This window comes from Medicago sativa, chromosome 1, assembly GCF_051527215.1.
Source record: "Medicago sativa cultivar Bolivia chromosome 1, Bolivia_mono, whole genome shotgun sequence".
NCBI lineage: Eukaryota > Viridiplantae > Streptophyta > Magnoliopsida > Fabales > Fabaceae > Medicago > Medicago sativa.
In genome coordinates this window covers 69770382-69832313 of record NC_140749.1, presented here as the reverse complement: position 1 = coordinate 69832313, position 61932 = coordinate 69770382, and the positions used below count along the sequence as shown (strand labels likewise).

The 61932-nt window shown below is 35.6% G+C and overlaps 5 protein-coding genes and 3 long non-coding RNA genes across 10 annotated transcripts; 5 read left to right on the top strand and 3 right to left on the bottom strand.

Annotated features, from left to right (window-relative positions):
• Positions 1–9529: 9529 nt before the first annotated feature.
• LOC146956863 (SET domain-containing protein) lies at positions 9530–14480 on the top strand. 2 transcript variants are annotated; one of them, XM_085732109.1, is made up of 5 exons: positions 9530–9588; positions 9686–10058; positions 10937–11133; positions 13110–13344; positions 13586–14480. In XM_085732109.1, exons 1-5 carry the CDS (start codon positions 9578–9580, stop codon positions 14261–14263), a joined length of 1494 nt encoding a protein of 497 aa, XP_085588235.1. In that variant the 5' UTR covers positions 9530–9577; the 3' UTR covers positions 14264–14480. The 2 variants fall into 2 exon arrangements, with proteins under 2 accessions (XP_085588235.1, XP_085588242.1); XM_085732116.1 differs by lacking the exon at positions 9530–9588 and having other exon boundaries at positions 9724–10058; positions 10933–11133.
• A 1306-nt stretch (positions 14481–15786) lies between these two features.
• LOC146956862 (extradiol ring-cleavage dioxygenase-like) lies at positions 15787–17711 on the top strand. Its single transcript, XM_085732136.1, has 3 exons — positions 15787–16137; positions 16698–17068; positions 17289–17711. Exons 1-3 carry the CDS (start codon positions 15802–15804, stop codon positions 17482–17484), a joined length of 903 nt encoding a protein of 300 aa, XP_085588262.1. The 5' UTR covers positions 15787–15801; the 3' UTR covers positions 17485–17711.
• Positions 17712–19732: 2021 nt separating this feature from the next.
• Positions 19733–20833, top strand: LOC146956861 (zinc-finger homeodomain protein 4-like). 2 transcript variants are annotated; one of them, XM_085732153.1, is made up of 2 exons: positions 19733–19967; positions 20037–20833. In XM_085732153.1, exons 1-2 carry the CDS (start codon positions 19859–19861, stop codon positions 20633–20635), a joined length of 708 nt encoding a protein of 235 aa, XP_085588279.1. In that variant the 5' UTR covers positions 19733–19858; the 3' UTR covers positions 20636–20833. The 2 variants fall into 2 exon arrangements, with proteins under 2 accessions (XP_085588279.1, XP_085588269.1); XM_085732143.1 differs by having other exon boundaries at positions 19733–20833.
• A 1790-nt stretch (positions 20834–22623) lies between these two features.
• On the bottom strand, positions 22624–25012 carry LOC146956860 (Peroxidase superfamily protein). The gene is made up of 4 exons (XM_085732125.1): positions 24707–25012; positions 23756–23944; positions 23348–23510; positions 22624–23243 (listed from the first exon to the last, which is right to left on the bottom strand). Exons 1-4 carry the CDS (start codon positions 24962–24964, stop codon positions 22864–22866), a joined length of 990 nt encoding a protein of 329 aa, XP_085588251.1. The 5' UTR covers positions 24965–25012; the 3' UTR covers positions 22624–22863.
• An 8135-nt stretch (positions 25013–33147) lies between these two features.
• On the bottom strand, positions 33148–39654 carry LOC146956858 (PHD finger protein At1g33420-like). Its single transcript, XM_085732090.1, has 5 exons — positions 39015–39654; positions 37081–37207; positions 36060–36275; positions 35030–35644; positions 33148–34165 (listed from the first exon to the last, which is right to left on the bottom strand). Exons 1-5 carry the CDS (start codon positions 39349–39351, stop codon positions 33337–33339), a joined length of 2124 nt encoding a protein of 707 aa, XP_085588216.1. The 5' UTR covers positions 39352–39654; the 3' UTR covers positions 33148–33336.
• On the top strand, positions 36839–37207 carry LOC146956859 (uncharacterized). Its single transcript, XR_015021326.1, has 2 exons — positions 36839–36975; positions 37007–37207. It is a non-coding gene; the product is annotated as an uncharacterized LOC146956859 (long non-coding RNA).
• A 5452-nt stretch (positions 39655–45106) lies between the features above and the next one.
• Positions 45107–46170, top strand: LOC146956857 (uncharacterized). Its single transcript, XR_015016631.1, has 2 exons — positions 45107–45727; positions 45841–46170. It is a non-coding gene; the product is annotated as an uncharacterized LOC146956857 (long non-coding RNA).
• Positions 46171–51512: 5342 nt separating this feature from the next.
• LOC146956856 (uncharacterized) lies at positions 51513–54307 on the bottom strand. The gene is made up of 2 exons (XR_015016627.1): positions 54192–54307; positions 51513–51791 (listed from the first exon to the last, which is right to left on the bottom strand). It is a non-coding gene; the product is annotated as an uncharacterized LOC146956856 (long non-coding RNA).
• Between the last annotated feature and the right edge of the window lie 7625 nt (positions 54308–61932).

The following is a 61932-nucleotide window of genomic DNA, read 5'->3' as shown; positions in this document are numbered from 1 at the left end:
TAATTCCAAAACTTGTATGTGTTTAAGTGTATTGAACCTATTTTGACCTATAAATACTTTCTGGAACTTGTTTTGGTGATTTGGGGGATTGAAAATTGGATTTTGGGATGAAAATGGGTTAGAACCCGTAACTGAGTTCTGGGAATCTGATGTAGGACGCTTTCGCGCGCTTAGGACGCTTAAGCATCCCATCAGCGTCCCAAAAGCGTGCTGTTCCAGGAGTTCTGGAACTAGGACGCTTAAGCGTGCAGAGGACGCTTTCGCGTCCTAGCCTCAGTTCAGCAAATTTTGATTTTTGTTTTCGAGCACTTGGGGACCAATCCGATACTTCTAAAATGTTTCTTTGGACTTAATTAACCTCTGTTTATGCCTTTAATCCTACTGGAACATGATTTGATTTGGTTTGGACTTGAATTTTTGAAAATCGTCTAACTTTTATAAAAACGGTTCAAACGTTGATTTTTCCGAAAACTCGTTTTTCTCCGGAATTTGAGGTGGGATTAAAGTTGTATATTGTTTATATGATTTCTAAAAATGGTTGTGATTGGTTCCATCAAGTTTGAACTTGTTTTGCTTTGAAAATGGAAAATTTTGTGAAAAGTGATAAAATGAGACGAACTTTGGGTTTTTCGTGAATTCGTCGCATTTGGCCGATGAAATGCTTATGTACCCTCTACTGCACACATATGTGAATTGTGAGAATACAAGGCATAGGCAATTGAGCTTGTTTACTTGGTTTTGACTCAAATGTTCAATTAATTTAATGTTGTGATTTTGGGAGACGAACTTGACTAAAGATGACTTTTGAGAATCAATTGACTGTGAATCCTTTATGGAAAGTTATTATATGTTATATGGAGATGATTGGTGTTGTAATTATGTGACAACTATATGTTGTGTGATTTTTGGATGTGGTTGGTGATTGTATATATGATATGTAATGGTGAATTGTTAATGATTGCATATATACAAGTATTGGTGATGGTGAGGTGATTATTGTTTGTGTGAACATATGCATTTGTAGTTGAGTCATATGTTCATGCATACATGACTGATGGTGGTGGATTATATATCCAATGGAGGTGATTACGATGTTTTTGTTGCATCAAAGGTGACGACCTTGAGGTGTTTTGGTACCACATGCATCTAGATGAGTCTAGAGACATTGCATAAACTGTTGGTGGATTGAATTGCATTAAGATGTGTTTGATGGATGATTATTGCTAATTGTACTTGCGGATTGAATTGTTAATTGTTGATTGACAAAGTGAGGTTGTGATATGTGTAAGATACACTTGTGGATATGAACTTGATATGATGATATTGAATGATCTTGGATTATTACATATTGTGAATATTGTGGAACTATGTATGAATTGCCATTCTTTATCCTTGATTATATCTTTCATTTCCAAAGTTCTTATTAATCTTATATGGATTATGATGATGTAATGCTAACCCTCAGTGGTTTACCACCTACCTTTCTGTATGGACGGGTAGATGGAGTGCAGGATGCTTAGTGTTGCTTGTTGATGCCGAGGAGTGGAGTCCTCTTTTTCATGCAAGTGTCTAGATTAGGGCTCTGATCTAGGATAGTCTTTGCATGTTGTTATTTGACTTTATGTTTTGAAATTGTTGAGCTATTTTGTTATTTGGAGTTTGGAGAATACATATGTATTTTATTGGAGATCCAGATATGTCTATGAATTATATGTATATGTTCCGCTGCTATGTGATGTGACATGATCGTTATGCATGTATCAATTGTGGTTTATTCGAAGACGTAGCATCTATTTCTAGAATATGGTTGTATATTCGCGCGTTTTACCGCTTATTAGAGGAGGCTGCAGAGGAGGCTGAGTATTGGTGGACCAATGCTAAGGGAAGGCTTGAGGCTGGTGGAGCTGTGACTTGGACTAGGTTCAAGACTGAGTTTTTGAGGAAGTACTTTCCTGAGGATTTGAGGACCAAGAAGGAAGTGGAATTCTTGAACTTGAAGCAAGAGAACCGTTCGGTGGCTGAGTATGCGGCGAAATTTGAGGAGCTTTCGAGGTTTGTCCGTACATCAATGCGGAGGATGCTATGGTTTCCAAGTGTGTGAAGTTCGAGAGCGGTTTGAGGCCCGACATCTATCAGTATATGTGTATTCAGGAGATCCGTGATTTCGATACTTTGGTGCATAAGTGTCGTATGTTTGATGATGCTGGAAGGGCTAAGGTTAATCACTACAAGGCTCAGAATGAGAAGAAAGGAAAGGGGCATGGATTTGGGAAGCCGTACAACAAAGACAAAGGCAAGAAGAGAGAATCTGGTGGAGGCTCTAAGGTGAATGTTGCTGAGGTGAGGTGCTACAAGTGTGGCACATTGGGTCATTTTGCTAATGATTGCAAGAGTGGTGAGAAGTGCTACAAGTGTGGAGAAGCAGGTCACAAGGCTGCAGAGTGCAAGAAGGAGATCACTTGCTACAATTGTGGTGAGAAAGGGCATATCAGTACTAAGTGTACCCAGCCGAAGAAGGCGGCGGGGAAGGTGTTTGCATTGAATGCGGAAGAGGTGGAGAATCCTGATAATCTCATCCGAGGTATGTGTTTTATCAATAGTACTCCTTTGATTGATATTATTGATACTGGTGCTACTCATTCTTTTATCGCGGCGAGTTGTGTTGAGCGTTTGGGTTTGGTTGTGACTCCGTTGTCTCGAGGGATGGTTATCGATACCCCAGCTAGTGGTTCAGTGACTACTTCTTTAGTGTGTGTTAAGTGTCCTGTTAGTTTTGGTAATGTTGACTTTGAGTTGGATCTTGTGTGTCTTCCGTTGAAGCATATGGACGTAATTTTTGGTATGGATTGGATGTTGACTTTTGGTGTTAACATTAATTGTTTGACCAAGAGTGTAACGTTTTCTAAACCGGTAGCTGAAGAAGGCGGAAGGTTCTTAACCGCGGAGCAAGTGAAGAAGTCTTTGGATGGCGAAGCTTGTGTGTTCATGATGTTTGCTTCCTTGAAGGAGAGTAGTGAGAAAGGAGTTGGTGATTTGCCGGTAGTGCAAGAATTTCCAGAAGTTTTTCCGGACGACATTACAGAGTTACCACCGGAGAGAGAGGTTGAGTTTGCAATTGATTTGGTGCCTGGAACGAGTCCTATTTCGATTGCGCCGTATCGGATGTCTGCATCAGAGTTGGGAGAGTTGAAGAAGCAGTTGGAAGAGTTGTTGGAGAAACAGTTTATCAGGCCAAGTGTTTCGCCGTGGGGAGCTCCTGTGTTGTTGGTTAAGAAGAAAGATGGAAGCATGAGGTTGTGTGTGGATTATCGGCAGTTGAACAAGGTGACAATCAAGAATCGGTATCCGCTTCCGAGGATTGATGATTTGATGGATCAGTTGGTTGGTGCAGAAGTGTTTAGCAAGATTGATTTGAGATCAGGATATCATCAGATTAGAGTGAAGGCGGAAGATATATCCAAAACTGCGTTCAGAACGAGGTATGGACACCATGAGTATTCTGTGATGCCATTTGGAGTGTCTAATGCGCCAGGTGTCTTCATGGAGTATATGAATAGAATATTTCATCCTTTTCTGGACCGTTTTGTGGTGGTGTTTATAGATGATATTTTGGTATATTCGAAGTCTGAAGAAGAACATGCCGAGCATTTGAGGATTGTGTTGGAAGTCTTGAAGGAGAATAGGTTGTTTGCTAAGTTGTCGAAGTGTGAGTTCTGGTTGCGGGAAGTGAGTTTCCTTGGTCATGTGATTTCTAAAGGTGGCATTGCGGTGGATCCGTCGAAGGTTGATGCAGTGTTGCAATGGGAATCACCTAAGTCTGTTTTTGAGGTTAGAAGCTTCCTTGGATTGGCAGGTTATTATCGGAGGTTCATTGAGGGATTCTCTAAGTTGGCGTTGCCATTGACGCAGTTGACTCGGAAAGGACAAGCTTATGTTTGGGATGCTAGGTGTGAGAAGAATTTCCAAGAGTTGAAGAAGAGGTTGACGTCAGCTCCAGTGTTGATTTTGCCGAATCCGAAGGAATCGTTTGTTGTGTATTGTGATGCTTCTAAGATGGGTCTTGGTGGTGTGCTTATGCAGAATCGTCAGGTTGTGGCTTATGCTTCGAGGCAGTTGAAAGTGCATGAGAAGAATTATCCGACTCATGACTTGGAATTAGCGGCCGTGGTGTATGTATTGAAGATTTGGAGGCATTATCTGTATGGTTCTAAGTTCGAAGTGTTCAGTGATCATAAGAGTTTGAAGTACTTGTTTGACCAGAAGGAGTTGAATATGAGGCAGAGGAGATGGTTAGAGTATCTTAAGGATTTTGACTTCCAATTGAGCTATCATCCTGGAAAGGCCAATGTGGTTGCTGATGCTTTGAGTAGAAAGTCGTTGCATATGTCTGCTTTGATGGTAAAGGAGTTGGAGTTGATTGAGCAATTTCGAGACTTGAGTTTGGTTAGTGAGTTAACACCGGATGGTGTGAGGTTGGGAATGTTGAAGCTGACAAGTAATATTCTGGAGGAGATCAAGAATGGTCAGAAGGAAGATTTGGAACTTGTAGATCGAGTGGTGTTGGTTAATCAAGGCAAAGGTGGAGACTTTAGATTGGATGAGAACGGTGTTGTGATGTTTCGTGATCGTGTTTGTGTGCCAAGTGTACTTGAGCTTAAGAAGCAGATTTTGGAAGAAGGTCACAGAAGTAGTTTGAGTATTCATCCAGGAGCGACTAAGATGTATCAAGATTTGAAGAAGTTGTTTTGGTGGCCTGGGATGAAGAAGGATATTGCAGAGTTTGTGTATGCTTGTTTGGTGTGTCAGAAGTCTAAGATTGAACATCAGAAACCGTCGGGTTTGATGCAACCGTTGTTTGTACCAGAGTGGAAGTGGGATAGTATCTCTATGGACTTTGTTGGAGCTTTGCCGAAGACTGTTAAGGGTTTTGACTCTATTTGGGTGATTGTTGATCGGTTGACGAAGTCGGCACATTTTGTTCCTATTAAGACTGGTATGTCTGTGGCGAAGTTGGCTGAGATCTACATTGAGCAGATTGTTAGATTGCATGGTGTTCCTTCTAGTATTGTGTCAGATCGGGATCCGAGGTTTACTTCTAAGTTTTGGGAGAGTTTGCAAGATGCTTTGGGAACTAAGTTGAGATTGAGTTCTGCTTATCATCCTCAGACTGATGGTCAGACGGAGAGGACTATTCAGAGTTTGGAAGATCTGTTGAGAGCTTGTGTGTTGGAGCAAGGTGTCAGTTGGATTGAATGTTTACCGTTGATTGAGTTCACTTACAACAACAGTTTTCATTCTAGTATCGGGATGGCACCGTTTGAGGCTTTGTATGGTCGGAGGTGTAGAACTCCTTTGTGTTGGTATGAGTCAGGAGAAAGTGCTTTGTTAGGACCGGAAGTTGTGCAAGAGACGACCAAGAAGGTTAAGATGATTCAAGAGAAGATGAGAGCGTCTCAGAGTAGGCAGAAAAGTTATCATGACAAGAGGAGGAAGGACATCGAATTTCAGGTTGGTGATCATGTGTTTTTGAGAGTGAATCCTGTAACTGGTGTTGGACGTGCTTTGAAGTGTCGGAAGTTGACTCCTCGTTTTGTTGGACCTTTTGAGATTGTTGAAAAGGTTGGGGTTGTAGCGTATCGGATTGCGTTACCGCCATCTTTGTCGAATCTTCATGATGTGTTTCATGTGTCTCAGTTGCGGAAATATGTGTATGATGCGTCTCATGTGATTCAAGTGGATGATTTGGAAGTAAGGGATAATTTAACCGTTGAGACTTGGCCAGTTAGAATTGAGGATCGTGAAGTGAAGCGTCTGCGTGGCAAGGAGATCGTTTTGGTTAAAGTGATTTGGGTTGGACCGACGGGTGAGAGTGCCACTTGGGAATCGGAGAGTAGGATGAGGGTTGCGTATCCAGAGTTGTTTCCTTTAGGTAATTTTCGAGGGCGAAAATTCTTTTAGTGGGGGAGAGTTGTAACAGCCCGTTTTTCGCTAGATTTATTTTATTATTTATTTATGTGTGTTCTATGTGCTCTTATGTGATTAATTGTCTCTGTGTGTATTTTTGGTTGGGATTCGTAGAGTTCGGTGTTAGAAGGGTATTTTAGTCATTATGGGCTTAGGGGCATTTTGGTCATTTTGAGGGCAGTGGCAATTTTGTAATTTTGCAGAAAGTTATTTTTAGTGCTTAGTGAGGGTTTTATTTTACTAATTGCTAGAGGGTGTAGTAATTATTTTATTTACCGTTAAGTGACCGTTAGTGTTATATTTTACCGGTAAGTGAGTAGTGACATTTTGAGTGTTAGAATAGAAATGGGTTAGGCCCATTAAGGTTTAAGAAATAAGCCCAATTGAGTAGAGCTAGTATATAAACTCTAGTTGTTGGTAAAACTAGGTTTTACAAACATTTTCATTTCATTTGAGAAGAGAAGAGAAAGAGGCTAGAGGGAAGAACAAGGGTTAGAGCTTGAAGAGGGGACTCATCATCTAGGAGCTCATTTGAAGCTTGGGTTAGAGATTCTTGGTGCTAGAGGTAAGGGGGTTAGGTTTCAACCATAATTCATTTTTTTTTCTCTTTACCCATTTTTGTTGAATTGATTAATTGAACCTAATTGTTGTCAAATTCGTGCATAATTGTTGTTGTTATGTTTGAGAACATGATTTATATGATAATTGCATGTTAGTATGTGAATTAACATGTTCAAATGCATAGTTGATGGTGTTTTGTGTTCTTGAGCAAGTTTGATGAGAATTGATGTTGTGATGTTGAATTATGCATGAATTTGTGTTCATTAGTTGTTGTTATTGATTTGGAACATGTTGTTGTTGAATTGGTACTTTGGGTATCAAGATTGGTGAATTAATGATGAGATTTGATATTGTTGTTGAAAGTTGAGAATGAATTGAGAAATTGGTGAATTTGGTTATGTTGATGATTTAATTCCAAAACTTGTATGTGTTTAAGTGTATTGAACCTATTTTGACCTATAAACACTTTCTGGAACTTGTTTTGGTGATTTGGGGGATTGAAAATTGGATTTTGGGATGAAAATGGGTTAGAACCCGTAACTGAGTTCTGGGAATCTGATGTAGGACGCTTTCGCGCGCTTAGGACGCTTAAGCATCCCATCAGCGTCCCAGAAGCGTCCCAAAAGCGTGCTGTTCCAGGAGTTCTGGAACTAGGACGCTTTCGCGTCCTAGCCTCAGTTCAGCAAATTTTGATTTTTGTTTTCGAGCACTTGGGGACCAATCCGATACTTCTAAAATGTTTCTTTGGACTTAATTAACCTCTGTTTATGCCTTTAATCCTACTGGAACATGATTTGATTTGGTTTGGACTTGAATTTTTGAAAATCGTCTAACTTTTATAAAAACGGTTCAAACGTTGATTTTTCCGAAAACTCGTTTTTCTCCGGAATTTGAGGTGGGATTAAAGTTGTATATTGTTTATATGATTTCTAAAAATGGTTGTGATTGGTTCCATCAAGTTTGAACTTGTTTTGCTTTGAAAATGGAAAATTTTGTGAAAAGTGATAAAATGAGACGAACTTTGGGTTTTTCGTGAATTCGTCGCATTTGGCCGATGAAATGCTTATGTACCCTCTACTGCACACATATGTGAATTGTGAGAATACAAGGCATAGGCAATTGAGCTTGTTTACTTGGTTTTGACTCAAATGTTCAATTAATTTAATGTTGTGATTTTGGGAGACGAACTTGACTAAAGATGACTTTTGAGAATCAATTGACTGTGAATCCTTTATGGAAAGTTATTATATGTTATATGGAGATGATTGGTGTTGTAATTATGTGACAACTATATGTTGTGTGATTTTTGGATGTGGTTGGTGATTGTATATATGATATGTAATGGTGAATTGTTAATGATTGCATATATACAAGTATTGGTGATGGTGAGGTGATTATTGTTTGTGTGAACATATGCATTTGTAGTTGAGTCATATGTTCATGCATACATGACTGATGGTGGTGGATTATATATCCAATGGAGGTGATTACGATGTTTTTGTTGCATCAAAGGTGACGACCTTGAGGTGTTTTGGTACCACATGCATCTAGATGAGTCTAGAGACATTGCATAAACTGTTGGTGGATTGAATTGCATTAAGATGTGTTTGATGGATGATTATTGCTAATTGTACTTGCGGATTGAATTGTTAATTGTTGATTGACAAAGTGAGGTTGTGATATGTGTAAGATACACTTGTGGATATGAACTTGATATGATGATATTGAATGATCTTGGATTATTACATATTGTGAATATTGTGGAACTATGTATGAATTGCCATTCTTTATCCTTGATTATATCTTTCATTTCCAAAGTTCTTATTAATCTTATATGGATTATGATGATGTAATGCTAACCCTCAGTGGTTTACCACCTACCTTTCTGTATGGACGGGTAGATGGAGTGCAGGATGCTTAGTGTTGCTTGTTGATGCCGAGGAGTGAAGTCCTTTTTTTCATGCAAGTGTCTAGATTAGGGCTCTGATCTAGGATAGTCTTTGCATGTTGTTATTTGACTTTATGTTTTGAAATTGTTGAGCTATTTTGTTATTTGGAGTTTGGAGAATACATATGTATTTTATTGGAGATCCAGATATGTCTATGAATTATATGTATATGTTCCGCTGCTATGTGATGTGACATGATCGTTATGCATGTATCAATTGTGGTTTATTCGAAGACGTAGCATCTATTTCTAGAATATGGTTGTATATTCGCGCGTTTTACCGCTTATTAGAAATAGGGTGTTACACATGTTAGTTGCTTAAGAGCGAGAGTCCTTATATAGTTGCCACTAACTAATAGTTTTCCATTTTTTTCGACAACCTTATAAGAACCATTGATCTTCAAACTTCATATCCTTGATCCTTCACGTGATGTCTTGATTTGTCGATTTACATGATTTCTCACTATATAAAACACTCTAAACACCTATAAAGTTGCATGATTTAGAATAGAAGTGAATTACAACGACTCGAATGAAAACAATACAATATGTTCTTCAAACCATTAACAACTTCTCTAAATTACATCTTATTTGTCTTCAAATGCAAATAAAACTAATAAAAACATAACCTAAAATACCATATGATGTTTCATCATCAGTTACTCTCTCCGCTCACTATTATAATTAAAATAAATCACTATTTAGGTTCATTGAATAATTATGTATCTGGTTTATATTATATACCAAATACATTAGCAATTCAATGAATTTGAAAATTGATTTTGTTTATAATATTGAATGGAGAGAGTATACAATGTATGTAAATTATTGTTTTTTCCGCTTTCTTTGTGACTTGATCGCTTGTATACTTTGAGGTCCTTATTGACGTACCTTGTGCTATTAAGGATACTCCGTTGTTCGCAATATATTATGATGTATGTTGTGCGAATGCTAGAAAATAGTGATTGCAGTGAACCTAATCGATCAATCAAGATTAGACGGTCCTAATTTAAGCTCGGTATTTCATGTATTATTATAATTATAAAATAAAAATTAAATCTGTTCTTCCTTCTAAACCCTGCTCCTCTCTCACTCTCTGTGGCAATGGCCACCAGGTACGCATGTTTACACCTTCTCTCTCGATTTTCGCCACAGCCCATTTTTCCTTATCAAAAGGCTATGCTAAAAATCGATGCTTTAATCTCTATGCAGACGTTTGCGTGCATTCAAGCGATGGATGAAGTCCAATGGATTCGAATGGAGCAACACATTGCACTTTGTGGACACCCCAGAAGAAGGAATATCCGTTAAAGCATTGTGTGAAATCAATGCAGGTGATGTGGTTGCAAAAATGCCAAAGAAAGCTTGTCTTACAATCAAGACTAGTGGTGCTTGTGAGATCATTGAGAATGCTTGTTTGGGTGGTTATTTGGGTTTAGCTGTTGCTATTATGTATGAGAGGAGTTTGGGCGAGGAATCTCCTTGGGAGGGTTATCTTCAGCTTTTGCCTCAACAGGAATGTTTGCCTTTGGTTTGGAGTGTTGAAGAAGTGGACCAGCTTTTGTGTGGTACTGAGCTTCATCAGGTATATTTATTTTTATGCATTATTGAGGTGAAATCATTATGAGAGATTTAAATTTGGACTAATGGAACTATGGCAATGTAATAGGGTTGTGTTTGTTGATTGCGAGTAAAGGGTTGTTTGTATTGGATTATTTGAGCTTATTTACTGACATAAACATTTGTGAGACTGGCTCAAAGAGCTTATGGAAACAGGTTATGACGTTTCCATAAGCTGTTTTCAGCTTATTTCAATAAGCTCTACATGATAAGTTACGAAAACAACATATAACTTGTATGAAAACAGTTTGACTTTATTGTATCTGTTGTTTTAGAAATAGCTTATGCTTAAGCACTTATATGATAAGCGTTTATGGCACTGTAAGTGTTTAATGAAGCTGTTTATCCAAACAGACTAAAAGTTTTCTTTGCTGCGATATGCTTGTGTGAAAATGGCAAGAGAATCCTGCTTGTTTTTTTTATTGAATTTTTGCTTGTTAGTTTGTCTTTAGGTTTAATTTAATGCCTTGTAATTCATTTGAATTTTGCTTTCTAGAATCGCCTTGAAGCTTTCGTATTTTGAACAATGTCAAATAACTTTTCAGTTTACTGATTGCTCTTCATTTGCTATGACCGAGGTTCATTGAAACGTGCATAATAATTTATTTACTTATTTCACAACTATATCCATTGAAAGGAAGTTTAAAAATTGGCAGAAGAGACAAGGTTACATATTAATTAGTTTATGATGCTGATTGCATTTGAGTGGCATAAAATTGAAGTTATAAGATATTTTCACGACTCTTCTTTTTTAGGCTTTTGTATCAAACACACATAGTGAGATACAAAACTGTGTTCTTTTCCTTTTGTGAAAATTTTCTGATCTCTTATCATTGTAGGCAGACAGTGCAAGAAGACAAAGCTCTTGTCTATGAGGACTGGAAAGAGAATATTCTACCCCTGTTGGATTCAGAACCTTCAAATCTTAACCCGGAATTCTTTGGTGTGGAACAGTACTTTGCAGCCAAAAGTCTTATTTCTTCTCGATCTTTCGAGATAGATGATTACCATGGTTTTGGCATGGTTCCCCTGGCAGATCTGTAAGTGAAGCCTCTGGTGATTACTATGGTTCTCTTTTCTAACATAAGATTACCCAGTCATTTGCTAGTTATTACTTTTTCAATTTTATCTTACCATTGTTATTGTTAAAAACACTAAACCGTAGATGAACTCAAGTCATTAAGATGCTCATTTCAATCACTCTGTTTCTAAAACACCAAATATGCGTGAAGATTCTTCACTCTAGCATGTCAATTTGATGATAGAAGAGAAATGATATTGGACAACCATTTTGTGACAACTATCTCTCTCATACTCACATGATGTTCTTATCCTCTCTCTTCCTTTTTCTCTCTATTGTTTTTGACCAATAAGGAGAGAAAAAGAAGGTTGTCATAAAAGTTGTCATCAAAAGGTTGTACAAAGTAACAAGTATCATTACTCATGATAGAATGCCATTCAGAATCCTTTTCTTAAGTAAGAGCACCATGATAAATGATAATATCCACTGTCTTGGCACTTGTCAATGCCATAGTATACTATAATCGGATTTTGATAGTATATTAAATAGACTTGAATCTCACTTCTAAAAGTTAGTCATAAAATGAGGGCATCTAAGTAAATATGCACATCCAACTGTTCATTTCCATACCAATGTGAAACTCTAATACAACTTTACGTTACATTCTTTGGATCATGTAAGAAACGTGAAAGGGTTAAGAGTGCTCATGTATAGTGCATACTTGGCTGTTATAAAAAGCATGAAGTGATTCTCAAAAGCTTAGCTTTTAGGAGAAAAAAACGCTTATAACTTTTACAAAAACCAGGAGAATATTCCCTAAAACAAAACTATATACATGCCAACAGTTTCACTATACCAGAATGAATATTGCCAGCTGATTGCCTTATGATGCACTCATCTATATATCTTGCTTGTGATGAATAATCACTTTAGTCATATTTAAGGGCTTTTGCCCATATTCAATAATCTTTTAAAAACTCGTTAAAATGATAAATGCTTTTTTTTTTAAAAAAATCAACCGCAAAGAGATTGATTTTTACCAACATTTTACTTTTGATAAAACAAAATTGGGTACGTAAAAGTTTAGATTATGGAAGATGTGAATTTCTTTTACCAACCACTACACTTCTAGAGGTCCTTGTTTGGATTTTAGAAACCAAATGTGTAAAAAAGATTCTAAAAATCTTCCAATTTTTACACGTTCGGATTCTAAAATCTGGACAAACCAGAGGTCCTTGTTTATGTTATTAGATTGTCAAAGGTCAACCAATTAATGTAGCATGATCATAAACTTCAATACGTTCTAAAACTACGGTAACTACTGGTGTATATACTATTTTGTTGGGATTTTAAGTGTTTGTATTCTTGGGATTTCAAGAAAAAGGTTATGGAAGTGAAAAACTGTTAGCTTGCAATTAGTTATCTTGGTGGTTTACATGGAAGAACCAAGAAAGTCTTGTATGAGGATTTTGAGGTTTAGCATTGAAGCCATTTTAAGTTTAATGCATACTTAAAAGTTTATTGTATCTGGAGGGTAATGTTGTATGTGGTTTGTATAGGATTAAAAAAACTGCAATGGTGCATCAATATCTTGTAATATTCTAATTTAATCCTACAGAGTAGCACTAAATTTTTTTTGGGGAGACTAAGAGTGTGTGATTGTTACAAACCAACAATTAAGAACAGAAGAATAGAACGAGAAATATAAAAAACAAGCAGGGACCTTTTATTGCCGAATCAAAACTGAACAGAAATTGAGAATAAAATTCTCCCAAGGGGTTCCTCTTCGCAAAAGATTTCTCTTTTCACACAACAGTTATGTCATCACAGAATAAATCCTCTATTTTGATTTCCCCCTATTTATATCCCCTCTAACTGACTAATACAACTACATAACAGACTAACTGTTACCCTTATTCTGCTCTACTGATTTATTCTTACAGTGGTCTATGTATTCTTTTCTAATAATGTCGCCTATAACACTGTCTTCTCCAGCTTCAATCATAAAACTGGTGAGGAAGATGTGCATTTCACTGCTTTGTCTTCTAACAACGAATCTGAGGATGACACTGATGACGAAATTGTTGATGAAGAAGCACTAGCTCAAAATTCCTCTTTGGATAAAACTGAGAAAGGCGTTGATAGCGACATGGATTATTCTTCAATTACTGAGGATGATACTTCAATGCTGGAGATGGTTATGATAAAATATGTTAGCAGTGGAGCTGAGGTAAGAAAATTCCTTTCATCTATGTGTCTGTGTTTATTTTTTTTAACTTCCACTGGAAAGTGATGATCAGTCATGTGTAATTTCATAGAAATAAACCTCAGATAGCATATATTTACTTATTTATATCCATTTTATAGTTTTTAAATGTTAAATGATCTCCAATAGTCACTCTTCTACTCTTGATAGAATACATTATAGTTTTCTTTCACATGGAAACCTCTCATTCTTCCATTTGATACAGGTATTTAATACTTACGGGATATTGGGTAATGCCGCTTTGCTACATAGATATGGATTTACTGAGCAAGATAACACCTATGATATTGTGAACATTGATTTGGAACTGGTACTTCAGTGGTGTTCTTCTTTGTTCTCCAACCGCCACAGCAGATCAAGAGTCTCCCTTTGGAGAAGGTTAGGCTATTCCAGTGACACCGAAAACTCTGAATATTTCGAGATATCATTTGATGGAGAACCACAGATTGAACTCCTTATTTTATTATACATCATATTTTTACCGGATGATGTTTACCATAAATTAGACGTATCAGTAGCAGTTGCTGGAAATTGTCATGAATCAAGTGAAAAAACCACTTTTTTGAATGATAATATCTTTCTAAAGAAGCTGTCTAATATGAGCAAGAAAACTTTGATGACCAAAGAAGTTTGTGATGCTTTGTTGTCACTGGCTGATATGAGGGAGAGTCTCTATGGTTTGAAATCAATAGAAGATGATATCGAGGCATTAGAAAGGTGTAGTTTTGTTAGAGATGGAAAGCTGTATCATTCTTCGGTTCTGCGTATCAGTGAAAGGAAGATCCTTCAAAAACTCAGAAATTATGCTTCAAAGTCGTGTAAGATTACTAATCTTAGCTCTGCTAGGAAGAAGTTGAAAAGGACAACAAAGAGGGAGAGTTGATTTTTTAAGATTATCTTTTAATTTTTTTTCTTCTAAATGGGATGCTGTAACATTTATGATTTATTTATACATTGGTGCATTGATTCATTGGCGTATGAAAAGTAGCAAAGCTGCATCTCATATTTCCTGTACTGTTTGAATTTTGATCAGCAAGCTAAAACCATGCATTGTTTTGTTATATTAATATATTTTAAGGTGGGATTTGCCATGATCTTTACATTCTTGGATGCTCTTGTTTGGAATATTTTATTCTTGCACTTGATAAGAATGATCAAGTTAAATGGTTTTTTGTTCTGGTTCACTATTATGGTATCAAAAGAAAAGCAGGATCACGAGGATGCAATTCACAATGAAGATGTTTGTATCTTTAGGCTTGACTGGCCGGGCTATCTCATAGTCTGGTACTCACTGCCAGTAGACTGAATCAGGTAGACAGTCAGCTCTCTTACAGCCGGTTACTGCGATTGATTGGGGAGAGAGTATTAGTCTAACTGCCGGTACGGGTATGCTAATTGATAGAGGATCCGCCAGTCCTAGTTATGGATGAAAGAAATAAAAAATTTACATTGAAAATAACAGTTTTTAAATTTCTAATTTTTTTTTAATAAACCATTTTCCATCAGAAAATTTGCACTTTTATTTTATTGACCAATGTTCCATGGTAGTGCTACTTTTTTTTCTTTTTTTTGACAAAGCATGGTAGTGCTACTTATTAGCAGTTTCCTTTATTTAATGGAGTATATACAAAAGCACACACTTCCTCTAATTTTATAATGACATAGAAAAATTCTCTTCGCATGTTACTTGGTCACATTTCATATAGGCCAAATAGCTAATCAATGATGTCAAAACTCAACTGCTATAGGTCATTCGATTGAGAGGTCAATGAAGGTGGGCAAAATTCAGTAATTTTCACCGACTACTATAACTAATACGTCTTTTAAATGATATTTATACAACCATTTTATAATAACTTTTTGACAACTCTCTATCTCTCATACTTACATGATATTTGTATTTTCTCTCTTCCTTTTTCTCTCTCTATTGTTTTTGACAAATAAAAATAAATAAAGAAAATGTTATCACAAAATTTGTCATCAAAGAATTCTACAAATATCATTCCTCATATAATGACTAAAAAGATTAAAAAAAAAGTATTGGGGCCAACCGAACCTTGTTGCAGTTGGATTGATTTGAGTGAAGGAAGTTGTAGACAGAGTCAAATTCAAAAATGGAATAGTATTTTCATTTATATACAATATTGAAATGACTCTATTGGTGTAAAAGTCTTTAACCTTTTTGTTTCTTGACAAATTTAACTTTTTTTTTCTTCCTAGAAATATAAATATTAACTTAAACCATAACGACATTTATAACAGGATAATGGAAGTTTCCAAATGGAATATATCAATTACAAGGAAAATGGCCAATAAAGAAAAAGAACAAATCACAAAAGAGTTTGTTTGGTCAAATGTCCACATTTATAAACGCGTAAGATTTGAGATAATGCAAAAAAGTCCATTCTGTCACCATATAAAATGAATTACATATTAAGATTATATCATAACACGCTTCAATATTCTACATTAAGGAACCAAAATACAAGAAAAAAAGTGAATTCAATAAGCAAAAGTATACAAAAAATGGCATTGAAGGAAACGTTTTACATATCACATGGATCACCAACACTAGCCATAGATGAAACAATTCCTGCATGGAAATTCTTGACATCATGGAAAGAGGTGTTTCCTGAGAGACCATCTGCCATTCTTGTTATCTCTGGTCATTGGGACACTTCTGTTCCAACCGTTAACGTTGTTAATCACAATGAAACCATCCATGATTTCGGTGGCTTTCCTAGGAGCATGTACAAGGTTTGTTTCTATGTACTTTTGTAACATGTCTCATGTCAATGATTTCAATTATATTTAGACTTCATGATCACAATTTTAAATTACATCTTGAAATTTGAGCGGATAATTTATGACAGAACATTGTGATGTCGTTTGATCTGTGTAGCCGATCCCATTTAATGGAATAAATCTTGGTTGTGCGCTGGCAGAGAATCCAAATCTGTTTGAGAACCGAAAAATTAAGAAATTGTAGCAATAGATTGGATAAACAAACATTGAGGCTGTAAATTGTAATAATATGCATACATTACACATTAGGTTGGTTGAATTTCAAATTTTCTATTGAATCATAACTGATCCGGGTAAGCAAAGATGGCCTAATTGTTTAATTCAGATTCCGAACTTTGGTTCCACCGAATGATTGGACTCTAGTTTCGGTATCGATTTGTTTTTGGTTACTTAAGCTGATCCTAAGTATCAATTGAAGAGCTAATAATTCTAATTCGACGTTTTCCAATCTCTCCACAATGGTCCATTTTTGTTTTATATCTATCTGTTTAAACCTGTTCCTTTATTTGCAGCTCAAGTATCCAGCACCAGGGGCTCCAAAGTTAGCAAAGAGGGTGAAGGAACTGATCGAAGCATCTGGGTTGAGTCGAGTGGACGAAGATAAAAAACGTGGGCTTGATCATGGAACATGGGTGCCTCTCATGTTGATGTATCCAGAGGCTGATATACCAGTATGTCAACTTTCGGTTTCATCAAATAGAAATGGTACTTACCATTATAACTTAGGAAAAGCAATAGCTCCTCTTAAAGATGAGGGTGTTCTAATAATCGGATCCGGAAGTGCCACTCATAACATGAGAGCAATTGGTCCTCGAGAAAGCCCTCCTCCTCCCTGGGCTCTGGCATTTGATTCCTGGTTAAAAGAATCTCTCGTCGAAGGAAGGTATGTGTTGTGTTGCACTTCTTTATTTCACGTCACATTAATATCCATGTTGTCAAATAGCAACTATAGCGTAGTGGAATTTTAACAGACTACTATTGTTCTGTGATACGTGATTTGGTACAAAGTGTTGTCAAACTGCAGCTAGTGGTGTATAGCGTTGTAGCGTATTTGTGCAATTTGTTAGTTGTACATTTTCTAATGCAAGTGCTCAATGTTCCAGATACGAGGACATAAATCACTACGAAGAGAAGGCGCCATATGCGAAAGTGGCTCATCCATGGCCTGATCATTTCTTCCCATTGCATGTGGCTATGGGAGCTGCTGGTGAGAATTCAAAGGCCAAGGTTATTCATGAGAGTTGGGATAGTGGTGCTTTTTCTTATGCCTCTTTTGGTTTCACAGCAGCTTCTAGTTGATACATTGCTTACCGTTCTACTGTATTTTATGTAACAATCAAATAAAATGTAGTGATGTTTTATGACCTAATCTAAAAATACATGTATGTGCCTGAGTTTTTATTAATTGCACCAAAAATACATTGTGCCTGCCTGCAAGGAACATAAAATGAGAGAGCATACGAGAAACTGATGTACAAAATTTACTGTTGTCATTGTAAGATTCTTATATATTTCCATTTACAAAAGTGTTCTTACAGAAGTTTAGCCAAATACAAGAATTGTGTATCTCTCTCTTATCCCTGATTTTGAATAATAATCTTCATTGTTGACTGCTAAGAGTCTCAAATCGGATAAGATTAGGCATGGAAATATGTTTACAAGTTGTAGACAGACCTCACCGTTTGTAGGGTTGAGTTAGGCCTAACCTAAATTCTTAGTTGATTTCTACTCCAGTCAGTTATTAAAACGCATAAGCACATATTATTAATAGGGTCAATATCCTTTTGTTAACACTGAAATATCATTGATAAATTTCAAACACAATATAGTAATCGTTGTGTCAGTGTTCCTAATTATGTATATGGCCACACAAAATCTTGATCTTCTTGTAGAGTTGCAATCAGTGTTCATTCCAATCCTCCTTCCTTGAGAACTTCATAATCATATGGCCAATTGAACTATCATTGGAGCCAAATAAATTGGATATTGGAAAGTGATTTATATAGAGTAATTCATTGAGTGTGTGTGCGCGCACACACAAACTGAGATAACCACTCAAAAACTGAAACAGAAAAGTAACTCTAAATAGAACTGTTACTAACTGAATTCCTAACTGAATCTGATAAGTTCAAGTTGATAATAAATAATGGCCTAATGCAGGAAACTTCATAGATTTTCAATTTTGGGAATCCAAATTCCTTGAGCTGCCCTTGTTTTCTTCTTTGGGAAGCCAAACGGCCACAAAAAGAGGTCTTGCTATCAGCAGCCTATAATTGACACTTATGCTTAGGGGTTAATCATTAGGGTTGTAATAATATTAAATATGGCAGACTAGACCACAATTAGAAGCTTCTTGTTGCCCATGCTGATTATTGCTGTACAACATCTATATATAATTCTCATGAGTCATGAGTGCTATTTACAAAGTGTTAGGAGTGAATATACACTTATTACTGCTAACAGTGTCATACGGAGATCATCATTTAGCAGCACAAAGGTGAAAAATATTAACTTCTTACTTAGCATTTTTAGAATAAATCATAGTATTTGTTTAGGAACACAAATTGATTGATTAGGAGTAAAGGGTTGCCCATGTCCATTTATATTAGATTAATGTATTCAATATTATACAGTAATGGGGATAAATCTAAATCATATTATAGACCTCCTATAAAATATCTTTCAAAATAACAAGTTTGGTTGTAACTTATGAAAAGATGTCCTTTTGGACATTCTACAACTGTTGAGTATGCCTCATAGTTTATTATCGGTAAGTCAGCAGATCGTTCGAGCGAAGAAAGGGGTAATCTTATAAATTAATTGTAGTATTTAAACGCAAGTTGTATTCTGTAAACTCTAAGCTTGAATAATGGAAAGGCGCTGCAGTCCTCTATGGTCAGAGTCGTAGGCACAATAGGTCGAATTCTATGATCTATCGCGTGTTCTTTGTTTGCATTTCCGTATAGTTTTAGTTTTGAACTGGGGTTTGTGTTCTGACACCGCCAACAACAATGAATAATCTCTAGACATATGGTTTACTAGAAAGTTGTTGTCATGTGACTAAAAGGTCACGGGTTCAAGTCCTGAAAACGGTCTTTTGTGTAAAAAACGGGGGAAGACTGCGTACAACTCACCAAATGATAGGACACCTTCTCAAAACTGCGTATGCGGGAGCTTTAATGCACCGGGTTGCCTTTTCTTTTTATTTGGTTTACTAAACTGTATTATACTTTTGGAACGTTGGTATACCAATGAGGAGTAGGGACAACCACCAAATCTAGGGCAGTCCAAACCTCTCAAGACTCAAAGTAATGTACTCATTGCAAAGCAACACATTGGACAGTCTTTTCTTCTAAGTGGACAGTTCTCCATAAATATTCTTTGTCAGCTTAATTTTGTTCTTATCTTATTATTGTTTGGTAATCCTTTTATTAATTTATTCTAAACACTTTTAAAAAGACTACTATTTTTAATCAATGTCTAACACTAACAGTGTATGCAAAGCAAAGCAATATCAACTTTTTAATTATCTCTAATGACATTTATGCTTTCTTTATTTTTTCTAATTAAGTTCTCTCATCTCACTCGTATACTTTTACACATAGAGACAACAATATATGATCTAAACCATACACACTGTACAATGACATGAATATTATATATATACTATACAATGCCATTTGTTGCTTCACTTGCAAAGTTTACAATCAAGACTTTGCATGCTTGTTCCATCCAAATTTTCATTTCCTCATTAATTCCATCATCTCTATATATAATAGAAGGTTTAGTATTTGCGTTCATTCTTATATCACATTATTATAGTCATTCATTTGTTGAACCTTCTTTTACAGAAATGGAGTCTAGCATTTTTCATGTTGAGAAAAAGATAGTAGTGAAATATAAAGAGTGTCTCAAGAACCATGCAGCTACAATTGGTGGCAATGCAATTGATGGATGTGGTGAGTTCATGCCAAGTGGAGAAAATGACACACTTGAAGCTCTCAAATGTTGTGCATGCAATTGCCACAGAAACTTCCACAGAAAAGAAATAGAGTCTGATTTCAATAGCCCTTCTCAACATTATGCTGCTCTTTCACTGATTCCTGATCATAACATTAATGCACCTTTCTTGGCTCATTTATCTCCTAACAACAAAAGTGGATCAACTAGTCCTTCTGATCAGTCTTATCATGAGAAAGATTGTATTAAGGATGTGGAAAATCGAACCGAAAAGATGATAGTTAAGAAGAGGTCTAGAACTAAGTTCAGTAAAGAACAGAAGGAGAAGATGTTGTGCTTTGCAGAAAAGGCTGAGTGGAGGATTCAGAAGCTAGATGAATCTGTGGTGCAGAAGTTTTGTCAAGAGATTGGAATCAAGAGAAGAATCCTCAAAGTGTGGATGCATAATAACAAGAACACTTTTGCCAAGAGAAATCTTTCTACAAGCTAGATATAATGTAGAATGAGGTCCTAATTTTTGTTTTGTTTTGTTTCATTTCTTTTACTTTCAAGGGATTTATGTATTTGAATATTTTTGTTGGGTCATGTGTTTGATCATTCTTTGTTTAATTTTAGAGAGGATGGTGTTATATGGTTTAAAGGATTGATGTATCCAACTTTATGGTTACAAAATTGTGGGTTATGTTAATGTTATATACCTGATTTAGTTGTCTTGGCTCTTGTTTCTTCAAAATCTTATCAATTGATTGAGAAAATTTGTTTAAGACTATATGCACTGACATTTCAGAATGAAGACATATTTAGCATAATTGCGACACAAACACGACACCAACATATATGATTATATTTAATCACTTTAATTTTCTCAAATTTTTACTTTTATCGATGTGGGGCACGTGCGAAGAAAAAAAATCAAGTTTTAAAATTTAAACCTTGTATAGTATGGAATGCTGGTCGGCACCGGTAAGATTAAATGTCAAGGTTAGAGCTTAGGATGCCAATCCATGAGGGGATTAAAATACAATTAGGTCTTAATTATGATATCATAGGCACTTATTCATGTTTCCACGATCCTTATGTGTTAAAAGCACACAGCAGTTGATACCTAATAAGTTCATTATCAGTAGCTAGTGCACTTACTTGGCGGCTAATCTTGATTTCCCTCTCTAGTTGTCGGCATAAGATGATATTGATTGATATTGATTTTTTTTTTAGGGAATATTGATTGATATTGATGTTAAGATGAATCAGTACGTAGTAACAATATCCAATAATTATGTTGCAGAGTTCGGTCCATTTGGGTTGCTCTTCTTAAGATTTCATGTTCTTAAAAAAAAAATATTACAATTATCCTCGAATGAAATGACACAAATCCGGTTAGGAAAGACTTGTAAGAAATGTATGTGCTTGGTTGTTTTGTTTACCAACCCTGAAAGAATTGTGACTCTTTTTTTTGTCGGCTGTAAACCAATTTCGATCTTAGCTGATCTTAGGTTTGACCGTCTCTCCGGCTCCCTTTCGGTGCTCTTGCTTATTGGAGGCTTTCTCAATCGAAAAGGGAAAGAGTCAAGATTAGCCAATCCAAACTCATCCAAAACAAAACCCCAAACTGATAAAAAAAATCAAAAACCGTAAAAATACAAATATTTTTGACCGCGTCTAAATTTGTTTTGTAAAAACCACTTAAATTGGATTAAATTTTGGATCACCTTTACAAAAATAACGAACTAAACCGTAAGAGTAAATTTTAATACTTATTTATATTTTTATTAGTATTATATATTGCATTAATCTATTTTTTGTTGGTTTTAAATCTTATATATTCCATTAATTTAATCTATATAATTACAACTTCATATGTTTCGAACATAATCAATATTTTAAATTATATTTGCATAAAATCTATTATTTTACCGTGTATGAGTAATATTAATATTAATTAAAAAATCTCATGTTGCATTTTGGATATATCCAAAAATCAATCTAAATTAAACTACATATATTTAGATCGAATTTTTTTAGAATAGTCATCCAAACTGAATTAAACAACATGTGATTTTTATTTTGAATTCGACGACTTTTTGCCTCAAAACCGCACCGCGATCACCCCTAATCGTATATACTAACATTTGTATTTATATGTTAGTAAACAATTTTGATCAAAGTTAAGTTATGTGAATAATATACATATACTTTTTGCCTAAAAGTCAATCTAAATTGCACTGCGAACATCTCTAGTCTTATATATTAACATTTGTATTTATATGTTAGTAAAAAAATATGATTAAAGTAAGTTGGGTGAATAATATATATAGTTAAACCGTGTCAATTAATATGAAACGTGAGGAGTAATATAATATTTTTTTGGTGAAGAGGAGTAATATAATATGGAATAATATCCAAATAACCTTTATATTAAAAAAGGACATATTTTTTTATATAAAAAGAAGACATATTTTCAAAGTGAAAACACAAAGATGAAACACAGCCAATATGTGATGCTTATATATATATATATATATTGATCAGAAAGATTATCACTATAATATTACAGAAAATACACCCCACCCAACATAAACAATTTAGAGCAAACAATACACACACACACACGTTTAGTTTACATTATATTTATCACATGCTTATAATGTTATTTTTAGCTAACTAATAACAAGCTTGAAGAGTTTGAGTTTTCAAAATTACAAAACCATAACAAAATGATTAGTTAATTTTGCGGCAATTTGCTCGTACTTCACCATTGGAACCTTGTTTAATATCAAGCAAACCCATCTTCACCATGGCTTGTTGAAAATCAAGGAAGAACATGGCTTGGTTCATTGCATAAGCATTCACAATGTTCCTTGTTCTTGGGCTAGAGTAGAGTGTTTGATCTGAAAACAAAACACCATTTTTCCTCAACAAAGCGTTGAAATAAACATTGTCAAAATCGTTCCTAGTTGCATCAAATGGTTGTTCTGCATTGTCACCAGAAGTACATGTTCTTGATAGTGTCCTGGCAAATTCTGAATCCAAAGCTGGATCCACTTGGCTTAATCTGTTCTTGAATGAAGAACACCTTGCCACTCCTAGTGTATGTGCCCCTGCATATAATATATAATTCAGGACCTCGATATAATACATCAACTTTCTTTGACACATTTTTGTTTATAATTACAAACGGAGTATATAGTTAGTATGTTGTTACCGGATAGAGCGACCATCTCTTGTGCAGAAAAACCATGTTGACCAAACTGCGTGATGAGCTCGGATGCATTAAAAGAAGGTGATGGCAAATTTCTAGTGTCCTCTATTTTTGATCTTCTTCCATCCTTTCTACCTTTAGGTATGTTATACACTGGACCTCCAGCCTGCAATATTCAATATTTCATTAGTTTATGAAAATCAATTTCATGATCAAGCCAATTTTATATCAATCAATCATTAACACAAAATGTCACATAATAACACTTGCCAAGTAGACTTTTGTTAAACATGTCGTTATAGTTAACAAGGACTAAAATTTGAACAATTTATTTTATATGAACTACAAATGAAACTCTACATATTTATAGATATATTTAATCCATTAAGACAAGTTTATTATATATCTTACGTAGAAAACTGCTTCGGTGGCAGCCATAGCAAGAATATCAGCACATGAAACCACGCCAGGGCATCGGTTTTCAAGCTCATCTTTGATATCATCAATTACTTCATATCCTCTTAGGCTCAAATTTGCTGGTGAATCCTTTTCTGCTGTATTATCCTTAGTGGAATCAAGCAGAATTGACCCATCACATCCCTAGGGGACAAAAATAAACAAATATTAATGTCACATATGTTAACGTGAATAACTATATAATGTAGAAAATGGAAGCAATACATTGATAAAGTTTGTTTGTCCTATAGTTGTAGTTGATTGATGACATAATATTGCACGACACACATATACGGTGGACATTTTTGCGACAATAAATAGTTGAGCAACCACTGACGTCGTATTGGCATGGCTACTCACGTTCTAAGAAATTAATGATATTAACAATATTTGAAAGATGAATGATACTATGCACTTTATGATAAGAGTTTCACATTGAAATAGTATGACATGAATATGTGTTTATAAGTTCAGACCTAATCTTTACTTTACAAAACATTTTTATAAAGTTCAATTAAACCTAATCCAAAATTATAAGATGGTATGAGATCTATCAAAACTTACATTACAATTAATTTGAATATTGCAAATTAAACTCATACTATAAAACATGGAGAATGATAAACAGTGCATTCAGGGCATTGGTTAAGCAACCAAAACAAGTAATTTAATGTAATTATTACTTAATCAAAAGTCAAAACTTATATTTTCAAAACAAATTTTCTATTTATTAGTTTCCTTAATCATTGCTCTGAGGGCACTGGTTAGCAAGACCCATTAAACATTAATTTTTAAGTGGACCATGCATGTATGCATGCAACATCATCATGCATCCACCATGTGTTTGAGTGTCTCATGCTAGAATGTAGAGAGAGAGAGAGAGAGAGGGAGAGAAGGGGAGAGAACCTGTATGAAGCAGTCATGGAAGTGCATTCTTATAAGAGCAGCTGCAAGGGTGGGATCATTGTCCAAAGCTCTATTCACTATGTCCTTAACAACTGGTTCAACAAAAGGGCAACTCATCAAATAGTAGTTCATGTTTAACCCTCCTCCAAATCCAAATCCAAATCCAAATTGGCATGTAATCACCTCTATTAGCATAAAAAATGTCATCAATTTAGCCATTACCATTTTCAATGACTTCATAGAAGATTTATACATCATCTTAAAGCAATTAAGGGTATTTATAAAGGAATATAGAGTTTGGTTTATGAGACCTAAGAACTTAGAACTTGTATATATAGTGGGGAATAGTTGGCAAAATGCAAGAAAGTGGTGAGACGGTACTATATATTATGAATAAAAATGTAAATGATTGTAAAAAGGAGCTGACCAAAAAATAAAAATAGAAATTAAAAAAAGAAGTTTGAGATAGTGGTCTATACTTTATCTATTGGCCATGCACTATAAATATAATTTCTTCTCGAGTCTTACCTAATCACACTAGCTAGTCAATAATCAATGTGTTTTGAATTAATTATAGTAAAACTGATTAATTGAGTGTTTGATTGCATGAAAGTTGACACGTAAGAAATTTCACCATGAATGATTGTCGAATGTGTATTTGCCAGATCAATTAATCCATACATTCATATATGTGTAGTTGGAATTGACTTGAATTGTGTAAAATGATGAAAACCTTGAATTTCCTTGTAGTGAAATCTAGTTAGCTAGAAGTGTAACTCTTGAGATAAGGTGGGAAGAAATTGACCAGTAAAAAAAGAGGAGCACTGCTTTTTGATCACAAGTTTTCCAACACCGTATCAAACATTTGAGCACTTACAAAGTAGTTTATGTGATGCACATAAACTTAGGCGATGTCAACAATTATTAAAATAAGGGTCTCAAACCAATTGAGTTGAAAAACAATTGAGTTGAAAAAGACATTTTTTAAACTTTCAATGCATTAATTGTACAACTTCTAATGCAAATACTACTATATTTAATTCCTTAACCAGTGTCTCAAACCACTCGTTAGCATTTTCCTTCAAAATAAAGCAAAGTCCTTTTTTTTAACGACAAAATTTATTAATAATCAACTCTATGCATAAGATGAACAGAGATCGGCAGTTAAAAACTACAAATAAAAAAAAAACGTATATAGTCGAAAATCCCAGAAAGAAAACCATACAAAACACCACCTGAATTGAGGGCTACCATCAAAACCAATAAGAAATCTAACCCCAAAATCATGTCAACACCTAAGTCAAAACCAAACCTCGCCCTTTCTCGCGAGTGACCACATAAATAAAATCCAATCTCCTATCAACTGCCGCTCACCATAACCCCAACAATAAACCATCCAACTGATCAAAACCCTTGAAAACAAAACCTCAACTTCTCATCACCACAGAAACACCCAAACAATGGCTTGATCCAACACTCCTTCGAATTCCACCACCACTCGACCTCCGGTCCACCGGAGAAGACATCATAACAAGCCTAGAGACTTAGTCAAGAAACTGACTCCCGATCTCGAATCAAAAGTGATCGGCCCACCAGACTCTAGAAACAAAGCACCAGGGCACCCCTCAACATCTGGTCTACCGAAGAAAACATCATTATCACAAGCCCAACAATTTGAAAATAGAGACTAACTTCCGATCTCGAATAAAAAATGATCTGCCCACCAGAATCTAAAAAACAAATCCAAAGGTCCTTAATTTGGTACCCTCCGCAATGTGGCTAGGCATAGGTTAAAGTAAACTCGAATGGTGTTGATCTTGACTATGTCTCATGTGATGGTCTTTTTAGCTCACGGACTCTTTTGGTGATATTTTAGGGTAACTTTAGTTTTTTTGTTTGTTTTTTGAACTGAGAGTAAGAAAAATATCAAAGAGAAACTGGACATCCCAACTAAGTCAGCACCTTCAAGAAACTCTCATTGAGGGTACTTTAGTTCTTATTATGGAATTACTTTCTGTTTTCATTGTTAATTGTTGCTGAAGGTCGGTTCTCTATTTGGCGGGAAAGTGACACACTGCTAGATCTTGTGGTAAATGCAATTTCTAATCCAGGTGATTATTGTTTATTTGGATTAGGCCCCCAATTGACTCTTTTTTTTCATTATTTTTGTTTTGTGGTGCAGATCATTGTTTGAGTTTGAGTATCTCTCTCATTGGTGATGCCTTTGCATAACATTATCCTTTATCTAAAAAATACTGTAATGAGAAACGTGAATAATAATGAAAGCAAAAGATAATAATAATAAAAAACTTGAATACTACTAAATGAAAAATTCAAATAAGTTATGTTTTGACATGGAAAACACTAGCTACTAACTAATACTTCTTCCTTTCAAAAAAAAAAAAAAAAAACTAATACTTCTGAAAAAAACAAACTAGAATAATACTTAAGTAACTAAACATGTGTTCAAGTGTCCAAATATACTGCTATTAATGGAATCAAAGGATTAAAGCATACCTATATTAAATATTTTAATTATATTAGTGCATATTTCTTTAGTTTTTTTATAATACATATTTCTCTAATTTAGTAACTAAAAATTTGTGTGTCAATTCTGTGAAGCCCCGATACTTCAAAATGGATGACGTACCGTATCTCCTGCGTATCCTGCACCGATACCTGCCCGATACTTCCCGATACGTATCCGGAGAGTATCCAAATATTAAATTTTATTTTTTAAAAAAATAATTATCCGATACTTTCCGATACATCCCGATACGCACGGATACTTGTGTTTTTTTATATTATTTTGATTTCTGTTTTTTTTTTTTAAAATAAGAATAAAAACATTATATTACTATAATATATATATATATATATATATATATATATATATATATATATATATATACATTTCATTTATCTTTCTTTGGTGTCAGTACGACCCACACCACACCACACAAACAATTGCATCTTCCCCTTTCTAAAAAATTAGGGTTTCAACTTTTTCTTCCAAAGTGGTCGCCGTCCACTTTGGCCACCGTTGAACTGCTCGGCCATTTTCTTGTCAAGGAAAGAAGATGGATATAAGAAAGGACAATCAAGAATGTGGGACATTAGTAGAGATGCGCATGAACCGCTTGATGATGTTGGAATTAAGTTAGCAGAGTTGTCTTTGGATGAACCGGATTTGGAAGCTGATTTGTATCTTGATGATGGGAATGGAGGAGAGGAGATGTAAAAGTTAGTTACATGTTAGTGTTAACTCTTAGCATTCTTTTTTGGATATAGTGCTTCTTTTTTGGATGGATATAGTATAGCACTAACAATGTTCCTTTTGGATATAGTGTAGCATTGATGTATAGCACTGATGGTGCTCTTTTTTGTATATATTGCGTATGTAATTGACTAATGACCACACTCTTAATCGTCAATATTATTTATATTTATGTTAATGTGCTACGAGTCTGGTTTCTTGTGTTTGTTAATATATTTGCATATTAAAAAAATGGTTATAATTATATTGTACATTTAACTATATAATTTTTTTTATTAACGTATCCCAGCCGTATCGTATCTTGATTTTTGAAATTTTTCCGTATCGGCGTATCGGTGCAGTATCGTATCCGTATCGTATCTCGTATCTGGGCTTCACAGTGTCATTTATAATGGACCACTTTTAATGTGATGAAATATTTAGTTTTTTAAAATTGAACTTGGCGTGCGATGAAGTCAAATGAACTCAATGTAGTGTTCTCCAAATGGATTCCCCTCACGTTGACTACTAGGAAATGTTCTAACATTATACAAGGCCCACAAATCAGTACCTTACATTGAACTTTCAGAACTTAATTAACTCCAAAACCTTATGTTTAATTTAGGTTCAACTTAAGCATGTTACTCTAATGCAATAGGTTAAAATATGAATTTGAGTCTAATTTGAAGTGAAGTGCTTGATGAGCTAGCTGGTTGCCACTTAAGACTTTTGAGAGACAAATTAAAGTAAAGTAGTATACAACATTATTATTTGAGTGCTGTCCTATATATCTTTATGTGGAAGTGGGACAAAACTAACTTGATGAAAAAGTTATGTAGGAAACTAAGCATGAGCCATGAATTTTCTACAACCTTTATTTTGCAAAATTGCAAGTGCTGTATACACGCTTATATTATATGTAGCATGTAGGTAGTGGTCTCACTCACCACTACATCTAAATTCTAACTTGCAAAGTATTTGCTGCCATACAATGAAGAGTGCTGGGCGGCAGCAGTATACTTCTAAATCATTTGTGTGTATAAAGAATATTCTTTGGCAATATACATCAATCCATCTTCACATGCATGTGTGTGTTTATAATATTAAATCATTTGCATATGTGTGAAGTGTGAACTGAATGTAAAGAATGTTTTACTCCCTCTATTTCAAATTATTTGCCGTTTAAGGTTTTTTTTTTTATTTTCCCTAAATCATGGTATCTTTGTGAGACAAGGAATGACAATGAGACCAAATCCGTTGGACACCCGCAAAAATACCCACAATAGGTAGGCTTAAAATCCGTATTTATGGGCTCGAGTAACTACTACAAATTTGAATGGGTATAAGTGCGGGTACATACATTCAAATGACTAGCCCGCCCGACAACCTGCACATACATAATATTATATACTCCATTTGTTTCCTATTTGTAAGAAACAATTGACTTTATAAATGCTTTGAATAGTTGATGTATGAATACCTCAATTATTCAATGAATCTAAAATGTCAATTGTTTTTTATAAATAGGATCGGAGGGAGTATAATTTAAAGTTATATACTCCCATTAAAATTAATCAATTAATGAATTTTAAACTTTTTTACAATTATTTAAACGTAAACCTTTTGTTAGAAGTGTTTAAACCTAAACTTAAACAATCATTGATGCTGCTACTTCTTTCTCCTAAGCTATGGATCAACATCTCTTCTTTTGTGCATCCATCTTTTGTTGTTGTCTTGTTTTTATAGTTAGTCAACTATGGATACATTGATTCCAAATTCGAATTGTTGAATCATCTCTAAATTATCTCTTAGTTATTACGGTTTGTTGTTGTTGTTTTTTATTGTCTTTTCGGTGTTAAAGTGCGGGTAATGGACGTGAGTACTAACACATAGATGCTCATAGGACATGGGGACCGATGGTAAAGTTGTTTTCCGCGAGGGTATGAGCTCTTGTGCGGACATTCTTTTTTACAAACACGGATATGGAGACAAACACTATAATACCATCCATTGGGGGCCATTGTCATCTCTATATGAAACCGTAAATATCAATATCTCGAGATAACTGAAATTCATTCAAAAGAATAACTTCTCTCAACATATATTTTTTCATTCGCTCAACTAAAGAGCAATACCGATTAAAAATTGACAATTAATTTGAAATGAACAGAGTAAATGAAATAGACACTCCTTAAATAACACAAACATATGCATATTAATCAGCATAAATGGTATTATTTTATATATAATTGACCAACAATGGATTGGTTCAAGTGGTAACGGATTTGTGCCTCTTAATCATCTGGTTAGGGGTCGATCCCTGACTCAAGTGTATGGAAAGAATTCAATTGGGAGAGGAGAATCCACCTTGTGTGCCGCACAAGTTCTTCGACGGGGATTAGTCACTATTAAGTGCAGTGGAAACTTCGTATCAATATCATGGTAACTTTAAAAAAATTAAGTATAATTATATTTGTATCGTATCGGATACTAAATTTCGTTTTAGTTTTTCCAAAAAACAAAAAACATAATCTTTTTGTTCAAGTCAAAAGGCGTTGGCTGTTAAAATAAATCTTCATAAAATGAGTGGTTCTATTCAGTGGCGGAGCCAGGATTTTTATAAAGCCCGGGCGAAAAAAAAATTGCAATACATTTATAGGGGTGTACATAAGAAATTGCAAGCAAATAATAAAAAATTTAAAGAAATTGCCCAATTTATAGGGGTTTATATAAGAAATTCAAGGGGATTTACATAAGAAATTGCAAAAAATTTGGGTCGGAGCCCGGGCGAGTGCCCGGGCTCGCTGGGCCTTAGAACCGCCCCTGGTTCTATTGTAGAAAAAATCTTAAGCTCGCATATTTTATTTATTTTATAAGAACTTTAACTCGACAATTAATATAAAGTAAAACCTAAAAACAATTAATCTAAACTAAATTTACCTACGTTGTTTTTTATGTCATTTCATTGTGATAAATTAGTCCTCATTATTTTTTTTCTTCTAAAAATAGGTCCTTGAACTCTTATGATGTGCACGTTCACCCCAGGTTTTGGTAGTTTTATTTTGAAACCTTTTGATTCATTTGTGCTAAGAGAAAGTCTTTTATGGACATTTGGTAGTTTCATTTTAAAACCTTTTGAGTCATTTGTGCTAAGAGAAAGTCTTGTATGGACACAATTTTTTTCTTTTATAGATGTTTGAATGTTTAGATATCAGTATTGGATGGTTAAAATTGGCATATGCTGTTTTTATAAATAGAAATATTTTAACTTTTTTATTTTTAATTCCTCTAAAAAAAATTGTTTACTTTTCGCTTCTCCAAAAGTTTTACATCATCATGTTTGGTCTCTGATTTTATGTCAACTCATGTGCATCATTTAAAATTTTGCATTTTTCTTTTGCAGTCATATTTAATATATAATAGAATTCTCTCTTGCAAGATTTTAAATTTTATTAACATGTTTTGAAGAAATTCTAATAAGAATCTAAACATTCATTTAAAAACTCCTTCAAATTTTGAACCATCACATGAAATAACTTAAAAACATGTATAAAAAATGGTAATGCAAAATTTTTGGAGGACCAAAAATCAAAGAAAATTTTTATGGAGACTAAAAAAAAAAATCAAAATAATTGTAGAGACCAAAAACTTATTTAACTTTTTTCATTATATAATTCCATGCAACCTTTTGAATTATTATGAATCAATACTTTTGTAAAAAAAAATTATGAATTTATACCACAGCCAGGACCTATCCAACTCATTAATCTATAAAAAATTTCCACGTCTTCCTAGTGATACAGTCTAGTGATACAATCTATAAAAAATTTCCACTATGCTCAAGCTCCATCTGATATAGTCTCTTTACTGAAAATGTACAATATTCTCTATATATGGTCAAACCACCTAAGTCTATTATTAGTCAATATATTGAAGAAGAAAAAAAATATATAGTCTAAGCATCCCGGTCAATCACCAGTCTCTTTACTAAGAATAATTGATGGTTAGGAAGAAAAGGTTGCGTGGGCTTTCTTAAAAAAAAAAAAAAAATACATCGTTAAAAAAAGAAATGAGGGGGAATATTAGTTTATTAATTTGTAATTTTGTGTTTCTTGATGAAAGGATTAAATATTATATATTAGATCATCCCGGGTCATAAGAATTGAAAAATTATTTAAAAAAATGCAGTATCACACATAATACACAACCAAAAAAGTTGACGAAAATGACATTAATATTATCTTTTGAAGAGCATTGTCAATGTTCATACATTTGAAAAATTTATACGACATGGTAGTAGTAGTATCAATGCAATTATCATTTTCATCTGTTAACAAAATTTTCAAACCATTTTTTGACGTAACCCTTGAAACTGCAATGTACAGTTGATCATGTGAGATGACTGACTGAAAATTATAAACCAATTTGCTTAAGTGACTGTTCTTAACTTTTGTTAACGTCATTGCAAAACAAACAATTGTAGGAAACTGCACTCTCTATAAAATTTATAAATACATTGCGTGCAGAAGATCAACTGCACTCTCTATAAAACATGTTCCTTTACTTGTTTGTATATACAACTTCTACGATGGTAAGGCCACTACCAGGTTCATAAGTGCACCGTACTATCCTTAACTTTTATCCCAAACACAATGACTAAAATATCGTCGAGTGGTATGGGTAAGTATTTGATTGGTCCCAAGTTTGATTTCCTCTGGGCAAAAATTTGGTATTTTTTGCGAAATTTCTTTTAAGCATCAAACAAGTTCGGTGTGATACGGGTTAAAACGGTTCATTGGTTGGACTGTTGACCCGTCCGGGTCACTCTAGGTTTTGTCAGGTTGATTGCATATCCAGTCTTGTAACCAAACCGAACCGAACACCCCTCTAGTTCCGGTCAGATCAGTTCAACCAGCCAGTTTGGTCCGGGTTCTAAAACATTGAAACATCCAAAACATATTGTTTATTATTTACATAATTTTGTAGCACTTTTCCCCACATATATTATTTGCTAAAGGGACATTTCTTATCTTACAAAGATCATCTCCATCGTCTCACAAATATCTTGTTGAGGTTTTGTTGATGGTGGCATTTAACATGGGAAAGGTCAATCCTTTCCCACCATGGGAAAGGTCAATCCTTTCCATGTTAAATGCCACATAATTATTTCAAATACAGCAGCAGAGAAGTTAATACCATTTAAGTTAGATTTTTTTTCCCCCATTTGTTTGTATGTACAGAAGAAACAAACAAAAGTAGAACCTGAAATATGAACAAGGCATGCCCTGTCCCACCAATGCCTATCTGTTATTTACAGGCTATTTCAGGCAAAATAAAATCAAAGCTTTATATACACATCTAATCAATAAATACCTTAACGAATATTAGAAGGCACTGAAAAGCTGTTTCCCATGTAACTACCACTAGTTGTGGTAACACTAGCCAGTCTCTCATCTTTACAGTGGCCACCTGATTTAAGCTTTGAGTCACAGTTTTGGCATCTGGAACAAACAAAACGGGCTGGAACAGGAGCAGTATCAGGAATGCCAAAACACCTAGTGTGCCGCCACACACCACACATATCACAAGCCATCATTCTCTCTCCATCATCATCCTTAGCCCCACAGTTGCACTCGACAGTCCACCTCTCAAGTCCACGTTCCATTCGAAACTTGCTCAACCCATTCTTCCCGGAGTATTTTCCTCGGACACAAACCACTTCATTTGATCCTAACAAGAACTTGACCTGGGTGGAATCTTCTACACCGCTGTAGCCAACTAGTTCGTCAACTTGAAATTTTCTAAACATTAGATATACTTCCTGAAAAGCTTTTGCTGCTTCAATCTTTAGGTCAGACACTGTGGCGTTCATGGGCAGCACAATTATTTCTGGTGGAATTTTGGCTTCAGTATCTTCAGATTGGTCAACTAGTTCAACCTGACATGAGATACGTAATTTAGACAAATCTGACACTGGCGGCATCTCAGAGCAATAATCTTTTACTAATTGCTTGCAGTCAAGAAGCTTCTGAGCCGAGCTCATTGCAAGAGTTCTTGTCTCTTCATCAACATAGTTTAGCATCATCCAAGGATGAAGCAGAGAGTCGTATAAATATCTCAAGCATTGCAGGATATTCTCTTCAGAAGGACACTTTGAGCCTGGAGAATTATTGTTGGCCATAAAAACATTTGTAGCATCAATCCTGAAACAAATAGAACACAATATCAGAACTGATTTGAAATCATATAAGGATCTCAACATTCCAAAGAATTAAAAAAGCATCAGGAAAAGAATCTTCCGAAGAACACCAAGAGATAATATCAATGCTTTGAGAAGAACATCCACTATTTCAGGGCTCAACCTCAGTATTAGTAATGACATCAGGAGTGTCACATGCATACATCTAGCGTAAGAAGGTTGGAAAAGGATATGATAGGATATGAACATGCATATACCTTTTTAAATATATTTATCCATATAGATTATAATTTATACAGGTATTTGTCCAGTGTAACAATTTTAAATTTAATAGAGAAACAAGGTAAGATAATGTGACATGATCAACTTATTGTACCCTACGACAATGTCACATAATGGTTCATCAAACATCAGACTGAAACATGATATGATAGTATACTATATTCTATATCTCTTTTATACTGTCCAGCAAACAGACCCCTAATTAATTTGTTATTTTTTCAATAAATTTAAATAGGTTCATTGATCTAATTTAAATATAAGCAAATAGGTTCCTATCTAGTTCTTGTAATGGTCCAAATGAGAACCTGCCAGAAACAAACATCTAAAACTTAAACATTATTCTTGATCCACCCTCGTGAAAGTGATTCCAGAATCAAGTTTCGATCCATCATGACTTGAAAAGTGTAAAACTAAGCAATGTAGTAATAACTAAATAACTTGTTGCACAGTAATAACTAAATAACTTGTTACACATCACATTTATAACATGGCTTCAGTTTGAGCCAGCATGCATGACCTCCTTTTAAGCAGTTAAACTTAAAAGAACAGAAGAGAAAACAAACCAAGAATCACATTGAAATCTAACCTGAATTCATACACTCCAGTTTGAGGATTGCATCTGCTATTAACAATCCCACCATAGACTACTTTTCCTCCCAGTTCAGAAAGGCAATAATCAAGAAGCTCTGGAGAGGCCACCTTGCAAACAGCACCCTTAAGAGCTCGACCACTCACCCAATTAGACCCAGACACTGCCCGCAGCACTCTGAGCATGGCTTCCTCCACACGTTCAACGTCACTCTTTTCCCAAGAACTTGATAATCCAGAAGCATCAATCCGCCGCTTTTTGCAGGTTATGTCATCAGACTTAGAGGCTGTCTTGCGAGCATCATGCAACAAACCCATCAAAAAACAAAATAGGTCCCTCATATTTACAAGCTCATGCTCTGACAAAGACCGGTAATACAAAATCATATCCTGCACACGTGAGTGAGGCTTCTGTTCCTGGGAGAGGAAGATGGACAAGGGTAGATTGGATAGGCTTTCAACAGCAGACTTGTATGCTTCCTGTGTGAGACAATAGCTGCCAGAGCCAAAATTATATCCCCACTCACCATACCATGGATTTCCCTTCATAATGGCATGGAGCAAGCGATACTCTAGCCCGTATTTCTTCGAAACATCCATCACACTAACTTTTCTGCCAATGTACAAATGGGAACAAACAGAAGAATTTAACTCAAATCCATATCCATATAAACACAAATAACCTAAATAATATTCTCTTGTTTCAAGAAAGTGAATGTACTTCTCTTCATGATATCCAAATCCTAAGTGTAATGTACTGAATATATTCTTGTGACCTCATATTTAATTTGAATGATCATTAGTTTTTTAAGAAACACTTCTATACCAATCTTCACTATGTCACCGCAAGTCAGTGACAGCCGGACAGGTCTCATAAATGTGATAAATTTCATACTGAAAGTATTTAGGTCAGAAATTACTCCACTACTTAACAGAAGTATTAGGTCAGCAAAAATAGCAGTTACTGACTACGATAAAGAACCCTATTTTAACTATATCAATTACTGACAGCAATCATGAATCCTAACCTAGCTCCAAGTGTCTTGCATAGGCGATCCCAGAAATCCATAATATGGCAACCAGAAAGATATCTAGATCCCCCTTCTCTGCCATTAACTCGAAGAAGGTGCCCATAACCATTGGCATGGACTACACCATGTAAAAGATGACTTGTGTTCTCTAGTTGGTGGTACACCCAGTCTTCAACATCATCACTGGTTGTCACATGGTTACATGACTTGCACCTGAAGATAAAACAGATCAACCATAATGTACGATCAGGTACTACATCCAACACATGCTATTTCTAAAATCATTTTGATTATGCTTTATTTTTTAAGAGTAAGATTATCCAGACATGCATTAAGAAAAACAAAAGGAAACTACCCTCTCATGTAGCATGAGGAGAAATTTATACTAAAAGAACCGCTTCTTCACTAGCTGTAAATTGAATAAACCAAGGGAGAGGTTCAAAAAGACCCACACCCCAGCCGCTTCTTCACTAGCTGTAAATTGAATAAACCAAGGGAGAGGTTCAAAAAGACCCACACCCCAGACCAACAAACATTCTATTTCAGCAATCAATTACATTAACTTTGAAAAGACTCAGTAACTACAATGCATTGGCATAGGGAATGAAGAATGACTAATTTTCTAGAATTTGGTTTCCAAATTTCAATCTACAATTAAGGAAGCAATATGTGAAACAGTAGTAATAAATGACTTAGGTTGGGCATCAAACGATCATCTGATAAGAGCATCATCAACCCTTACACTTGTATTGAGGCTCTTAAGTACACAGAATTCGTATACTAACAACCTCTCATTCTTATATTTCATAAACAAAATATCAATTAATTGCACCCTAGCCCTCATTTCAGATATAAACATGAGTGTTTAGATTAGCTCCCTATTCCTACAAGATTCCATCCCCATTGAGGGATGGTTGGGTATAATCTTCCCCCATTGAGGGAAGCCTAACAAAGTAACAATCAATTGATAAGAATATCCAAAGGATGACAATTGCATAAAATGGAGAAAAATACTCACTTGGATTCTGACAAATGCAAAATATCTCCACAGCACATACATGGTTTGTGGTATCCACCAATGGATCTCCCATCAGCTTTGATTATAAAATGGTAACGCTTACTGCACACTGGATTTCCGCTGCAGCCTAAGTTCAAAAAACAATACAAATTAATAGGACTCTATCAAGAAAAACAATAGGACACTACCAAGAAAACAAAAGTTAAACAAAAAAAATAGCTCAATTGGTGGACATCCCTTTGCAGGGGGCACAAGTTCGAACCCGCAATACCCCACTTATTCATTTAAAAAGTGTGACAGTCTAGCCACTACACTACTAAACCAAAAAATAAAATATATATCTGAATCTAGATGTTTCATAATTGATACTTTTATAACATTTAGTACACAAAACTCTAATGTTTTAAGTATATATATATATATATATATATATATATATATAAAAAAGAATAATCTAGTCATATAAATATTTCAATCTTGTTCAAAGAAAAGAAAATCCAGTGTTGCAAAAAAGAACAATGAAATGAAAACAATAACAATTTAAAAAAAAAAAACACACACACACAAACAATAGTCAATATTATTTTTTGGGTACACAAAGTCAATTAATTAATTTAAGCAATTAACTAAAGAAAAGCATAGAAATTGCGTGCGAAAAACGTCAATGACAACTAAGCAAAATCCAAATGGAGAATATTCCAAAAAAAATATCCAAATGAAAAAAGAAAAGTTGCACACAACACAACAATGCCAAGCATAACTTTTTAGCACAATGATAACGACAAACAACTACTACTTCACGCAATAATCATAACTGTCACGCAACAAAAAACACACCGTATCCAAAAATCAAAACCACGTGTCACTCCATTACTCTTCCACATGTCTCCTTCTTAAGGGACCCACCACCCACCCACCCAAATACCATTTATATTCTCTTCTCCCTAATATCTCTCCATTTTATCGTCACAATATATCGTCAATAACTCGCAGTTTACTAATTTATCACTCATTTGATTCACTAATTCATTAACTTAATAATATTATCACTCATTTAGGGATGGCAATGGGTACCCATTGGGCAGGGTACTATAGTGCCCATCCCCATACCCGCGTTTTAAAAAAATCCCCATACCCGGGCCCATACCCTCGTGGGCAACAAGTTTGGTGCCCGTCCCTATACCCTATGGGTATCTAAGTGCCCGTACCCGCACCCATTACCCGCACTTTCACAACAAAAAGATAATAAATACCAAAAAATATCACAACATAATTAAAATATGATATGAAATCTTCTAAATCAACATATAAAATATTACGCATCATATTATTTGGCCAAATAAAAAGCATCTAAAATATAAAAAACAAGTGCATATTACAAAAAATATCAAAGACTTAGGATTAATTAACTAACTTTAATATAAATAAAATTATTCGCATGGTGTATATAATGTGTGGGCATGGAGCGGGGTGGGCACTAGAGTGCCCGTACCCGCACCCATACCCGTTCAAATTTGTGGGTTTACCTGTGCCCAGGCCCATACCCAATAATGCGGGTATTTACCCGCCCATCGTGGGTATTTTTTGCGGGTACCCAATGGGCTTGGGTCCAATTGCCATCCCTACACTCATTTAAATAATTTGTCAAAAAACTATACACATCATAATCATAATAAACATTTATGATATTATTATTATTATTATTGCATATTATTATAATGGATAATGTATCATCTCGTCAAATAAACATGATAATTTCAAAAACTCATAAAAATCCAATTTCAATTTTAATTTGCATATTTTATTATTATTATTATTATCCTATTAATTAAAGCAAAAGAGTCGGTGATAGAAAACCGGCAACCGGATAGAAACCGGAAGAAAAACCGATGAAACCAAAGCGATTCACGTAAAACCGAACCGAGTCAACTCACCAAAAACTCGGCACTGATCACAATACACAGATCTGGATCTAGCAACATCTTCTTCCACAACGTCAAGGCAAATAACCGCCGGTCCCGATTCACCCCCATCGGTGATCTCACCGACACGGAAGAGGATCTGCCACGTCAGCAAGTGCGGAAACAACGCGGAAGGCGGTGGAAGAAGCGCGTACTTGGTGAGAAAAGAGTGAACATTAGAACGAAAAGGTCCGCCGGAGAAACTCTCTGAAGCGGCGAGGGATGGTGAAGGGAATGAAAAGAAATCGTGGTAATCGGCGGTGACTCTTCTTTTCATACGTTTTAAGGATTTGCCTCCGCTAACGACCATGATAGAAGAGGTTACAGGCGCGTGGTCCAGTTTTGGTGGCGCGTGAGGTGAGATCTCGGTGGAGAGTTGTGGATCTGAAAGGGAGGGAGGGAAGAGAGGATTAGGGTTTGGTTATTGAGTTTGATAGTTGTCGTTGGATTAATCTGGGAAGAACATTTTATGGATATGTTTATATAGAAGAATAAATAATTAAAGAAGAAAGTGATAAAAAGAAAAAGGGAAATATTCTTCTTGTATGTTATGTGGGGGAGAGATAGAGGAGGAGAGGAGAGTGGAGAGATTTTTAAGGATCGAACAAGTCTTAGCCGTTAAGCGAGTTTACCGCCATAAATGGCAAGGCAAATTAGACCGGGCTTCTTTATTTTGGCAAACAAAAGGTTCATTGGTAGCACGCAAAATTCTTTTTTAAAGTTTTTTTTTAAACAAAAAATATTGTTTCTTTTTTTTTTTTTGGTCAAGCAAAAAATATTGTTTCTAATCCTTTTTATAAAATGGAGAAGAGCCTTGGGTGTTTTGTACGGTAAGAAAGTACCACTTAAGTTGAAAGGAAAGTTCTATCAGACAGCAGTCAGACCGGCATTGTTGTATGGTACAGAGTGTTGGGCGGTTAAGAGCTAACACGAGAGTCAAGTAAGTGTAGCGGAGATGAGGATGTTGCGTTGGATGAGTGGTAAGACTAAATAATAGAAAAATTGGTAGAAAATAGACATTGATGGTATGGACATGTAGAGAGAAGACCCGTAGATGTCGTTGTAAGAAGAGTAGATCAAATGGAGGTGAGTCAGGTTAAAAGAGGGAGAGAAAGACCTAAGAAAACTATTAGGGAAACCATTAGAAAGGATTTAAAGAACAATGAGTTGGATCCAAATATGGTTTATGATAGAACACTATGGTGTCATTTGATCCATGTAGCCGACCCCACTTAATGGGATAAAGCTTGATTGTTGCTGTAATCCTTTTTATAAAATACAAACGAGTCAATAAAAATTGATGTATACTTCTTTAAAAACAGTTGATGTATATGATTTATAATATCTACTAAATACATTAATTTTTTTTTAAACTCATTTGTCTTTCACGATAGAGTAGTATGCTCCACATAAAAGTGTGTATGTAGACTAATCTTTTGTTGTAATGAGGGCTTAAACGATCCAACTCGAATAAATAATGGGTCATGCACAGTCCAAAATCCACATTGGACATGTGAATGAAAATTGCTCTTTAAGCTTCCATTCTTTTTTCCAACCATCCCGAAAAGACCAAAATGTCACCAATGACAATTAACTTTCGTTCGGTCGACTTTCTTAAAAAAAAAAACAATCGTTCGATCGAGAATGACAGTTAACTGTCGTTCATTAATGTTCAAACAACACTTAATTGTCGTTGTGATCTGGTCTTATACCAGAACTGCAACAGCACCCCCACTTCTTCATAACACAATTAAACATCATCCAAAATCTTAAATACCAACCTCTACCTAATTTCTTCAAATACAAGCTACTCATCTTTCCGATAACAAGTGTTCAAATCCCTTAACATTGACATTCTTAGTTTTATATGTTTGAATTTTTTAAAAAAAAAATATTGGTGATATGTTAATGTTTAGAGTTTTTATATAAAAAAATTTGGGTAGTAAATAATCAAATGCTTGCATTTTTGCACTTTCAATGTTGTTTAGACTATGTTTAAGTTCAATGTGGTAGTTTAAACCTTCAATAGTATAATGAACCAAGAATGTATATTTTACATTCTGAGTGTTTGATGAAATGACTTAATGAGTTGTGTAGATATGACTGACAACCCAGATAGGCTTCGGCTAGGAAGGACGGTGGTGAACGTAGAGAGAGAGAGAGAGAGAGAGAGAGAGAGAGAGAGAGAGAGAGTTGGGGGGGGAGGGAGAGAGAGAGATGCGCAAAACACTCTTTCTAAAAGGAGACGAGGGCGTAGGAATGATGAGGAGGGGACCTCATAGACGGGTGCGTCCTAGGTGGTTGACCCTACACATGATCAGTACCATGTGACTAATGAGCAGTATTATGATCCTACTGAGGAACACTACCATGACCCTACTGAGGAGGAGTGCTACCAGGTTGTGCGGCATCATGAGGATCTGGAGCAAAACATGATGCACGGACACCACCGCCGATACTTGATACTTTTTCTAGGAGCCCTTATGATTTATCTTTATTGCCGTCATCACTAATCATTTTGCTTACATGATTTGGAATGACGTTGATGTAAGTATAATTATAGGCTTAATTGCATGTTTGGTCCCTTATGTTTATTTTAGTTTTCAAGTTGGTCCCTTATGTTTTGAAAGTTTCAAGTTGGTCCCATACGTTTATTTTAGTTTTCAAGTTGGTCCCTTACGTTTTGAAAGTTTCAAGTTAGTCCCTTATGTTTATTTTAGTTTTCAAGTTGGTCCCTTATGTTTATTTTAGTTTTCAAGTTGGTCCCTTATGTTTATTTTAGTTTTCAAGTTGGTCCCTTATGTTTTGGACCGACTTGAAAACTAAAATAAACATAAGGGACCAACTTGAAAACTAAAATAAACATAAGGGACCAACTTGAAACTTTCAAAACGTAAGGGACCAACTTGAAAACTTTTAAAACGTAAGGGACCAACTTGAAACTTTCAAAACGTAAGGGACCAACTTGAAAACTAAAATAAACATAAGGGACCAAACATGCAATTAAGCCATAATTATATTACTTTATTATTTAAATATTTATTATGATTATATATTTTTAACTGTTTTTTTTTTTGTATTTCAAAGTCGCAATGTGTGTAAAGCCATCAGACATAGGAATAAGATAACTGCACTTACACACCCACCAACACATATGCAGTAGTTATGGACTCTAGTTAAAGTTTAAGTTCTTTTACCATTTCTACATACATGGTTCTCTACTTTGAGTGGTGCCATGCTTACCACTTTCTCTGAGAGGTGTCATGAGGGGACTAGCGACTTCCATCTGCCTGTTGCAAAGATGACCGCTACGCTAGATGATCTGACATGTCTTTTACACATCCACATTGAAGGGAAGACGATGGCTCACACAAAAACGATCTCCTAGGAGATGGGTGTCCAGCTGATGATTGACTTGTTTGAGTTTTCCGAGCATACTGTGATTGATGAGTGAGCTAACTAGTTTGGTACTTTTGTAAATATTCCCTTCCTAAAGAGAATATATAAGGAGCACCTCAATATGGCAACTCAGTTGAAGAATGTAGTTGCGAGGGAGAAGAAGAGAAATAACCGGAGGCAATGGTGTGTGAGAGCTTTCTTGCTTTATTTGGTCGGTTTTACTATATTCACCAACGATAACAACAAACACATTGACCTCATATTGCTTGAAAAGAGAGGAATTTCAACACAATGAGTGAGTGGTCATGGGATGAGATGACATTGACATATCTTTACCATTATCTGTTTGAGGCTACCACCTTCGATAAGACTTCGATCGACAGTTACATGACCTTACTAATTTAATTGATTTTTTTTTATCTTTGTTGTATATCATATTATAATATACTAATATAATTCTGTTTGTTTTTTTTTTTTTCAGACATGGGATTTGGAGCATTCAAACACTTATTTGGATATACCCCAAACATGGCATATGTTGCCCCGCTTTGCTCCTAAGAGGGGCTACGCTACACCGGGGGCCTACAAAGTCATCCTTGATCTGTTGGACATGGACGACGTCATAAAAGCCCCTATGATGATCATCGTGTGGAGTAACCCTACGAGCAGATACGATGGTACTTCTGTTGGATCATGGCTGAGAAAGGGAAGAAATACTGGCACTTGCTATAACGGGTGAAGTGGCAATACATTTATGTCCAAGATATTCCCAGACGACATCTGTCAACTGTGTCTCCTCGTGGTGCAGCCCATATACATCAGGCTTTTTTTGATTTCATGATTCACATCATACTTGAGGCTGAGCGGGGGTCCGATGCTAGTGGATCCATAACGGTGTGCCCCAAAAGTATTAAAAAATAAGAACTCTCATCGACATCCATTGGATCAAAAAACAAATTCTGATAAGTAAGGTATTAAGAAATTTAGTTCAACATCGTTAGTATGCATTCCCTCAACCTTCTATGAAAGTTTGATACCCAACCATGTGGTAGAACTAAAGAGACAAAAAATACTCCAAAGTTTTCATAGAAAAACACTCCGCTTTGACTTTGTAGAGCATGACACCAAAGATACATCTTAAGCATACATACTTAATCAAAATATATAAATTACTATATCTACCAACATAACTCAAATAGAAAACTAGAGATAAACAATTCTACTACATAAAATGTTCCCATGGAAAAGAATTATCCATAAGCATGTGGACAAACATCACATTTTTTTTAAGATCACATATATCATGAGTATTGAAGAAAACAATAAGAACACCTTGCTACTCTCAAATTACAATATGGAATATCAGGGATGATCATCTCGCTCTCAAAGTCCTTACATGTCAATGTCCACCTGATCATAATATGAAAATCCTAAACCTAATTTATTTTATATCTCACAATTACCTTTGTGTCCTCCTGCCTTTTTTTAGGGTTTTGAAAAATATTTATGAAAAAAAATTCTCTCCAACCTTTATCACATATATCATGAGTATTGAAGAAAACAATAAGAACACCTTGCTACTCTCAAATTACAATATGGAATATCAGGGATGATTATCTCGCTCTCAAAGTCCTTACATGTCAATGTCCACCTGATCATAATATGAATGATCATAATATGAAAACCCTAAACCTAATTTATTTTATATCTCACAATTACCTTTGTGTCCTCCTGCCTTTTTTGAGGGTTTTGAAAAATATTTATGAAAAAAATTCTCTCCAAAGAGTTGAACCCATGACCTAAACCTAATTTATTTTATATCTCACAATTACCTTTGTGTCCTCCTGCCTTTTTTGAGGGCTTTGTGTCCTCCTGCCTTTTTTGAGGGTTTTGAAAAATATTTATGAAAAAAATGAGTTGAACCCATGACATATTTCAAAGCATTTTAACCACCAAGCCACTTACTGCTTTTGTGATATCATTTGGCTTCCACTACATGATATCCAACATTAAACTCCCTTTTCTAAAAACCAATTAATTCTTTTTCCTTTCTTTCCAAACGGTTTTGAACCCTTTTTTCTCCTTCGCAATCTAAACCCAAAAGTTTGTGATTTTCAACCATTTTTTCCCTTCATACAGTAACTTTTTTCAAAAATTTGTTCATTGTTTAAACATGTCGACAACTAATGATATAGTCAATCTGATGCTTATATATGAAAATCGAAATAAACCATCTCTTTTACTTTATCTGTGTCATCTCTTTTTTTTTTCAACTTCAATACACCATTTTTTTTCATTGTTCCATCTCCCTCTCTCTCACTTCTCTGTTCACTATCACCATTCATTATCCGCACCATCAGTGCAGTAACCAAACAATCATCACTAACCAACCGTCACCGTCGTCACTGTTAACAAACCATCGTCGCGGTCAACTTTCATCACGTCATTACCATCACCGCCATGACAATGACTCTGTCGCCAGCAGTCCCCTCGATCCTCTCTAGCGATCTCATCCTTGATGTACTTTCGTTTCTTCCTATAAGATCTTTTCTTCGATTCAGGTATGTAAGTAAGTGTTGGAAAACCCAATTTCTGACCCCACCTTTGTGAAATTGCATCACCAGAAATCACAATCACAAACACGAAATTCACCCTTCCCACTGCAGGTTGAAGAATTCAGGTGGTGGTTGCGGTTATGAAAACAGACCAATACCTCTTCTGCTGCTATCATCTATATTTAAGTTTTTTTTTTAGCTTTTATTTGTTACAACTATTGTTTTGTGTGTGATTCTTTATCTTTTATGATATTAGATGATTTGATGTGAAATTGAGAGTAACTGAATCATTGAGGAATTAAATAACTTCAAATTATGTTGTCCGTAGGAAAGAAACTAATAGAAGGTATGTATGTTCTCTCTAATCTGTTTCTCTAATCATGGTTGTGTGATATCCGGTGTTCATTCTTTTGCAAATAAATTTCCTGTAGCATCTGATTCAGTTAACTATCTATTTTGATTGTGTCTTCTTTGGTTTTTTCAATTTTCAAACTTCCTTGAGATGGACTAGACATGAGAATGTTGTGATTGTTAATCTTTTATTGTTTATTTGATAAAATTTTGTCTACACATTTTGCAGATGGGGAACAATTGTTTCATTGTGCTTATAAAAAAGTTGTTTCATTGTGATTATAGTAGAACGTGCTAAAACTACTATTACTTAATTCATATATTCCATTTACCCATGTCTGTTGGCATGTCCAGTAGAAAGAATGGAGTTTATCCTGTTAGGTTAGTTTGTTTATTTTTTCATTACTTCTAACACTACTGAATTGAACATTTATAATTTTGTTATCTAATGACATAAACCTTTTGAAGTTCTAAACTTTTTTTTTAATTTGTAGGTTCTAATGAAGGTGCACACAGTTATAGTTACTTGAATCTGAAGAGAAAAAGAGCACGAGTATTGAAAGGTCCACATTTAGTTACACTGGTATCACCACTTCGTATCCGTTAAGTATAACTAATTTCTTAAATCTCTGTGAAGCGATAACTGACAATATATTTTCTCTGCAACATACTCTATTATACGATTGGAAAAAGGCATCAGATTAAAACCTTACACTGCAACTCATTGTATCTACAAAATGCATGCGATCAGTTCAGCTTATGTTTTAAAGTTTGGTGACTGTTAAACCATAGTAGTTACAGTACACATAATATTTTCTGCTAAACTTTGTCACTTAATGCTGAACAGGACGCTATTTGACATCTTAGTATAGTAAATTGCTGACTGATCTCTATTATGTTATCATTCCGAGCAACCTTCTATGAACAACGTACATTATTATAATCTCATTGCTTATGACATTATTACCATCAATCATAACTTCATATCTGTTACGTATAGCTAATATTCTAATTTTTCAAGAAGGAAGAACTGATGCAATTATTCACTGCAAGATAATCTAAGAAACCATGTTATCTTATCCATCAGTGCATCTAATATCTTAAATTGCGGTGACTGTTAAACCAAGATTGCAGTTACAAGGCACAAAATGCATTCAAATAAACTTTGCCTTTTTTCTCCTGGAAAGGAAATTTTTCGACATCTACCCATAGTCAATTCATAACTGATCTCAAGTTAGTTATTATTCAAATCATAATTCTATGTTTCCCTATGTAGCGGCGACTATCCAAAATGATTAAGATATTCTTTTCGAACAACTATTCGAAAACTAATCTTTGTGGACAAACTACCATATATTTAATGTCAGTTTCAACAAATGAAACACATGTATTTGTTAGTATATGGTGGAGATGGTTCTCATATTTTAGATTGCGGCGAATTTTTGAATCATTCAAATCATTCTAAATACAATGTTGTTTACAAGGAAATTTTTCGTAATGTACCAGCATGATTTGTTCCCTTTTTTTAAGTTGTATTATTATTTTTAACATTGTATTTGCACAAATATATTATGAATTAACATTATAATTGAATATTTTGTTTGCCATCAATATGACCCGTGCGGCAGCACGGGTGCAAGGTCTAGTTTATTGTAGCTCCATGGTCGATTTTCAGGTTAAGACAAAGAGGTACAACCCTCAAACAACACTTGGTAGTAGACAAACTACCATTTAAAGATTCACCCAAATAACAACAAGAAAGGTACAAACACATCAATTAGTAATTAGATCAAAATTAGTGTTCTAAATTAAAGAGAACTTATTTGGTCCATCTTCTCTTTATCTATATAGAGAGAAGAAAAAAAGAAGAAGAAAAAAAGAGAAGAAAGACCAAAACTTCATCCTAACCTGTTTTATCTTGGTTTTCGGGTGTCAAACATTGATTACGTTTGAACCTATTTAACCGGTGATATCTTATTTTTTCTTGGGAAGGGAAAAAGTAAGCAAAACCCTTGAGAATCGAGGTCTGGGAGTTGTTTTCGCTACGGGAAGGTGTTAGGCACCCATAACGACTATAGTATCCTATAGGAACCGTCTTTAATTTCTACGCGCGCGCTTTATTTTTAAATGCTATTTGAAAGTGTTTATTAAGCCTAAAGGTATTCTAAGTGAAGAATTGGAGGGAGAAGAATGTTTAAATTTTTATTTTATTTGAATTGAAGGAATTTTGATTCCTTGCCTACGTACCCATTTAAGGGATCAAATCCACCGTAGTTCTCTTCCAAAAATGTTTTTGTTTTTGTTGGTTGATTTTAAGTTTGAAAATGGGATTTTGAAGAATAGAAAGAGGCCTCGAGGGCATGAGATTTAGAAAAGGTGAGGTGGAATTAGTTATTTGCAAAATGTGGTCTAAGTATGATTAAAATTCATTAAGTTTTTATTAAGAAAAGAAAAGGGAAAATTCAATGGGATTTTGATCCCAAGGTTTATTGTGAAAAAGATTTGAGTGAAATTTATTCAAGTTTTTTTTTGAAATTGATTTTTCTAAGTATAAAGCCTAAACATTCATCTAAACATACAATCCTAAACATACATCTAAACATGCATATTCTAGCTATGTCCCTAAAGTGAAGTGTGTGCATGTGTCGGTGCTTGTGTCGGTGTACATTATTAGAGTTCATTGTCCTTATTACATCATTGGCCTAGATACATTCTATGGTCTTGCAAGAAATTTAAATTGCATGAAAATAAAATATTACAAGAACTCCTAAGTCTTTACATTCTAATTTTTGCATGAATCTTAAAGTGTAGAAAAATAAAAGGATGAAGATGTGAGATGGGAGATGAAATGCTCATGATGTATGAAATTCAATAGAGGAAATTGTTAGTAATATAAGGCATAGAGAATGGAGATATAGGTAAGTAAAACTATCATAACCAAAAGGACAAAAAGGATATATAAAATAAGCAAGAGTAATGCATAATAGACCTAAAATTTCTCACTAAAGCAAGGCTTAACTATGACTTATAATTCTCATGGTTCAACATATTCTCAAGGCATGAAATCCAGGTTTAAAAAATGAGAATCTAAGAATTATAGCAAGCCTTACATTTTAATGTGAATTTAGGCCTATTTACACTATTTATTCACCAACATTACTTGCAAAGCAAGCAAGTAAGCAACATATGCACATGACCAGTAAAAAACACATTCAAACTGAGGTAAACTCTTCACAAAATCACATATCATGAATCACAAGTGTAAATCAAGAATTAGAAACAAAATTAAGCCAATTTTCATCAATTTTAACATGAAATTCAAGAAATGAAACAAGAAGTAGCATCAACATTCCCTATCAATTTTTCCAGTATAAAACTATCAAAAAAACATCACAAAACTATCAAGAAAACTCTATGAATTTTAATGGCACTTTTATGGAAAATTTCAAGTTCAACAGAGGCGTCATTATCAAAAATAAGGTACAAAATAGCAAGAAACAGGTAAAAACGAAAATCTGCAAAGAAACAAAAACCAGGCCCAAACTAAAGGTGGATCTTGGATCACAGGGAAGATCCTGGAGCGTTGGATTGATCCAGGGAGGAAAAACCCTAGATCCAATGGCTCAGAACACAGGGGAACACACTATGGTGGTGCATGCGCGCGCGTGTGATTAACACGCTGGTATATAAGCTCAAACAAAGGGAAACATCACACAAACCTTAACCATTTCTCTCTCTACAATGTTCTTAGAGAGAGAGAGTCTGCAAACTCTCTCTTCTCCGACCTAACACCGGTCATCTTCAACCTTTCTCCGACGCGGTGGCCGGCGGTGGTGCCGCCGCGTCGGAGCCTCAAGCCACCCAGATCTACGACCTAATCACATGTTTCTGACGCCCTTTCTCTCCTCTATTCGATTCCGAAGCTAGATTTCTAAAAAGATCTTTGGATTGACGTAGATCGGGAAAGGAATTTACGGCTTTTTGACTCTTTATCGTTCTAAAAAAAATTTCTTGGAGGAAAACGTTTTACATCTCTCGATCTACGCCATTCAAACTAGTAACAGAGGATTTGGAAAGAGGAAGATGAGCTAGGACTTTACCTCTGTGTGATTCGGAGATTCGAACAGAGAAGCTTGAAGTGGAGCTTCGTTCTTCGTTTCTGGTGAATGTCTCCTTGTTGCTTCGAACAGATGAACACGTTCTTCTTCTTCTCTCGTTCAACTTCGAATCTGATCTTTCTTCTTCTCTGGTTCAGTTTCGAATTCAATTTCTCTTCTTCTCTTCTCACCAAATCCCTCGTGATCACGTCGGATTTGTCGCCGTTGGTGATGAATCTGCGTTTGAATTGCGAGGGTAAACTCAATGATGATGATGCTTTGGGAATCTGAGAGTTTTCTTCTTGCAAATTCACACTGGTTTTTTTGTATATTTTCGTGAAATTGAAATGAATTTCGATGTGGTGATGATTCTGTGATGTTGAAATTTGTATGAATTGGATGCTTCAAGGTCGAATTGATGATGATTTGTTGCGAAATTGATATTCTGGGATGATTAGGGTTTGAAGGTTCTTCAAACCTTCATCATTGTTCTTGCAGTTTTTCTGTTTTGATTCTGTTTTGGTGAAGAGAGAGATTGTGATTGTGTTTTTGGTGAGTTGGCATATTCTGAATGGATCTGTGATGATTAGGCCCCTTTTATAGACTGACACTTGGACAGGCTGGGCCAATAGAATAGTGACACATGGACTAGACTTGTAACTGACTGGACCAATGCAAAATCAACACGTGGACTGGACTTGTGACTAACTGGACCAATGAAAAATTGACACATGGCACTGGACTAATGACTTGGACAATATGGACTAAAATGCAATTTTTTAGAATTTTAGGACTTAAAATAAAAATAAAAATAAAATGAATTAAAATTGGTAACCGGAAAATAACGTAAAGTGAAACGATTAAAATTGACAAAACGGACTAAAACGAACCAATGGCTTAAATGAGGTACTTTAAAGTAACATCTCTCTGCCGAAATTTCGTGTGAAATGATGATGTAAGATTTTTCCTACATGTCATATAACTATGTACACGTGAGTATATATAGGATCGTTTCCACAGGGAGTTACGTTTACTATAAGCATTTTCACAATAGTTCACATTAAGGGTTTGGATATAATTTGTTTGTTTGTAACACTATATCCATAGATTACAAAAGTAAAAACGAGAGGGTATCGAACTATTTCGCTTGCGGTATAAGATAACGAGCAAGCATAACAGTAGCAATCTCTCGATCAATTAACAGATTCTAGCTTTATAACCAATATTATTACAATCATTTCTACAATATCCTTCGTGTCCAAAGCGACATCGTTATTTCCAAGTTAGCGTTTAAACATTCGTGTCCAAATTCCTTAAACGATAACAAAGTCGATCGGATAACTTAATCGACCGTGTCCAGCCTGATTAAGTATCCGAAAGCATTAAAAGCTTGATTAAAAGTAATTATCAAAGGTTTACAAACTTGTCAAGAGTGATATAACATAAGATAGATTGTTATTCTAGTTCTAGATTCAAGAGTTTGTGTCCAAATCATCTTGAATCTCTTTGAAAGCATTAAAAGCAAGAATAACAACAATATTTAATCATTAAGCTAGAACCATATATATTAAAAGATCAAAAGATTACATAATAGCTTGATTGTTACCTCAATACTACAAAGAAGGTGATAGTTACATATAGACATGTAAACTAATGCAAGAAATGAAGGAAAGATGAAGATTCCATGCCAAGATCCTTGATGTCTCAATGAATCTAGGGTTGAATGTACTCCTTAATCACTTGCTTTGTGTTTCTCTCTATGAAATAGCTCTAACCTCTCTCTAGAAATGTATAAAATGTTTCAATGGAATAGTGAATGACCTAAAAGAGAGGTAAGAATGCTATTTATATGTGCCTGTGTTTTTGCACCTACGCTAATAGCGCAGATTACGCTAATAGCGTGGTATGTCGGCCTATAATCTGGCCAATGGGCTTGTACCACGCTATTACGCTAATAGCGTGGTATGTCGGCCTATAATCTGGCTAATAGCGTGGTCTGTAACACCCTACTTCTATTAAGCGGTAAAACGCGCGAATACATCAGAAATATTCTAGAAATAGATGCTACGTCTCCGAATAAACCACAATTCATACATGCATAAAGATCATGTTATACTACATAGCAGCGGAACAACATATAATTCATAAACAATCTCTGGATCTCCAAACTAAATACAAATGTATCATCCAAATCTCAAATAACAGAATATCTCAACTCCAAATACATAGTCAAATAAACAACATGCAAAGACTATCCTAGATCAGAGCCCTAATCTAGACACTTGCATGAAAAAGAGGAACTCCACTCCTCGGCATCAACAAGCAACAACTAACATCCTGCACGCCGTCTACCCATCCATACAGAGAGGTAGGCGGTCCACCACAGACCACTGAGGGTTAGCATTACATCATCATAATCCATAAAAGATTTAAGCAAGAACATTGGAAATGAAAGATATATTCAAGAATACAAATCATACATGTATTCACAAGTATTCACAACACTTATATCATTCGATATTATCATTCCAAGTTCGTATCAACAAGTGTATCATACACGTATCACATATACATAACCCTCCCTCCTAGAACACTAGCATCACATGATCATTATTATCCCCCATCACTTACATTTCAAGCTATCACATTATTATCATAGCATAGCATACATATTCAACCTCTAATCAAGTCATCAACAAAAGCTCATCATTTATCAACATCAATCAATGAAAACATTACTCACTTCATTACTCATCTAGCATGCTTATCTCAACAAGTACAATTTGTCATATCGAAGTTATAAGCAAGCCATCATCATTAACAAAGAACATCACCACATCATATATGTATATATACATATACAAATCTCACCTCATCATTATTATTAAAATAACCATCATCAATTGATTCACCAAGTGTATAAGCACAAATAATTAAGACATGCAATCAGAGCATAATACAATTATTCACAACCCTCCACAATATTCACCAATGTACATATACACCAATCCACATAATCACAACATTCACCAAATTTCACCAACACACAAATTCACCAAGTCACATATTCAATTATGACACGACTCATCAATTAATCAAATGCATATGATGCTCTAGACTCTTCTAGATGCATGTGGTACCAAACTCCTCCAAGGTCGTCACCTTATGATGCAACAAAAACATCATTATCAACGGCTATAATCAACGGCAATATGGATACAAGTATCCGGTCAACGGCAATATGGATATAACATCCGACACGACATATGATGCATGAACATATGACTCAATCCACAATGCATATGTTCACAACAATTCAACGGCTATAATCAACGGCTATAAGTCAACGGCTATAATCATCATCCAACTATATCATATAGTTCATATCTCCACATAGTTCCTTACATTCCAAATAAAAGAACAATCACAACATATGATCACAAACATCATATTCATCACCTAACAACCATTCATACATCATATCATAATCATATCAATCTAATCATAGAGGGTTCATAAGCAATTGGCCCTCAATGATCATTTTCAATCAAGTTCGTCTCAAAAATCACAATATTGAAAATAATTGAGCACCTAAGCCAAAACCAAGTAAACAAGTTCAATTGCCTATGCCATGTATCCTCTCAAGTCACACATATGTGCAGTAGAGATTACATAAGCATTTCATCGGCCAAATACGATGAATTCATAAAAATCACAAAGTTCGTCTCACCGAAACACTTTTCAAGAAATTTTCCATTTTCTAAGTAAAACAAGTTAAATCCCTCACATCATAGTTTAAATACTACTAAACACCTTAATTGAACTCATAAAATATAAGTTTGAAAGTTTGGAAACAATCCATAAGGTTTGGGTCGACTTAGAAATAGTTATGCGGATTTTTCGTAAAATTTCACCAAGACCACCTTGGAGTATTTGCCTCATAACTCAAAAACCAAGAATCATTTTCAAGTCAAACCAAAGCCATTGGAAAACTAACAAAATTATCTACAACTTTCATGTTTACACCGAAAACCAATTCAAAACAGAAACGAGGGAAAAAGACGCAAGAATGCGAAACAGGGGATGCTGCCACTGTGCAGCTCGCCGTGGCGAGTAAATCTACTCGCGAGGCGAGTAAGCATCACCGAAAGCACCTCCTGCTCGCCTCCAACTCGCCTCCCACTCGCTGTGGCGAGTTGGGACAGTCCTGTTACGAGAAAAACTCACTTTTTCACCCCAAAACCCCAATTTTGACTTCCCAAAGCTCAAATTTGATCCCAAAGTTTGTTTAAACATTTCTAATCATGAAAAGACATCTAATTCCATATAAAATTTACCCCAAAACATTCTCCTAACAAAAATCACCATTTGACCCATTTTCATCAAACTTCAAACAAAACAACACAAAGTCATATCAAACTCTCCAATTATGATTACCCAATGTTTTAATCATCAACAACAACATCTATCAACAACAACAGCAGCTAAACATCATGAATTCACCAACAATTCATCACAACAACATCTCATATCACCATTTTTGGGCAAAAATGCAAAGTATACATATAACCACAACTTAAGCATGTAATTTCATCATCAACAACTCAATTAACATTCAAATTACATACTCAAACATTGCATCAAAACATGAACACGAATTTGAAAGCAATTAGGTTCAATTCAACAATTTCACAAAAATGGGTAAAGAGAAAAAGATGTGAATTATGGTTGAAATCTAACCCTCTTACCTCTAGCACCAAGATTCTCTAACCCAAGCTTCAATTTAGCTCCTAGATGATGAATCCCTCTTGCCTCTAACCCTTGCACTTGTTCTTCTCTCTAGCCTCTATCTCTTATCTTCTCAATGAAAAATGAAATGAAAATGTTGTAACCCTATCTCTTCTCACTAGCATTAGTTTATAAAGGCTCACTTAATGGGCTTATCTCACAAACCTTAATGGGCCTAACCCATTTCTAATTCAACCTTAAAAATGTTACTACTCGCCTACCGGTAAAATATAACACTAACGGTCACTTAACGGTAATTAAAATAATTACTACACCCTCTCTAGTAACTTGGTAAAATAATAACTTCCACTAAACACTAAAAAAATAACTTTATGCAAAATTACAAATTTGCCACTGCCCTCAAAATGACCAAAATGCCCCTAAGTCCAAAATGACTAAAATACCCTTCTAACACCGAATTCTACGATTCCCAACCAAAAATACACACAGAGGCAAATAATCACATAAGAGCACATATAACACACATAAATAAATAATAAAATAAAACTAGCGAAAATCGGGCTGTTACATGGTCCTCTGGAGCTTCTACGCTTATAGCGTATCCCACGCTTATAGCGTGTTTCTTCATGACAGCCACGCTCCAGGTGCGCCAATGGCGTAGCTCTCGGGAGCTTGTACGCTAATAGCTCAGAATACGCTATTAGCGTACTCTTCATGAGAGCTCCAGATCCTACGCCCCAGGTACGCTAATGGCGTAACTCTCTGACCTTGGGCATTTCTTCATCACGCTATTAGCGTAGGACACACTAATAGCGTATGATATTGAACTTTGACGTTTCTTGATCCTTGCTTGTATTTTCCTGCACAAAAAGGGTAGAATAAGGCTCAAAAGCATAAATGACATATTTACACAATAATTGGAGTTTTCCATAGAGAATCTTGCAAAACAAGTCACTAAAATGCCTAAACTCCTATATGAAATATATCACTTTTAAACACTTATCAAATGACCAAAATGCCCCTGGGGCTAAAACGACTGAAAATGACTCAGATGCAAATTTAAAAACGGATTTTTAACAGGGAATTAAAGCAAGAATTTATACAAGCAACTTAAAAGACTCAGAGACAAATTTAAGAGTTTAAACAGAGTTTTGACACATGAAAAGACTAAAATGCCCCTAGAGGCAAAACTGACTCAAAATGACTTCAAATACAACTTTTGGAATGGATTTCGACATAGAATTGAAATAAGGACTCATTCAAACTACTTGAAAGGACTCAAACAAATTTTTAAAAGACTGAAAGAAATTCTGACATAGGAAATGACTAAAATACCCTTCTATGTGAATTTTGCAAGTAATACTGAAATAAAATACAGCGAAAGATGTAATTGATTAGAGACAGTTCAAATGACTTGAAATACAAGAAAAGAAGAATTGAGTTAGTATTTTTAGGTCCAAAATTAGGGTATAACAGCTGCCCCTATTTAAGTTTCTTTGTCCGGAGAGTCAAGAGACGAAGTCTTAGAGTTGACGGGACGAAGATACTTAAATATTAGCATTTGCACTGCTTTTGGACATAAAAAATACGTCTTCAGATTTTCAAAAATATGAATGCCATGCATCATTTTGATTATGAATGCAAGACAAACGACTGGAGTCCATGGAACATGTCACGTCACTGGGGGTTCAGATGGACATTGACAGGGTGGACAAACCAGGGGATAGAAAAAGGGTACAAGTTGTTCTTTGGGTCGAACTAGCCACTTGACCAAGGAATACAAACAAGAGATAGGAACAAGCTGTTCTTGGGATCAAACTTGGCACTTGACCGGAAACGTAGACATATAGGCAGGTACAAGCTGTTCTTTGGATCGAACTTGACACTTGATCGAAAATACAAACAGATAGGTAGGCACAAACTGTTCTTTGGATCGAACTGGCTGTTTGGCTGGAGATATAGACAAAAAGGGTAGATACAAACTGTTCTTTGGATCGAACTTGCCGTTGGATTATCACCACATCATGTGGGTAGGTGCAAACTATTCTTTAGATCGAACTTGTCGTTTGACCGATAACAAAGCATGAGCTGGGTACAAACTGTTCTTTGGATTGAACTTGTCGTTTGTCCGGAAATATAGGTATATAAGCAGGTACAAGCTGTTCTTTTGGATTGAACTTGGCACTTGACCAGTAACAAGATACAAATTGGAAGTCTGATTTAACAAGATACCAATTGTGGGTAAATTGTTATTGACCTGATTTGAAAATAGACATGACCATTTTGTTGGCCCAAAAGCAAATTGAGAGTGGATTGACATTGACAAAGACATTGAATTGAAAGTTTGAGACTGAGAGAAAAATTGAAATTTGAGATTAATCAGAGACATAGACATAGATATTGAGAGTTGAAATTGACATGAATTGAATTGGAAATTGGAATTGAATTGAAATTGAGATTGGATTGGATTGAATTTGACAATTGAAATTGGAATTGAGTTGAATACTGAAATTGAGATTGCTTCGAATTAGGAGTGGATTGAATTGAAATTGGAATTTGAGAGTTGAGATTGCATCGAATTTGACAGTTGAAAATGAATTGAATTTGACAGTTGGAATTGAATTGAATTTGACAGTTGGAATTGAAATTGAGATTGAAATTGAGTTTGACAGTTGAAATTTGGATGGAATTGAAATTGAAATTGGATTGAAATTGGGAATTGAATTGAACTTGACAGTTGAGATTTGGATATGCAATATGTATGTATGGTATAACAAGATTATTGAATGTATGAGCACATAAAATGCATGATTATGCATGTATGAATGCTTGAAATGCATGATTGGCTTGTAATTTGACAAAGAAATTTCACAAAGGCAGACAAAACATTGGAAGATTGGGCACGTAGTGGCTCGTGCTGCAACATATTCACATAGAAATCCTCTTTGGAGAGACCGTCGTTGAAAGACGTATCGAAACCATGGCTGAGGGCAATATAAACTGTAAAGGAGGGATCCTTGGGGGATTCTTGAATACAGGTTGCCGTTGTTAGGCGTGTCAGTGCTGGATAAACATTGGATGTTCGCATCTGTGGTCAATGCTTTTCGATATTTTATTCTTTCATTTTTCAATCCCTATTTTTGCCTGAACCGCCCTTTCGGGTTTTCGATTCACCGGGGAATAATATTCTTTTCATTGCCCCATTTTTGCCTGAATTGCCTTCATAGGTTGTCAATCAGCGGGGTGCTCATTTTTGCCTAAGCCGCCCTTTCGGGTTTTCAACTTAGCGAGCTTTTCATTTTCATTTTCATTTTTCTTTTTCATTTTCATTCTGTTTTTTAATTCTGGCCATTGACCACAGATCATCCTGGGGAGTAACCTGCTTGTAACAAGTATTGAAATAGACATTGACATTCATTTATTCATGCATGTTTCATTGAAATGTACCTTATTGCTCAGGTTTGCTTTCAAAATAGACAGAAAAAGGGTTTTCAATTTTAAAAGATGTTTGTTTCAAACATTGACATTATCAAAATGGAAAGGAAATATTCTGTACATAGCATTGAAAGTAGAAAGAAAAATAGAGTTTCAAACAAATAGCACAGGCTCAAATTGATGTAGAGGAGTGAGAATCAGCCAAAGGCATGACTTCACGGATTTACGAAGCTTGGAAAATGGTAATTTTATTGGTTGGTGATACATTGAACACGATGACCGCTACATTTCATAGAAATTTTGAATTCACAAGTACAGAAGCCTCTGATGAAGACGATCATTGACAGTTGCAGATGCCCCAAGGGGTGATGGTGGTTTGCCAGATATAGTTACTTGTCTTTTATTGTCAACCTCATTCTTGCATGAACCGCCCTTTCGGGTTTTCGGCTCATCGAGGCGCTCATTCTTGCCTGAGCTGTGTATAATCTCAGCGAGCTTTCTCATATTCATTTTTTTTTGTCCCTAACTTTTGCCTGGATCGCCCTTTCGGGTTTTCGATCCACCGGGAAGCGCATTTTTGCCTAGGCCGCCCTTTCGGGTTTTCGACCTACCACGCTGTTCTTTTCTTTTTAGACAAAGTATTTCTTGACTATATCGGCATTAACAGGATTGGGGAGTTCAACAGCATCCATGTGTGTAAGAATCAAAGCACCACCAGAGAAAGCCTTCTTGACAACATAAGGACCTTCATAGTTAGGTGTCCACTTGCCCCTTGGGTCGGGTTGCTGACTTATCCTTCTTTTCAATACAAGTTCGCCTTCCTTGAATTCTCGAGGTCGGACTTTCTTGTCAAAAGCATTCTTCATCCGCACTTGGTACAACTGTCCATGAGCCATAGCATCCATACGTTTCTCTTCAATCAGATTCAATTGATCATACCGACTTTGACACCATTCGGCCTCGGTTAACTTGGCTTCCATGATCACTCGAAGAGATGGAATCTCCACTTTCAGAGGGAGAACTGCTTCCATGCCATACACAAGAGAAAAAGGAGTTGCCCCGGTTGAACTGCGCACCGAAGTACGGTAACCATGCAAGGCAAAGGGTAGCATTTCATGCCAGTCTTTGTAAGTAGTGACCATCTTCTGAACAATCTTCTTGATGTTCTTGTTAGCGGCCTCAACTGCACCATTCGTCTGAGGTCTATAAGGAGAAGAGTTGTGATGTTCAATTTTGAATTCTTCACATAAAGCTTGCATCATACTATTGTTCAGATTGGAACCATTGTCAGTGATGATCTTGTTGGGAACACCATATCGACAGATGATGTTATTCTTGATAAACTTGACAACCACTTGCTTGGTCACATTTGCATAGGAGGCAGCCTCAACCCATTTGGTGAAATAATCAATTGCCACTAGAATGAAACGATGTCCGTTGGAAGCCTTTGGCTCAATTCTTCCGATCATATCAATGCCCCACATAGAGAAAGGCCATGGGGAAGATATAACATTGAGGGCATGCGGAGGCACATGAATCTTGTCAGCATAAATTTGACACTTGTGGCATCTTTTAGCATGTTTGTGGCAATCACGCTCCATAGTTATCCAGTAATAGCCGGCTCTTAACAACTTCCTTGACATGGTGTGACCCGAAGCATGGGTCCCAAAAGCACCATCATGTACATCATGCATCAATTTCTCAGCTTCTTGCTTGTCAACACATCTCAATAGGACCATGTCATAATTCCTCTTGTATAGGATTTCTCCGTCCAGAAGGAATTTACTAGCCCATCGTCTCAAAGTCTTTTTATCCCTGTTGGAAGCACCAGGTGGATATTCACGATTCTGCAAGAATTGTTTGATGTTGTAATACCATGGCTTTTTATCATTCACACCTTCATCAGCTCGATCTGGCATATTTTCAATAGTAAACACATGAGCGGGTCTATCAAGACGTTGTACTTTGATTACGGGCACATCATTCCAGTGATTGACACGAAACATGGAAGACAAAGTAGCCAGAGCGTCAGCCATCTGATTCTCATCCCGAGGGATATGGTGCAGCTCAACCTTGGTAAAGTATGTCAACAGACGTCTGGCATAGTCACGATAAGGGATCAGCTTCTCATGATGAGTCTCCCATTCACCCTTTATCTGATTAATAACAAGTGCAGAATCTCCATAGATATCCAGGTGCTTAATTCTCAGATCAAGGGCTTCTTCAATGCCCAAGATGCATGCTTCATATTCAGCTATATTGTTTGTGCATTCAAAAGTTATTCGAGCGGTGAAAGGAATGTGGTGCCCCTGCGGGGTTACAATGATGGCCCCAATTCCTTTACCATAAGCATTAACAGCACCATCAAACACCAATCCCCACTTGCTATTGGGATCTGGCCCTTCATTGATCAGTGGTTCTTCACAGTCTTTTGCTTTCAGATACATGATCTCTTCATCAGGGAAATCAAACTTAATCGGCTGGTAATCATCAAGAGGTTGACAAGCGAGATGCTCAGCAAGGATACTTCCTTTGATTGCTTTCTGAGCTTTGTACACAATATCATATTCGGACAACAACATTTGCCAACGTGCAACCCTTCCAGTAACGGCAGGTTTTTCAAAGATGTACTTGATTGGATCCATTCGGGATATCAACCAAGTTGTATAATTCACCATATAATGACGCAGGCGTTTGGCAGCCCAGGCTAAAGCACAACAAGTCTTTTCAAGCATTGTATACCGAGTCTCACAGTCGGTGAACTTCTTGCTCAAATAGTAGATAGCATGCTCTTTCTTACCGGTCTCATCTTGCTGACCGAGGACACAACCCACATAATCATCTAACACCGAGAGATACATAATCAAAGGCCTTCCTTCCACTAGTGGGACAAGGATAGGTGGTTCTAACAGGTATTCTTTAATGCTATCAAAAGCTTCCTGGCATTCATCATTCCATACAACAGGCTGATTCTTTCTGAGTAATTTGAAAATTGGTCCGCAGGTAGTAGTCATGTGAGATATAAATCTTGAAATATAGTTCAGACGTCCGAGGAAACCTCTAACTTGCTTCTCAGTTTGAGGGGCCGGCATTTCTCTGATGGCTCGGACTTTTTCAGGATCAACTTCAATGCCTCTTTGACTGACAATGAAGCCCAGCAACTTTCCAGATCTTACACCGAATGTGCACTTGTTAGGATTCAACCGCAGCTTGTACTTTCTAAGTCTTTCAAACATCTTTTTCAAATACACAACATGCTGCTCTTCATCACTTGATTTCACAATCATATCATCAACATATACTTCAATCTCTTTGTGAATCATATCATGAAACAGAGTAGTCATACCCCTTTGATAGGTAGCACCAGCATTTATCAAGCCAAACGGCATCACCTTATAACAGAACGTTCCCCATGGAGTGATGAAGGACGTCTTTTCTCTATCTTCAGGAGACATTCGTATCTGATTATAACCAGAGAAACCATCCATAAAGGAGAACACTTTGGATTGAGCAGTACTGTCAACAAGCACATCAATATGAGGCAACGGGAAGTTATCTTTTGGACTGGCTTTATTCAGATCTCTGTAATCAACACACATTCGAACTTTCCCATCTTTCTTTGGTACTGGTACGATGTTGGCATTCCACTCAGGATATTCAGCCGTCATGAGGAAACCTGCATCAATTTGCTTTTGCACTTCAGCCTTGATCTTAAGAGCCATGTCTGGACGAGACCTTCTCAACTTCTGTTTGACAGGAGGACATTCAGGTCTTGTCGGTATCCGATGTTCCACAATCTTGGGGTCTAGACCCGGCATATCTTCATAAGACCATGCAAAGACATCTGGATAATCATGGAGGAGCTGAATAATCTTCTTTTTCACTTCTGGCTCAAGTGCAGCACCAATCTTGATCTATCGCTTGTTCTCTTCAGTACCCAGGTTGATAAGCTCAATTTCTTCCTGGTGAGGCTGAATGGCTCTTCTTTCTTGCTCAAGCAGTCGAGTGATCTCATACGGTATCTCTTCATCATCATCCTCATCTTCAGCTTCATATACAGGGAATTCAAAATTTGGAGGAACCATAGGGTCACTGTGTTCAACGGGTTTATTGTGGTTCAATCTGCATAATATGATTGGGATGATTTTTAGAAAAAAGTTTTTCATGCAGATTTTTGGAATTAATAAGAAAATACAGATGTTTTGGTTTTTTCTGGCATTACCATTATTTCCAAGAAAAAGGCACTAAAAAGTAAAAAACAAAGAGTCGCGAGAAAGACGACAACTTTTATTGATAACGGCAATG

What these genes read in the sequence shown, in the direction of transcription:
- LOC146956863 (XM_085732109.1), top strand. An exon ending in ATGGTTCCCCTGGCAGATCT is followed by an intron (nt 11,134 to 13,109) that starts GTAAGTGAAGCC and finishes TGTCTTCTCCAG; the next exon opens with CTTCAATCATAAAACTGGTG. An exon ending in ATGTTAGCAGTGGAGCTGAG is followed by an intron (nt 13,345 to 13,585) that starts GTAAGAAAATTC and finishes CATTTGATACAG; the next exon opens with GTATTTAATACTTACGGGAT.
- LOC146956862 (XM_085732136.1), top strand. Translation starts at nt 15,802, where the DNA reads ATGAATTACATATTAAGATTATATCATAACACGCTTCAATATTCTACA. An exon ending in TTCCTAGGAGCATGTACAAG is followed by an intron (nt 16,138 to 16,697) that starts GTTTGTTTCTAT and finishes CTTTATTTGCAG; the next exon opens with CTCAAGTATCCAGCACCAGG. An exon ending in GAATCTCTCGTCGAAGGAAG is followed by an intron (nt 17,069 to 17,288) that starts GTATGTGTTGTG and finishes TCAATGTTCCAG; the next exon opens with ATACGAGGACATAAATCACT.
- LOC146956861 (XM_085732143.1), top strand. Translation starts at nt 19,859, where the DNA reads ATGCCATTTGTTGCTTCACTTGCAAAGTTTACAATCAAGACTTTGCAT.
- LOC146956860 (XM_085732125.1), bottom strand. Translation starts at nt 24,964, where the DNA reads ATGATGTATAAATCTTCTATGAAGTCATTGAAAATGGTAATGGCTAAA. An exon ending in TCCATGACTGCTTCATACAG is followed by an intron (nt 23,945 to 24,706) that starts GTTCTCTCCCCT and finishes TTTGTCCCCTAG; the next exon opens with GGATGTGATGGGTCAATTCT. An exon ending in CCACCGAAGCAGTTTTCTAC is followed by an intron (nt 23,511 to 23,755) that starts GTAAGATATATA and finishes TGAATATTGCAG; the next exon opens with GCTGGAGGTCCAGTGTATAA.
- LOC146956858 (XM_085732090.1), bottom strand. Translation starts at nt 39,351, where the DNA reads ATGGTCGTTAGCGGAGGCAAATCCTTAAAACGTATGAAAAGAAGAGTC. An exon ending in TGATCAGTGCCGAGTTTTTG is followed by an intron (nt 37,208 to 39,014) that starts GTGAGTTGACTC and finishes TTTTGAACTTAG; the next exon opens with GCTGCAGCGGAAATCCAGTG. An exon ending in TTGCATTTGTCAGAATCCAA is followed by an intron (nt 36,276 to 37,080) that starts GTGAGTATTTTT and finishes TTTTATCTTCAG; the next exon opens with GTGCAAGTCATGTAACCATG.